General features: G+C 36.6%; 6 protein-coding genes, 1 long non-coding RNA gene and 1 pseudogene across 8 annotated transcripts in view; 6 read left to right on the top strand and 2 right to left on the bottom strand.

Annotated features, from left to right (window-relative positions):
• The first annotated feature begins 1,502 nt into the window (after positions 1–1,502).
• LOC137709386 (glutathione S-transferase F9-like) lies at positions 1,503–4,267 on the top strand. The gene is made up of 3 exons (XM_068448478.1): positions 1,503–1,714; positions 3,149–3,197; positions 3,626–4,267. The coding sequence occupies exons 1-3, from the start codon at positions 1,571–1,573 to the stop codon at positions 4,075–4,077; spliced, it is 645 nt and encodes a 214-aa protein (XP_068304579.1). The 5' UTR covers positions 1,503–1,570; the 3' UTR covers positions 4,078–4,267.
• Positions 4,268–29,661: 25,394 nt separating this feature from the next.
• LOC137707910 (transcription factor JUNGBRUNNEN 1-like) lies at positions 29,662–32,792 on the top strand. Its single transcript, XM_068446852.1, has 3 exons — positions 29,662–29,899; positions 30,646–30,959; positions 31,503–32,792. Exons 1-3 carry the CDS (start codon positions 29,698–29,700, stop codon positions 31,905–31,907), a joined length of 921 nt encoding a protein of 306 aa, XP_068302953.1. The 5' UTR covers positions 29,662–29,697; the 3' UTR covers positions 31,908–32,792.
• Positions 32,793–33,056: 264 nt separating this feature from the next.
• On the bottom strand, positions 33,057–37,408 carry LOC137707908 (uncharacterized). The gene is made up of 10 exons (XM_068446851.1): positions 37,215–37,408; positions 36,981–37,085; positions 36,535–36,596; positions 36,373–36,456; positions 36,239–36,270; positions 36,025–36,106; positions 34,657–34,885; positions 34,240–34,467; positions 33,770–34,062; positions 33,057–33,646 (listed from the first exon to the last, which is right to left on the bottom strand). Exons 1-10 carry the CDS (start codon positions 37,239–37,241, stop codon positions 33,295–33,297), a joined length of 1,494 nt encoding a protein of 497 aa, XP_068302952.1. The 5' UTR covers positions 37,242–37,408; the 3' UTR covers positions 33,057–33,294.
• A 1,216-nt stretch (positions 37,409–38,624) lies between these two features.
• On the top strand, positions 38,625–39,272 carry LOC137708533 (uncharacterized). Its single transcript, XR_011064799.1, has 3 exons — positions 38,625–38,836; positions 38,925–39,084; positions 39,173–39,272. It is a non-coding gene; the product is annotated as an uncharacterized lncRNA (long non-coding RNA).
• Positions 39,273–39,525: 253 nt separating this feature from the next.
• Positions 39,526–44,435, top strand: LOC137709090 (anaphase-promoting complex subunit 5-like; annotated as a pseudogene).
• An 814-nt stretch (positions 44,436–45,249) lies between these two features.
• Positions 45,250–47,451, top strand: LOC137749260 (4-hydroxyphenylpyruvate dioxygenase). Its single transcript, XM_068489363.1, has 2 exons — positions 45,250–46,545; positions 46,977–47,451. Exons 1-2 carry the CDS (start codon positions 45,410–45,412, stop codon positions 47,161–47,163), a joined length of 1,323 nt encoding a protein of 440 aa, XP_068345464.1. The 5' UTR covers positions 45,250–45,409; the 3' UTR covers positions 47,164–47,451.
• A 12,036-nt stretch (positions 47,452–59,487) lies between these two features.
• LOC137708575 (rRNA (cytosine-C(5))-methyltransferase NOP2C) lies at positions 59,488–64,143 on the bottom strand. The gene is made up of 12 exons (XM_068447688.1): positions 63,898–64,143; positions 63,542–63,800; positions 63,302–63,449; positions 63,053–63,190; positions 62,616–62,678; positions 62,181–62,302; positions 61,635–61,875; positions 61,117–61,328; positions 60,814–60,914; positions 60,233–60,314; positions 60,059–60,120; positions 59,488–59,975 (listed from the first exon to the last, which is right to left on the bottom strand). The coding sequence occupies exons 1-12, from the start codon at positions 64,083–64,085 to the stop codon at positions 59,840–59,842; spliced, it is 1,752 nt and encodes a 583-aa protein (XP_068303789.1). The 5' UTR covers positions 64,086–64,143; the 3' UTR covers positions 59,488–59,839.
• A 4,622-nt stretch (positions 64,144–68,765) lies between these two features.
• Positions 68,766–71,366, top strand: part of LOC137708420 (persulfide dioxygenase ETHE1 homolog, mitochondrial-like) — a 3,809-nt gene continuing 1,208 nt past the window's right edge. Inside the window, exons 1-5 of one of the 2 annotated variants that reach the window (XM_068447497.1) lie at positions 68,766–69,307; positions 69,431–69,559; positions 69,770–69,877; positions 70,995–71,129; positions 71,322–71,363. In XM_068447497.1, the coding sequence (XP_068303598.1) occupies positions 69,056–69,307; positions 69,431–69,559; positions 69,770–69,877; positions 70,995–71,129; positions 71,322–71,363 (666 nt within the window). In that variant the 5' untranslated portion in view covers positions 68,766–69,055. The remainder of the gene's footprint in view (positions 69,308–69,430; positions 69,560–69,769; positions 69,878–70,994; positions 71,130–71,321; positions 71,364–71,366) is intronic. The other variant, XM_068447498.1, reaches the window with a different exon arrangement.

The following is a 71,366-nucleotide window of genomic DNA, read 5'->3' as shown; positions in this document are numbered from 1 at the left end:
TCAAGTACATAAATACACATGTAGAATATGAATATTGTCATGTAAGTGTTTCACTGGAGTGGCTATAAAGGGGACGGTTGTTCTTGATATGAATATTGTTCATGAAGTTGAATATCAGAGTACGTAAACAAGACTACAAAATAATAAGAATATTATAAAAAAAAATAAAAATGCTAGAACGGCTACAAAACCTCACAATGCCACATTGTGACTAACTTATTCTACGAAACTAGGAATCATTATATTTATAACGAGCACATCTAACCCTAATACTAACAGACTAGACCCAATTTAAACTTATAAGAAAATCCAAACAATATAATACCTAAAATAATAATATTTTCCAACACATCATATTTAATATTATGAATAGACTAACCTCAATGCATTTCACACGCTTTCTCATCACATTTGGCACCTTTTACTCTTCTTACGTCATGGCCTCCATTTTATATGCCATTATGTGTTATGTCCTGGCGTTCCTTTTATATAACATATTTATAAGAAGTTGTTATTGACATTTTAAATTTTTTATTTTATTTTATTTTTATTTTTTAGATTTAGTTATGAAAAGTGTATAATGAGATTTTTTGAATGTCAATAAGAGTTCCTTTACATGTACATAATTGTCTTTGCCTTGCTATCTTAAAGCATCTCTAAAATAGACTGTCCAAATCAGAATTAATAGTCAAAAGATAGCAACAATTTTCCAACCGAAAAACCAAATCTGATGTGGCATGATGTGAATTGGCAACCATCACTTTTGCTGCCCAAATTAACAATAGCTTCAAATCTTTTTTGAATTGATTATTGACTGCATTTTATTAATTTTATTATTATTTTTTATTTCAAAACATTTATTATAATATTTTAATGCAATAAAATAATAGCTTAGTTGACATGACGGGTGAAGAGAAAAACTAAAAGATGTTAACCTACCACATTGACTGTCAAATTTAAATTTTATGTTTAAAATTGTGAAAATTACATTTACCTCCTTAGGTTGACATTAACAAATTTGTTGGAATTTTGGATTGACGGGCCAGGGCACCCAACTCTAACAACACAAATACTGCCTCCAACTTGATAATTATCACATGTCCAATCCATTAGGTATGGAAACTGGGTATTAATTAGAGTAAGGTAATTATATTTAAACTCATTATTTCTCTTTCCCTCACCTATGTGAGATAGTCAACAAAAATAACCTTTAAATAATGACGTGATAACAATGTGTTCCTTATTTATACTGACATGATTGCGAACTTATGCCACTTGACCATTAAATTACAACCTTTTCGACTAGAAAAATGATCTTCAAAATGCATCACTCTTTAATCTTTGAAAATGTAATTTATCCTTTAAAATTTAGCATCTTTTTTGAAGATGCTGCTAGGAAAGCTGCAAATGGATGGATGTATGCATGTGAGCAGCCCCACCTACCCTCCACTCCAATTTTAAATTCTTCCATCCAATTGTTGGAGTGCTATATAATTAGAAGTAAAGAACCAGAAGCTGGAGTTTGCAGACTGATCTAAATCCTTCGGTTTTAACACTAAAAAGTCATAACATGGTGGTGAAGGTGTATGGGCCTCTGTACGCCGCCCCAAAGCGTGTGCTGGTATGCCTTGTTGAGAAAGAGGTTGACTTTGAGACAGTCCCCGTTGATCTTCTCAAGGGAGAGAACAAACACCCTGATTTCCTCAAGTTACAGGTTAGCTAATTAGTTACCTCTTAATGCAATTGTTTCTGATTAGTGATTGTTTTACTCGTAGGATGAATTGAGATGTTATTTTGTAAATACGTAATTATTTTGAATATATTAACTATTTTTTTATTTTCTGATTTTCTGAAAGGGACAAAAGAAACATATTGTTCTTTCTTCAATAATTTTTGATCTATAGGGGACCTCTCAATAGATTCAAACCCAAATGAAGTTCTGATCATCTATCAGAGAAAAAAGAACGAATAACTCTATAAATTATTTAGGGTAAATTACACTTTACCCTTTCAGGTTTGGATGAATTGCAACTTCATACAATATCTTTAAAACATTTCAATCTTATCCATTTTCTTTTGTTTTATTTCAAATTCATACATTTGTTAGTCAAACTGTCAATTTGACCGTTAAGAGATGACGTGACAAATATAAAACTTACATATTTTAATGATGTGGAAAATAAAAATAATAAAATATTAAAAACTAAGGGGAAAAAAAGAAGAGCATCGCTTCTTCGACGGTGGGTGTGGTGGTGGCTCTGCAGTGATGACGGCTGTTGTTCGCCGACGGCTTTCAGTCGACTCCGCGGAGCCAATTTGTGGGATTAGGGTTGGGACTCAGCGGGTGACTGGGTGTTGGATAGGATTGGGGTTGGGACTCCCCACTGCTGAGCTTTGCTCGATTAACGCTAGTCCAAGTCTTTTATCACAGAGCTTCGAGCCACCATTTCCATGGTCGGCGAACCCATCTGTAAGTCGATGGCATCTTTAATTTTTTTTCTTCCAACCCCGAGTACCCACTTCCCGCCCCAGATCCGTCGATCTCCGTCCCAGAAGCCAAAACAAGAAAAAGTACCAAAATTTCCCACACTCAATACAGAAACATAGAAATCCCAACATTTTCTTACCCATTTTCCCTCTAACCAAACGCACCCAATTTTCTTCTCAGACAATATGCAGAGCTTAAACCACCCATTCCACTTCAGATCCTGAAAAACCCAACTAAGTCCATAAATCAAAAACTAAAAAACTAAAAAGTTTCCCAATGAGGAAGACGCTGAGGTTGGGATGGGGCTCTGCAATTGCAGCAGGTTGGGGAAGTGGCGTGAAGCAGATTTAGGGTTTCATTTTTTTTTTCTTTTTCTATTTTCAAGTTTTTAATAATTCAAACCATGTGGCCCATACTTAGTAGTCATGGTAGTATAAATGTGGAACCTATTGTTGTCACGTCATTACTTAACGGCTAATTTAACAGATTATTTAACGGTTGTATAATATTGTAATTAAATAATAGTAAATGTATGAAATTGAAATGTTTTAAAGATATTGTATGAGGTTACAATTATACCAAAACTTGAGAGTGTAAAATATAATTTACCCAATTATTTATGTGTACATTGATTTTGTATTGGTTTGTCTTTAAATGCAGCCATTTGGAACAGTTCCTCTCATTCAAGATGGGGATTATACTCTATATGGTATGGTCTGCTTTCTTTCTGGCACTTGATCGTTTAGTTTTTATTATTTATTCTGATACAAGTGATAGAGGGCTAGGAAAATCAAACTCGGAATCTCAGTTGCAACGGTGAATATTCGTAACTGAGTAACAACCATTTTTGCTAGCACATGATATATCTTTACTTTTGGGTCCAAAATTTATTGTCTTTTGAGAATTTCCTTAGCATCAGATTGACCTTACAATACACATGCTCACTGGTTTCTTAACATCACCTATACAAATGACCTAACAAGTTGTTTAAGAATATGAAGTTGCACGTCCCAAATAAAATACAATACATAACTAGTGATTCCACTACTAATAGCAAAGTCTTTTGAGATAGAACTCCACTGATCCGTCTTTCTGAAATCTTACCAATTGTTTAATAAAATCGTATTTGATCTGCAGAATCACGCGCAATCATGAGGTACTATGCAGAAAAATATAAGTCACAAGGGACTGATTTGCTGGGAAAGACAATTGAGGAAAGAGGGCTTGTGGAGCAATGGCTAGAAGTTGAAGCACACAACTTCCAGCCACCAATCTACAACTTGGTCGTTCACATTCTCTTTGCCCCAGTTTTGGGTTTTCCTTCAGACCCCAAGATCTTACAAGAGAGTGAAGAAAAGCTGGGAAAAGTGCTGGACATTTACGAGGAGCAGCTGTCAAAGAGCAAGTACTTGGCCGGTGATTTCTTCAGCCTTGCTGATCTTAGCCACCTTCCATTCACTCACTTCTTGGTGGCTAATATGGGGAAGGAGTATATGATCAGGGACAGAAAGCATGTCTCTGCATGGTGGGATGACATTAGCAACAGACCATCTTGGAAGAGGGTCCTACAGTTTGGTGACCCATTTTAAGGTCGATGTACCTTTGGAAGAAAATTTGTGTACTACGGGTGTGTACAATTATTTTTCTTGCAGTGATAACGTGTTGTGTATGAAAAATTATTGTGAGAAGAACGTTAAATTCTCGTGTAACGTTAAATTCTCTTGTAGTTTATAAAACTATTGTACCCTGGAGTTGGGCAAGAAAAAAAAAAAAAATCAGAACAGCTTGTTGGAATAATGTGCTATCTCCTTGATCATTTGCTTTATGTCTTGGCTTGCGAGATGTTTTTTATTTCTCTGTAAGACTCACATTCGACCTTCCATTTACTGATTGGCTGATATTTGATCGTTTTTCTGCTTCATTCCTTCTATTTTTCTGTTTCTGTCGTCCTCATCTCTGATGCCCGCACTTGTGAACCACAGGGTTGATACCTCTCCAAATTAGGAATAGTAAATAAATAGAGTGTTGCAATATGCATGACTCTAATATTATGTGATAGTATGATAATCGCATTGAAAAGATCAAGTAAAAAAATTACGTGTAAATATGTATAATTGTGACATTATATGATGGTGTGAAAACCTCATTTTTAAAAAAAAAATCTTCCAAACTTAAGAGCTTAGTTTTGCGAGAAGGGGTCATGCTTGTACCTTGTAGGTTTATGGGCTTCTTCCGGCAGAATTTGTTGTTAATTTTAATTGCTTTTGAAAACCGCATTAGTATTGTGAATGTTTGATATCAGATCGTTACGAAATAAGCTAAACAAAATTGTTTATATTAATATACTAAAGATTGTATGATACTGAGCTGATCAAAATCAAATTACAAACATGTACATCCATTGTATTTGGACCGTGAGCTTTACATATACGTTAAAGAACAATGTTCGACTCTTTATATATAAAAAGTATTTTGAAACATGTAACTTATTAAACTCACAAAAAAAGTTGGGTTTTTATCACAAATGGTCTCTGAAATTAATCCACCCTATTAAGATGGTCTCTGAAATTAAAAATCAATCAATGTGATTTCTGAAAATAGATATCGCAAATTAATGTAATCATTCCGTCACAAATTTGTCAAAATTCTGTTATGTACTAATGTGGCACATAATTGGATCCCACAAGTCTAATTAAACATTGACATTTGGATTAAAAATAATTAAATAATAAATATCTTTTTTATTTTAGTATTATTAAAAACTTCAAAAAAAAAAAAGGAAAAAAAAAAAAAAGAAGAAAACGATGTTCTTCCCCTCCCACTCGAGCACAGAATGAATGGAATTTGCTTTGCAGCCATAAAAAATTCAATTCGTTAATTGAATCTCCAACATATCATTTTGTTGAATCTTTTAAAAGGATTAACACAAAACGGATGGAATGTTTTGTCGGCTGCGCAGGCCTTAAGGTTTTAACAGACATGGCTGGAGAGAGGAAGCAACAGCCCACAAAGTCAAAGTTTGCAATCCGAGCAGAAAGAAAAAGACAAGGATAACAATGTTTTATCATGGTTTTCATTCTTTTTGGCACCCAGAAAGTTAGGCTGTGGGAAATCAAATGTCTTCTGATAAATATATACCCACCTAAGTACAACCACGCCTGCACAACGAACACCAACGCTTCCAAAACCCGAACCTAAAACCTCGTTCTCACAAACGCACAGCACAACACAAGGAAATCAGAAGAATGTCGTCACAGGGAGGTAAGCGACTGTCGCTCCGAAGCAACGGGGAAGCATTTGTTCATCTTCCCTTTTTTCCTTTTTTTTTAAAAGTTTTATATTATGCAAAAATAAGATTTATTATTTAATTATTTAATTATTTTTAATTCAAATATCAACATTTAATTATAATTGTGGAATCCAGTTATGTGACACATCTGCACATAACATAAATTTTGACAGATTTGCGATAGAATGACCACATTGATTTCCAATATCAATATCCATTTTCAGAAATCACATTGATTGATTTTCAATTTCAGAGACCATCTTGATGGAGTGGTCAATTTTAAAAATCATTTGTGATAAAAACCCTAAAAAAATTTTGCACACATGTCAAATTATAATTTGTATATAAAAAAAATTTCATTCGCCTAAAAGTAAATACCTTTCTCTGTTAAACCTTAGCCAGATGCGACTAGTCAGCCTTACGAACTCGAAAATTCTTGTAGCAGTTGTATGAGGCACTGAGATCTTTGTTGTGCATCTATCGACTTGAAACGTAACACAAAAAATGATGATGGTCAAACTGATCAAGCAGCAGCAATATTAGAAGTCTTGTTTAATTGCTTTTTGAAGAAGATTAAATGATGTTGCCCACAATACAAGAAATGCCTTTTCATGAAGTTTACCATTCGGAGCTATTGACCATTTGGTTTTTCCAATGAGATATAACGACTTTGTGTTTTGTGGGGGTGATCACCGTCTAAAAGTCTCGCCTAGGCCTTGCTTATGCATTAGGCGGTAAGCTACTACTACAATTAATCACTAGATATTTAAAAAAAAAAAAAAAATTGGCGCCTAGATTTACGTAGGCATCTACTTAGTAAAACGCCTAGGTCATGACTTTCATTTAGACAGAAACTAGATAACTTCTCCTTTACATTTTATTTTTGGAGAAATTAGGTTCCCATCATTTTTTTCCTACTCTATTGATTAAAATCTTATTTCTTTTCAACTTTTGATCAAAATCCTTGGGTTTTAATAAATGTCATTATTTCAATAATAAAATATTTACATGTCAAGATAATTAAATTTTATCACTAAATATATTCATGTAGTAATATATTCATTTAGTATTAGAAACGTTACATTCGGTATATTTATATTTATGACTAAACTTTGTATCATATATTTCTATTTTTAGTTTGTACCCATTTTTAATTTGCAACCATTTTTTTAATTTGAACCATTTTTCTTTACAGTTTTAAATTGTACCCATATATATATTTTTTTTTGTTCCCATATTTTTAAATTTTTATTTGTACTCATAATTTTTTTTTCCCATTTTATTTGTGCCTATAATTTATTTATAATGTACCCATGTATCTTTAAAAGTGTACCACTTGTAACATGTAAAATTTACCATTTTTTTTTAATATAAATCTATTTATTTTTTTAATCTAAAATGTATCCATTGTTGTTTATATAAAATGTACGCATTGTTTTCTATATAAAATGTACCTATTTTTTTAATATAAAATTTCCCCTTTTTTTGTATAAAACGAACCCACGTTTTTTAATTTATAATTACATGCACCATTGTACTCATATAATTATATGGGTACATTTTTTTCAAACATTTTTATGGGTTACATATCAAAACATTTTACTTTTGGAAAAATGTTGAAATTGTACCCCATAGATAATTATATATGATGAATGTATGGGTACATTCTTTTGACAGATGACAACTATTTTATCATTCATAACAATGTTTTCTTTTGGTCAAATTCATAACAATGTTGGAGCACTTTTTTTTAACTATTTCCAATTGATTGATACATATATATGCGAACATGTTCTTAACATCTATTAATATACACTTTCAATAGGAATTATATTGTTATATTGATTTTTTATTCAATCAAAATTTTGAAAAAATTTCCATATTTTTTGTTGGCCGTTTTTTTATAGCTCATTAGATGTGAGATTTTAAATACCATTGTAGACATATAAATTTCGTTGCATATAAATGATGCATCATAAAGCTTCATGTGACATATGACTCGTCACAAATGGACAAGTCATCAATGACATGTGGCACAAATCAAGCAAGGGGCCTAAATTGCTCCCAAAACCGGAAAGGAAGCTAAAGCATCTTCACAAAACAAGCAAGAATTGAAGATTGCTCACAAAATAGGCACCAAGTCCTACAGATTTCGGCGAAGCAAGGGAAAGTGGCTGAAAACAAGACACAAAACATGCCTAAATTCTCCCATGGACGAATCAAGACACTAATCAAAGCTAGATCCATCCAAAGGCAAGCTTTGAGAAGTCTATAAATATAAGGTCCCAAGACAAGTATAAGGTGAACAATTTCTACATTGAAGGGCCAAAATTCTCACAAAAGGAGAACCTCTGCCAAAGCTCTCTTTGAAGAACATACAACCAAAGTCGAAGCTTTCTTTCGACCAAACCCGAAGCATTCCTTTGAAGAATCAACAAGCACTTGTGTAGATTTCAAGACTTTGTTGCAAGTTTAAAACTTGTAACGATGTTCGATTCAAGATCAAGTCGCCAAGACCCTTGAATCAACAAAATCCCACATCAACATCACCTTTGCCGTAGGTCATACACAAACCTAGAGGTGAAGACTATCCACACATTGTTTCAAGCTCAAAACTTGAAGCAATTGTTCAATCGTTAGTCCGAGATCAAGTCATCGTGATCCTTGGATCAACAACCTATGCATTTACATCAAATTTAAAGACTGAATCAGAGGAAAATTGTAAACAGTGATTGTAACCCTACAAATTCATCAATACAAATCTACTTTGTACACGTGTTCTTGTTTCATTCGTTACTAAATTTTCGTGTTTACAAATTTGGCACGCCCAATGGAACGTCTCTGTCTCCCATCTCTATCTTCAAATCCATAAGAAACACACGTCCAGTGGGATGTCTCTGTCTCCCATCTTTGTCTTCAAATCCCAGCTCGTATGCCTTAGCCATGCAAGCTATGACTACTAGTGCGACTTCAATCGAATAGCAGCTAGCACAAATGAGAGAAGCAATCGCAAAATTGACAAGGACCGTGGAGTAAAATGACTTCCAGATTGCTACACTCGTTAACCATCTGGAGACGCAGCACAACGAGAATGCTGACCAAAAGATTTAACCACCAAGGGAGGAAACTGACGAAAATGAAGAGCCTTTGATGGACAAAGTTGAGGAGAAGCTAGAGGTGGACCAAGCTAAGACATTTATGGGATCTCTCTTTATTCAACAGCTGCAAGAGATGATCACAAGCACAATCAAGGCGCAGTACGAATGAAGCTCACATGATTATGTGATGTACTTAAAGCCCTACTCCAAGAATATTGATGCCTTGAGAATGCCAAGAGGTTATCAACCGTCCAAATTTATGCAATTCAATGGAAATGGCAATCCTAAGCAACATATTGCCCATTTCATTGAAATTTGCAACAATGCTGGGATAGAGGGAGACTACCTCGTCAAATAGTTTGTACGCTCGCTAAAAGGTAATGCCTTTAACTGGTACATCGACCTCGAGCTCGAGTCTATCAACAGCTGGGACCAGCTTAAAAGGGAATTCTTCAACCGTTTCTACAACACTCACCGCACCGTAAGCATGCTGGGCTGACAAGTACGAAGTAGTAGAAGGATGAACCTGTCATCGACTACATTAATAGATGGTGTTCAATAAGTATGGATTGCAAAGATTGGTTTTCTGAAACCTTTGCCATTCAGATGTGTGTTCAAGGCATGCATTGGGGGTTACATTACATCCTCAAAGGCATAGAACCAAGAGCTTTTGAAAAATTGGCAACTCGATCCCATGACATGGCGTTGAGTATTGCTAATCATAGGAAGAAAGAGTTGATCACCGATTTCAAAAAGGATAAGGTGTTTGCCCTAAAGGTAGACAAGACCGGGAAGAGACCGCCAATGAAGTTTTTGTCGAACATACTATCTCTATCAAGACCTCTTCTCCAAAAACAAATCGAAGGAGATGAAGAGAGGTGAGCCTTTTCGCACCCAAGATAGGTACAAGAAAACCTTGATGGAACTAGAGTAGAAGGCGTACCCTTTTCTTGACTCTGATGTGGCTGCAATGCTAGACGACTTGCTGGAAAAGAAGGTGACTGAATTACCTGAATGCAAGCACCCCGAAGAGATGAATCGCGTTAACGATCCTAGGTACTGCAAATACCATCGTATTGTAAGTCATCATGTCGGTAAGTGTTTCTTCCTCAAAAAGCTCATCACAAAGCTAGCACAACAAAGGCAGATCGAGCTTGACCTTGAAGACACAACCACAACACATGCTACTACGATTGCGTTTGGATCCTTCGATCCTTTGCCTCTCCAAGTAACGCTTGACCACTCCCGTCCATGCTCAAGCTATATGGCACCTTCTGCATAACCATCGCTGGGGGCAAGCGACCAAAATACACCTATCGATGATGAAGAAAAGTGAACACTGGTGACCTACAAAAAGACAAGGAAGCCAATACCACAAGCTATACGGCCAAAGGTGGAACAAGGGAAAAAGCATCGCCGCTGCAACAGTAGAAAGCCCAAAAGAAATGTAAAAGCTGCTAAGCCAACGTACGCTAGGGAACCTATAGAGCAAGAGCCACGCATTCCCATCTCCTTACACGAGTACTTCCCGAATGACTTCTTTCAATAGTGTACTACCGTTGCCTGTTATATGGTTGAAGTAGAGATAGACGAGCCCTCAAAAGGCAAAGCTATCGTCATCGAGAAAGAGAAGACCCTCACGCCCAAAGAAGGCATGCCAACATACTTTAGCATCGAGGAAGCACTATTATTACCCAATGCGATACGAAAAGCACTAGTAGCTGTCTTGGAGAGTCCCGACGACCACGAAGTGCAAGAAAGCAAGGACAAAGGCTTGAAACTTCGACCACATGAGTATGTCACATGTTGTGTCGTCCATAACGCAATCAACTTCACTGACGAAGGCTTGCTGTTAGGATCAAAGCCTCACAACCGTCTTCTTTTCGTCTCTAGGTACGTGAGGGAGAACAAAATCAACCGCATGCTTATGGATAGTGGGTCGGCCAAAAACATCATGCCAAAGTCAACAATTGTTGACCACAATCGACATCAAGGTGGGTGAACTATCCTGAAGCTGCCTCATAATCCAAGGTTTTAACCAAAGAGGACAAAGAGTTATGAGCATGATCCGAGTGAAAATGGCCATTGGCGAACTCAAATCAAGCACGCTATTTTACGTGATTGATGCAAGAACTTCGTATAGCTTGCTCTTTGGAAGGCCTTAGATCCACGAGAATGGAGCAGTGTCATCCATCCTTCATCAATGTTTAAAGTTCTATTGAGAATGAGTAATGGTGATACAAGGCGACACTAAGCCATTCACCGAAGCCGAATCACACTTCTTGGACGCCAAGTTCTACATGGATGAAGACATGGTGCCCGAGACTCTTCCAAAAGAAATCAAATCCAGAGGCAAAGTCGTACCTAAGAAACAAGAATGGCAAGCCATGCCCAAGAAACAAGAAGGGGATGCCAAGCAAAAACAACGATGAGCCTGTTAAGCACACAACAATCAAAGAGAGTGTGATGCCCTAAAAAGGACCAAACACACCCGTCTTCCGATACATTCCAATGTCAAGAAGAAAGAATAAGCAATCCGCATTCGAAAATGGAACAAGCAAAGTCGACACACAACTACACAAGGACGATGTAAAGTTGTTCAAGACAAATGCAGTTTTACCTCTGACACAGCTAGGCAACGCTAAAGTTTCAAAAACACCACAAATTTCGTAAAACCTCTACCAAAGAGGGCAGAACCAAGCTCTCTTCCAACCAAGAGGACTGAAGAAAGTTTTAAACCAAACGCCTACAAACTCATGTCAAAGGTTGGGTGCGATTTCGCCTTCTCTTCAAATCTTGGAAAGAAGATTGTAAACACTATCAATGACAAATAACGTGACATGCCTGAGACTCAAAAGAAGTTGAAGGAGCATAGTTACGGAGTTGACAACAACAAAGCTGGACTTGGCTTCACACCAAATACACACGTGAAGATTTCAAGCAAAGCGAAAAACGTTAGCGCTCAACACATCAGTGTAACTGTTGAACAAAATCAAGATGAGCCTAAAGCAGCCCATCTAACGTCAGTCTTTGATAGGCTAAATTGTTCAAAACCTAAAATTTCGGTACTTGATCGCATTGGCGGTCAAGATCGAACTTCGGTGATCAAGCAGCTTAACACGCCAACACCTTAAAGCTCTATGTTTGAAAAGTTGTCAAAACCTAAGAAACAAAGCAACACGACTAGCTCTCTCCACGACGGTCGGCCTTGGAAAGACTTAAAGAACCCAAGCAGCTTTCTAGAAAGAGGAAGACAACGCCAAAAAAAGAAAGGCTTGATGGTTTAACAGCAAATGATGACGTTCGAAGCTCGATTTTTTCAAGGCTAAAGTGCCAAGCAACTTTGGAAGTTGACATAAAAGGACAACTGACGGTAAAGAGGCGCACCATCATCCACACTAGCCAATCTTCACGCCAACAAGCCCAAGATAACGGCACTTAAGAGGAGGTCCAAGACGTCTTCCACATCACAATCCAAGAAAACAAAGAAGATGAAATCCCCGAGTAAGACGTCATTGTTATGCCACCATAGCTCGAGGATGGGGGGCAAGCCACGGTCGATGATCTCAAGGAGCTCAACTTAGGCACAAGCAAGGAGCTGAAGCCTATCTTCGTAAGTGCACTACTAAGTGCAAACGAGATCGAAAAGTACTACCAACTATTAATGGAGTACAAAGATGTCTTTGCTTGGACCTACAAAGAAATGCCCAGCCTTGACTTAACCATCGTTGTGCATCGTCTTGCATTTAAGCCTAGAACGCGACCGATAAAGCAAAGTCAAAGACGCTATCGATCTGAGCTCATCCCACAAATTAAGGCCGAGATTGACAAGTTAATCGAAGCAGACTTCATTCGAGAGGTGCAATACCTTAAGTGGATCTCCAACATCATCATTGTCCTTAAGAAATCTGGACAAATATGTGCTCACGTAGACTTCCGAGACCTTAACGATGCTTGCTCGAAAGATGACTTTCCCTTACCAATCGTCGAAATCATAGTGGACACGACCACTAGCCACAAGGCCCTATCATTCATAGATAGCTCCTTTGGGTATAATCAAATTCACATGGCTCCCGAAGACAAGGAACTAACAACCTTCTGCACTTCAAAAGGTATCTACTGCTACAAGGTAATGCCTTTTGGCTTGAAGAACGATGGGGCTACATATCAATGTGCAATGCATAAGATCTTCAACAACATGCTACAAAAAATGTAGAATGTTACGTGGATGACGTAGTTGTTAAGACCAAAAAGAGATTGGATCACTTCTGGGAAGTTCCTCAGCTTCATTGTCAAGCATCATGGCACTAAAGTAGACTAATCGAAAATCAAGGCCATCCAAAGCATGCCGGAACCAAGGAACTTACATGAGCTGAAAAGTCTACTAGGGTGACTAGCCTTCATCAGACACTTCATCTCTAACCTTGCTGGACGTCGTCAACCCTTTAGTCGACTCATGAAAAATGACTCTTCATTCATATGGGATGACGTCTGTCGCAATGCCTTTCAGAGCATAAAAAAGTACTTGGTAAGCCGATCTGTCTTATGAGCTCTCGTGCCTGGAAAGTCGTTCATCCTATACATTGTTGCATAAGAGGGTTCCATTGGAGTACTCTTGGCACAAGAAAATGAAGACCAAAAAGAAAGAGCACTTTACAACCTAAGTAGAACTCTCACAGGTGCCGAGCTCAACTACTCACCGATCGAGAAGATATGCCTTGCCTTAGTTTTCGCTGTCCAAAAGCTAAGACACTACATGCATGCTTACATCATCCACTTGGTTGCTAAAGCCAACCTAGTCAAGTACGTTATGTCCAAACCTGTTCTAACAAGGCGACTAGATAAATGGGCGTTGCTTCTTAATCAATATAAGATCATCTACGTCCCAGCTAAAGCCGTCAAGGGACAAGCCTTAGCAGATTTCTTTACCAACCATCAAATCCCAACCGATTGGAAAATCTCAAACGATTTGCCTGACGAGAAGGTGTTCTACATCGACACCTTTCCGACATGGACAATGTTCTTCGAAGGATCCGCATGAATGGACAGATCAGGGGCATGAGTAGTATTCATGTTGCCACAAAGACAAGTGCTTCCCTATTCCTTTCGACTAAGCGAGCTATGCTCCAACAATGTCGCTGAGTATCAAGCACTAATCATTGGACTCCAAATGGTGATCGATATGGAAACCACAACGCTAGAAGTGTATGGCGACTCCAAGCTCATAATCAATCAACTCTTGACTGAATATGAAGTGAGGAAAGATGATCTCATCCTATACTTTCGGCTAGTAACTCAACTGCTACAAAAGTTTAAGGTCGTGACGCTAGAACATATGCCAAGAAAAGAAAACCAAATGGTGGACGTTCTCGCTAACCTAGCCTTAAGTATGGCGCTAAGAGAAGACGAAGTTGTGGACGTGCCAGTTTGCCAAAGATGGATGATCCCGCTCGCCACTAAAATGCTACTGGATGATACAAACATCATCTGAGTACTTCTAGTCGACACTAAAGAGTGGAGACAACCACTGATTGACTACTTGGAGCATGGAAAGCTTCTAGACGATCCTAGATACCGTTCTGAAATACGTCGACGAGCACCTCGCTTCCTCTACTACAAAGGAACACTCTATCGATGCTCTTTTGAATGAGTACTTATGAGATGCCTAGGTGAGGAAAAAGCCAATCATGCCATGGAAGAAGCATATTCAGGCATATGCGCGAAGCATCAATCTAGACAAAAGCTACATTTCTAGCTCAAAAGAATGGGTTACTATTGGCCAAGCATGGTGAAGGATTACTTGGAGTACCCCAAAAAGTGCCAAGCCTGCCAATTCCACGCCAACTTCATACATCAACCGCTTAAACCATTACACCCTACAGTTGCTTTATGGCCGTTTGATGCATGGGGATTGGACGTCGTAGGACCAATCACACCAAAGTCATCTGCAGGATAAGCTTACATCCTAGCTGCAACAGATTACTTCTCCAAGTGGGCTAAAGCTGTACCCCTAAGGAAAGTCAAGAAGGAAACTGTTGTCCGTTTCATCAAGGAGTATATAATCCACCAATATGGTGTGCCTCACTACATCATCACTGACAATGGAAAATAATTCTCCAATCGACTCATCTACAAGTTCTGCGAGAAATGCAAGTTCAAGCAGCACAAGTTTTCCATGTATTATGCTTTGGCCAACGGTCTCACGGAAGCATTCAACAAAACACTATGTAACCTCCTGAAGAAGCTAATTAGTTGAACAAAGAGAGACTGCCATGAAAGAATAAGCGAAGCAATTTGGGCATATAGGATGACACATAGAACTCATACCCAAGCTACGCTTTATTCTCTGGTATATGGCGTGGAAGTTGTTCTGCCACTCGAAAGTCAAATCCCCTAACTAAGGATGGCTATACAAGAATGCTTGACTGGAGAGGAAAATGCAAAGCTATGACTTCAAGAGTTAGAAGCACTCGATGAAAGAAGGCTTGAAGCTCAACAACACTCAGAATGCTACCAAGCACGACTATCCAAGGCATTCAACACCCAAGGTCTTTCCAAACTGGAGATCTTGTATTGGCATTACGAAGGCCTATCATCACAACTCATAAGATAAAAAGCAAGTTCACATCAAAGTGGGATGGACATTGCGTAATACAAGAGATTTACACTAACGGCGTCTACTTAATCATGGCGGAAGACGGCTTAAAAATCAGCCCCATCAATGGCAAATTCTTGAAGCGTTATTATCCCTAAACCAAACAAACACTGTTCCTCGCCTGCATGAGCCTAAACTGCATGGCACAAAGCTCTTCACCTGCAAGAGCATAAACTGTGTACGGAAAAACAAAACAAAATAGAAAAAAAAAATCAAAATCATCATCAAAATCACCATCAAAAGCAATCCATCATTCCTTTGAACTACGTCATGACTTGATCCCTCCTCAATCGAGGGTACATAGGCAACTTGAAACTTCAAGTACAGTCACATCATTAATAAAAACACAAATACTTTAAAGAATAAAAAGCAAATTCAAGAATGTGAATACTTTATTTCTTTAAAGGAAGAATTCGGCTACAATACCGTATTACAAAAAGAGCCAAAAAAAAAAAAAAAAAAAAAGGCTTGTACTTCATGCCACACCAATACCAAAATCGAATCCATGAAAATATCTTCACACCTGACTTACCTTGAAGCTTCTAGGAAAGCTTGTGATACACCCAAAACAAATAGTAGCAACTCGCAGGCAATCCTTGGCTATTGCGATGAGAAAATTCCTCCATGCTCGGAACAACCTCGTCGTAAAACATACCATGGATCGGCAAGCTCCTATCTTGTGGAGATCCCAAAGTGAAATTGACATCTCCCCCTGTGACGTGTGAAATGTGTTGGTTGTTGAACACTAATGCTAAAAAAACACACGAAGAACGGAATGATGGCGATCATAACCTAAACAAAGATGCGTACATGGCGTGATAAAGGCCCACGTTGGTAAGCACATCTTTAATTAGATCGGCTCAAGACATCTTCAAGCCACTTTCAGTAAAACTCAGCAAAGACGGCTTCTCCAATAGTCGACAAGGTGTTATTCCAAGTCATGGCTCCATTACGGATGCGATCACCAAGAAGCTCAAATGAAGCCGGTGAGTTATCACGAACATGGTGTGAAGGATTCAAGACAAGAATCCTCGACGTACATGCCTTCTTCTTCATATTTGGTCAACCAAAATCTGTCACATCCCAAGATACTTCAGAAGACCACAACTTGATATGCATCGAGTTATCTTTTGCAGGAAGAACAAGCGCCTTAGGGCCAGTCAACGGCGCACAAAGTTTCAACATCGTTCCCTTATCTTGCGAATCACCTTCCTTTGCAAGAATAGTGATGGTATTACTCTTAAAGCACTTGAAAAATACCATGGTTGCAACAAGACAACATAAACATAAGAGTGGGGCGGCAATAAGAAAAAAAAATTGCTTCACTAAAGCAAAAGACATGCGAGACAAAACCTCGTGAGCGTTGAAGAATGACGATGACAAAGTCACAACGATGAAAAGAAATTAGCCACAAAACTTGAGTAACACAGCAAAGAGGACAGCTACAAGACAGTCATTCAAAGCACGCTACAGTGCAAAGAAAACAAAAATGCTACGTAATCACACTACGCAACCCTGCAGTGATTACGCAAGCAGTTTCTTGCACTGCACGGTAATGTCACCACCGAAGGAAAATTGTGACCAAAAGGCACTACATAGCGTAACCCCGCTGCAGTCTTTTGTATAGTTCTACACGATAAAAAGTGACGCACTGCAACAAGCTCCAAACACCAAAACTCGCGACAACAACAGCAGCAAAACAAAAAAAAAATCCCACTGCAGCAAGCAGAGTCAATATGCATGGCAAGGTTTGTTGTGCCAAAAACACACACCGAATTGTCCTATAAATAAGGATCAATTGCTTCCTAATGCTATAGGGAGAATACATACCAAATAGCAAAAGGAAAATCAAAAGAAGGAAGTACATTCCAACCAAAGGAAGGGAGCAAATTCCAAGAAAAAAATGGCAAGGTGATTTCGGCCACAATGGAAAAAAGCATGTTGTTTTTGCAACAAAATCAGCAAAGAAAAGAAATGGAAACAAAAAAAAATAAGGAAAGGGCTTCAAAATTTCCAAAACATCAAAGGAAAGTACCTTTCCTTGCCAAAATACAAAGGCAATCCCTCTAAAGCAAGGACAACTCTTCAAGTTTCCCAAACCAAAAGGATAAAACACCCTCTTGCCGTGGAAAAAGAAAGGGAAGAAAAAAAAATATGCAAATCCTACTTACCCAAGTACAAGCATTAAATCTTTCCAAAACCTTGTAGGAAATCACCAAAGCTTTCCAACACTTTGAAGGAAATCACCCTCATTACCAAAATTGAAGGAGATTCCTACCTAAGGAAGGAAAAAGCATTTTTTTCCGACACCCACAAGGAAAAAATCCAAGCCTCAAAATACACCAAATGTATTTTGTCAAAATTATGGAAAATCAATGAGCACAATAAGTATGTGCCGATTTATCCATTTTCAAAATTTTCATTCAAGATCAAACCTCTACGGTCCTTGAAGAAAATTTCCATTTCATTCAAGATTAAGCCTTTACGGAAGATTAAGCCTCTAAGGCCCTTGAAGAAATTTTTTATTTCATTCAAGACCAAGTCTCAACGGCCCTTGAAGAAATGTTTCTTTCAAGAAATACGCCTCAATGACCCTTGACAAAATTCATCATCTCAATTCAAGAAATACGCCTCTACGGCCCTTGAAGAAGCAAACTAATCCAAGATCAAGTCTTGACGACCCTTGAGTTAGAACATTCACATTGTAGGACTTCAAAACATGTTTTCTACATGTGACAAGCACATGCCTACAACGAGCCTTGAAGTGGGGGCATTTTAGACATGTAAATTTCGTTGCATACAAATGATACATCACAAAGCTCCACGTGGCATATGACTTGTCACAAATGGACAAGTCATCAATGACATATGGCACAAATCAAGTAAAGGAAGCTCAAAAGCATTCCTAAAATGCAGCAAAGAGGAAGAAATCTCCTTAAAATCGGCAAGGGGCCCAAATTGCTCCAAAAACCAGAAAGAAAGCTAAAGCATCTTCACAAAACAAGAAAAGAATTGAAGTTGCTCACAAAATAGGCAACAAGCCCTATAGATTTCGGCCAAGCAAGGGAAAGTGGCTGAAAACAAGACACAAAAACATGCCTAAATTCTCCCATTGACGAATCAAGACACAAATCAAAGCCAAATCCATCCAAACGCAAGCTTTGAGAAGTCCACAAAGTCCCAAGACAAGCATAAGGTGGACAATTTCTACATTGAAGGGCTGAAATTCTCACAAAAGGAGAACCTCTGCTAAATCTTTGAAGACTAATACGCTGCCAAGGCTCTCTTCGAATAATGTACAACCAAAGCCGAAGCTTTTTTTCGACCAAAGCCGAAGCATTCCCTTCAAGAATCAACAAGCACTTGTGCCGATTCCTTCAAGACTTTATTGCAAGCTTAAAACTTGTAACGACGTTCGATTCAAGATCAAGTTGCCAAGACCCTTGAATCAACAAAATCCTACATCAACATCACCTTTGCCACAGGTCATACACAAACCTAGAGGTGTAGACTATCCACGCATTGTTTCAAGCTCAAAACTTGAAGCAATCGTTCTTTCGTTCGTCCGAGATAAAGTCATCGCGACCCTTGGATCAACAACCTACGCATCTACATCAAATTTGAAGACTGAATCAGAGGAAAATTGTAAACAGAGATTGTAACCCTACAAATTCATCAACACAAATCTACTTTGTGCATGTGTTCTCATTTCATTCATTGCAGAATTTTCGTGTTTACAACCATAAAATCTCAAGCTCTATTGTTGACATGGAAATATATTAATATTAATATGTTGAGGTGTACAAAGTCAAAGGACTTTGATTAAAATTTGAAAATGACTAAGGTATTAATCAACGAGTATTAGTGGCTAGGGATCGCATCCAAAGTCTCCCTTTATTTTTTTCAATAAATTGTAAGAGAATTGTTGGATACTTAGACAAACACTCATTATATACTTGTTCCTTATGTTTCCAATATGTTCTAGTACTTTATAATTTATATATCATTTCTATTTTGCGTATATGTGTGACAACCCGTCCCTAATTTTACGGTTTTATTAATTTTAAAGGATATTTACTGCAGTTAATAGTATTACGTTGACGTAAATTATCGATTACTGGTTTATGATTCTATTTACGTTATCTACTCATCGTGTGCTACACTGGTGTTAGTACTCACCCGAGCCAGAGCCAGTCTTTCACATGTATGTTCACATCGTACAGTACGCTCACTTTGGATCCATTATAGGTGACAGTCCTGTCCTAGATTGTTATAGGCAATTAGGACTCATATGTGATGCGCATAGCGTCGGTCTTCACGTAATTGTAGTACTAGAGCGTAAATCATTATTACACCTAGTCCTGTTCATGTGAGAATAGCTCTGCATGAACTCGTGTGTCAGCATATGTCGATGAGCACTCGATGTGATATGTTTATTTCTGCGAGATATTGTGATTACTGGAAGTTATATGCCTATTTACAAAATTTGTGACGCATTGAATTCTTAAGATATTGCCGGCTACGGTAAGTATTTTCATACTATATGTAATATGTATATTTTGAAAATTATACTTGTTTTACAGCGAGGGGTTATAATGTTTTCAAAAAGGTTTTTATAAAATTTTATTTTTAGGCCCACTCACCCTTATTTTTCGCCCCTCCAGGTTTTAGTACTGAGTTTTCGTGTCGACGGGGATTCTTGGCAAACTTTGATATAGGTGATTACCTTCGACAATATAATTCTTATCCTACATTTACTGTACTTTACTTATACTCTGACATCATGTGTGAATTGGGTTCATTCCCGCTCACAAACGCACTCTTACATTTAGGCACTTTTAGGTTTAAATTTATTCATATTTGTCACATCACTACACTTTATGGCTTCGCCACCCTCCTGGTGTCGACCAGCACAACTCGATTCAGAGTCCAGGTGGACATTCCGGGTAGTGGTGTGTCAGTTTGGTATCAGAGCATGAGTTTGGGCAGTATTGCGTTCATCACTCCTTTAAAATAATAAAACTGTAAAATTAGGGACGGGTTGTCACATATGTATTCTAGTACAATTGTGTATTTTTTTTTAAATATAAATAGAAATTTTTCTATACGTTATATAATAAATTTAATTAAAATTAAAAAAAAAAATTAAGCCCCCGTTAAATCCCACCTAGGCGCTAGATTCTTGACTAGTGTGCCTTTTAGAACTTTAGTTGTGACCAATACGTGAGTGTTTAATTCCCACTTTAGGGTTCGAAGGGTAGAAAAAATGGTGGTAATAAAAAAAAAATGGTCAGACAGTTTTTTTAGCCCGGTCCACTAATAATTGTTTGGGAGAAACACTTTAAAACAAACTGTGAACGTGTAAACTTTAAATGTCAAATGCTGCCACGATAATGACACTTGGAACTAGGTTTTTTTTTGTTTTTCCTTTTAAAATGTTGCTTTAAATATAATTTTCTTTTCCATGTCTATTTAGGGAAGATGATGAAATATTTTCATTCACATATACGGAAACTCAAACATTGGGAAATTAGACCATGAAGTATTTGTCTAATTTCCATGTTTAGTTTACAGTAATGAGAATAAAAAACTTGTTCACTTACTTTTATGGTAAATTGGACAAAAACAATGCATAAAAGTTTTCCCAAGGTAAGCAAGGAAAATGTATGAAATTCCCTCTACATGTCAAGTTCATACTCATTTGGCAAGTATCACATTCCCAACAATATGTTTACAAAAACATCAGAATGGTATCTCATATTCATTAGCATAATCCGAATTTACAAATCACAAATCAAACGACAGTTTAAGTGTTTTTTTTTTTTTTTTTTTTTTTTTAATAAAATGGAGCTCTCAGAACTTATTTGTGAAAAGCCGTCCCATAGTTAATCGAATACTGATCAAATAGTACCAATTACATGTTTTTTTTTTTTCATTGAAAGAAATCGATACTCATTGTATTGCAAGCTCACTGTCTTTCACTATTTACTATAAGTCTGTAACCCAAGGGTTTTTGTTCTAGATATTACATGCATTTTCAAACGACTGCTAGATTTCAATGTTAACATCTGACAGTCTATTGGATTACCAAACACATGCATTAATATCTTTGAAATGAGAGGTTTTACAGGTTAAAGTTCCGCATCCACACAGATCAGATAATTAATAATGTTGGTTCGATCAGGTAGTATTGGATCTTAGGTTTTTTTTCTCTCGTTTAGTCCCAAAAAGTATAAAATAAAATAAAAAACCTTTTTCACACAAATACCAGAATTCTATAGTCTCTGGGAAAATCATAGCTAGAGCACTCCTCATCATATATGAATATTGCAGATGTGATACATAAGCCCCTACGTACACTCAAAGATAGGGATATATATAAATATATATTATAACCCATTATTTCCGATTACCTTGTCGCAAAATTTGACACGTTTTGTTGGCATTGCATATGTTCTCACAAATGTGATACGATCGCCAATTAAAGTCAATGTAGTGCGTATATGTTTTTGTTTTATTTGGCTGCAAAATTAAGGATTTAAAGGCTTAATCGGATAAACGATCCTTGTGGTGATAAGATAATCAGAAGATAGTCCTCGTGGTAAAAAAATAAGGATCTAAATCCTCATGGTGTAATTTGTTAGTAAATCTAGTCCAAAATTGATTTTCTGGTAAATGTTTGTTAATTGAATGGTAAAACTGATCAAGCAGCAACAATATTAGAATTCCCACCTAGGACCGTTTAGGCATCACCTCATGGTGTAATTTGTTAGCAAATCTAGTGTTCTAAGAGTTCCCACCTAGGACCGTTTAGGCACCACCTCAACGCTAGGCAGCTGGCTACGCCACAATTAATCACTAAGCATTTGAAAAAAAAAAGAAAGGGCGCCTAGACCCTCCTGAATTGCCTAGGCTGCAACTCTGACTTAGATAAAAAATATATAACTTTCATGTTGCTTTTTATCTTTACAATAAATTGTAAGTGAGACTTATTGGATACTTAGACGAACAATCATTATATGCTTGTTTCTCATGTTTTTAATATGTTCAAGTACTTTATAATTTATATATCATTCTAGTTTGCAATTTTGTATCTCAATACAATTGTGTGTGTGTGTGTATATATATATATATTAAGTATAAATAAACATTTACTTGTATGCTATTTAACAAGATTAATTAACATTAACGACTAGGCCCCCGCTTAGCCGCTAGTCCCCTATCCACCGCCTAACTAGCGCCCAGCGCCTTTTAAAATCTTGGGATATGAGTATTAAATTTTCAAGTTAAGGTTTCAAAGGGTGGAAAAAATGGTGGTAAGAAAAAGCATGGTTAGATAAATTTTTTTTAGCTGATCCGTTGATAATTGTTAGTGAGAAACACTTCTAAACAATAGTGTGAACATGTATACTTCTTTTGATGTCTAATGCTGCCGCGATAATAACAGTTGGAACTAGGCATTTTTTTCCTTAAATTAAAATGATGCTTTAAATATAATTTTCATTCTTCTTCTTCATAAAAATAAAATAAAAAATTTATATATATATATATATATATATAATTTTCATTAGGTCTATTTAGAGAAGATAATGAAAGATTTTCATTCACATATCTATATGGAAACTCAAACAGTAGGAAATGAGACCATAAAGTATTTGTCCAATCTCCATGCTTGGTTTACAGTAATGGGAATAAAAAATTTGTTCACTTACGTTTACGGTAAATTTGCACAGAAATAATGCACAAAAGTTTTCCCAAGCTAATTAAGGAAAAGGAAAAATTAATATTCGGTTCCTAGTTACTAATATTTATTGACTGAAATCTTATTACTTTTTAGATTTTGATCCAAGTCTCTAGTATTAATGTAATAATGAATTTACATGTCAATTACATAATTTTTTAAAATAAAAATTAATAATTGATTTAGGATTTTAATACTCACACCTTTATTAAACTCCTAACTAATTGTTAATCCTAAACATTCCAAAATAAATAAAAAATTACAATAAGTTTGTACCCATTAGCTTTTTATAAAATGTTTGCAATTTTTTAATCTTATATGTACCCATTCATGTAATTTTTTCAAATTTTTAATCTTAAAATGTACCCCTTATTAAATATACCAATTTGTTAATTTTTTGCTAGCAAAAAAATCTATTCAATTTTTTTCTAGTCCATTTTTAAACTTATACGGGTAGATTCTTTTTCTTTGATTTGAGAATGTATTCAAGTCAAATTTTATCGAAGAAATTTACTAATATTATTAAGCCTAATATCTATTATTATTTTTTGTGTGATTTTGAAGAATGTACCCATGTTTTGGTACAATAATTTTTTTTTTTTATTTGATGAATGTACCCATCTATATATATATATATATATATATAAACACAATAGTATAACTTATATTTTAATATTTTTAATCCCACAAATTATGGCTTTTTATTTAAAATCTCATTAACATAAACAACTATAAATTTCAATTTTTAATTTAAAAAATATTGTAACATAAATAGAAATAAATTATCACATTAATTTCAGGGACTTAGATAAAAATTTGAAAACCAACAAAATTTCAGTCAAAGAAAATTGGTAGATAGAGAGAAGGGTTTTTGTTCTGGATATTACATGCATGTTCAAACGACTGCTAGATTTCAATGCTAATATCTGACAGTCTACTGGATACCAACACATGCATTAACATTTTTGAATTGAGAGGTTTCACAGCTTAAAGGTCAGCGTCCACACAGATCAGATAATTAATGATGTTGGTTCGATCAGGGAGAAAAGGAAAACAAAAACCTTTCAAAACAATTACCAGAATTCTATAAGTCGTTGGGAAAATCGTAGCTAGAGCACTCCTCATTATATATGACTATTGCAGATATATGATACCTAAGCTCCTACGTACATTCGAAGATAGGGATATATATATATATATATATATATATATATATATAACTATTTGCTGATATGATACATAAGCTCCTACGTACATTCGAAGATATATATAAAACCTCATTATTTCCATTTTGGCACCTTGTCACCCGCCCGTTAAAGTCAATGTACAGCGTATATGTTTTTGTTTTATTTGGCCCCAAAATTATGCATACTGATATGCCTCTGTTTTTGTTTTTGTTTTGTGGAAGCTAGTTTTATAGTTAGGAAGAGGCTGAAATGTTTTTGTAAATCTTCGTGACCTCCGGAAGGAGTAGATATCGTAACTTGCCACCTCCCCCTTTTTAAGAAAAAAAAAATATATGATTATCCAATAATAATAATAATAATAATAATAATGCATTGCATATGAGCACGCAAGAAATAATTAAGCAATTAAGGTCAAGTTTGGTAATTATTTTATTTTTAGTTTTTAACATAATTTTTATTTATTGTGCTTGAAATAAGAGGAAATGAGGGTGAAGGGCAGTATGAGAGAGAAAAATAAATAAGAACTAAAATATTAAAAGTGAAAGTAACTTCAAATAGTTTTAGTTTTAGTTTTTAGGGATTGTAGGTATCTTTCTTTATGCATGTCTTCTACATCTCTCTCACCGTCTTCTCTCGACTTTTTTTTATATATATTTCTCACATGTTCTTACCCTAAGAGAGAAGGGCCTCTTGACTTGCCTTTCATTTGGCCAAACTAGGCTAGGCATTTAAAAAAAAAAAAAGAAAAAAAAAACTGAGTGAACCGCATCGGTGGCTTGGTTTGGTTTGCTTTTTATTTTTCAATTTTCAGTGGTTAAACCAAACCGTCCCGAATTTAATCGGTTTGGAAATTGATTCTCAAAATTCTTAGCGTGCAATTAATCGAATTAACCCGCATATATTTAATTTTATTTTATTAATCATAATTAATACGTGTAACAATATAAAAGGTTAGTTATTTACGAGTTACCGTTTTTCCACCACATGAAAATAATTAGTTTAAGAGTCCCTTTGGAGAACAACTGGGGGGACCATTTGAAGAAGGTAGCATTTACTGCTTTGGTGCTCTCCTTGGGCTGCTTCATTGTACTTTTTTTGAGCAATCACTCATATTGGTGCTATGTTCTGTAGCTTTTGGGGGAGAAATTTGTTATGTATTTACTGCTTCACACAAACCAAAAGAACCAACCTGCCACTGTCGGTTAACCGACTTGATTGGTTTTAAACCCAGCTTGGTCGATTTTGGTTTGCAATTTTGGCCCTACCAACCAGGTCTGTTTGGTTTCAGGTTTGGCCTAAAACTGACCCAAATCAACCCATGCCCACCCCTAGGCCAAACTTATGAATTTCCCATCACATACTTAAAGAAAAGAGGCTTCCATAGTTTGGTTATTCTACATTTGTGTATTAATATAATCAAAGTCTTACCATTCTCTTGTTTTGTAAAACCTCATTATTAAAAAATTAGATACATGTACAATGAATACCATCCTCTTATTCTAGTAAAAGCACTCATTTTCTTTGCTCAGCAATCATTTTCTAGTCAAAGCATAAATAATTAAAAGAAAACTTAGGTCACAAACACTTTTGGAAATTTGGGGATGCAATTTTCAAGATGCCATAATCCTGTTTATGGAATATCCCTTCCATTTTTCAATTGGATGGTTTTTTAATTAAGAAATCAAAAAAGAGAAGGTTACGTGGAAGCTGAGACTGTTCTAACTTCCTTACCAGAAAGACTGTTCTAATTTCTACCCGATTGAGTAGGGTTCTTGACGTGGCCTCGAAGAAGAAGCTTCTAACCAGACCTGACTTGGATTTTTCTTCAATTATTATTTCGAGGGTACCATCTTCAATTATTTCATTTAAAAAAGAATTAAATTATTGACGTTGCAATGCATGTTTGACTTGAGAATTTGAAATCAGTTTTGGCCATTAAAAAACTATCGACTTCTTCACCGTTTCTCCATTTTGTGTCGCTATTGTATTCTTTTTTTTTTGTCTATGTACTATATTTTTCTTCTTTCCATTCTGTGGTGTGCTAGTGTGTGGATCACATTTGACTTTCTATGTTACTAACTAGTCTGATATGCTCAAGCTTTCTTGAAAGTATATATGGAGAAGAAATTTCTATTTCGCTAAAATTACTAAAATGCACATGCCACATCAACAGTTCAACGCTTCTATTTGTAGGTGTGACGGAATGAGACAACTTCAGACACAGAAAAAATACAAGATGGAAATGGAGGGTATAGCAATATAATAAGAATAAAGTGAGATTCGTGAAATAGAATACATTCTAACTTAAAAAAAAATTAAGATATATATAATATGTGTGTGTGTGTGTGGGTGAGGAATTTTTGTTTGTAGGTGAACATACTTGCACAAATTTTCGTTTTTCTCCTTTTTGTTTTTTTTTTTTTTGGGAGAACGTATCGTATCATCGAGTAATTGATAGTTCATATATTTTTCTTACACAAACTCTTATGAAATTAAACTTGAGATCTCTAAGTTAACACTCTTAATTAATTAGTTGAGTTACAAGACTTTTGTTAACTAATATATATATATATATATATAAAATTTGAAACAAAATGATTCCATGCACGTATACTTGTTTCCCTAGCTAAGGTGTGCTATTGCCATGCATAGTTGCCAAGCGGAGAAGATGGCGACACAAATAACACAAGAGACAAGTTATTAAGTTAATAGAACCCAAATTAGAAGCATTACATTTGCAAAGACTTTATCTTATTTTTTGTATTTTTCATTGTGATACAGCGTAACGTGCAAAAGTGAAGGAGGAAGGCATGAGACTGGAATCGACCAGAAAAGTTGGGGAGTGAAAAATTAGGGTTTTTCTGAAAGAAATATTCTAATATTAAAAAATATTTATAGAAAAACAAACACAAGACTAACTAAATAAATATAAGAAATTTAAAAAAAAAAAAAAAAAAAAAAAAAATCCTTGTTTTACGAAAAAAAAAAAAAATTATTATAAGGACAAAGAAACCTAGAACTTATTGCCACTATAAAGACTAACTCAGAAAACAAAACATAATTTAGTAACTTAATTTATTATTTCCCAACAAGCGGGAACCTCGAAGTTTATTTAGTGATAAAAAGTATTAATAATAACAACTCAAAAGTTACTTTTACAGACTACCTCAAACCCTAGCACTGTCATCATAAAAAGAATTAACCGCGTACTAGGAGCTCGAAACGAATATTTTGACTCAGTGATTTAAAAAGTTTAAGAAAAAATAATAATAAATATTTCAAAACTTTAAATTTTAATAAAAAATATTCTAATAACTTTATTTAATGATAAGGATAAAAAGAACAACGAGATAAACAAAAACTGAAAACCTGAAAATCAGCACATACTAGGCCGAATATAGTAATATCTGTTTTTGGATGTGTTGAGGAGGAGAGGAAGGAGATTCTGGTTTGCTAACTTTAATTGACAGTTTGACTGACTGTGTTCCCCCTTTTCATTAGGTTGTTTTTTTCTTTCCCCTAATTTGCTAATTAGAGTTTGATTTGCAGATTAAAGTTATTAAATTAGGTGAACACGGTTAGTCAAAGTTATCAGGTTATTTTTTTCAGATTAGCCAGCCGAGGAGGAGAGGAAGGAGACTCGAATTTGCCAACTTTGTTACTTGTTGGGTTTTTCCTGATTACATTAATTTTTTGCCCTTTTTGTTAAAATTCAAGTTCTTTTTATTAAAATTCGCAAAAATTTATTGTATGTATTTAGAAAATTAACATTAAGATGAAAGAAACACAATCATATCGTCCAAATTGTGTCTAACTAGACTAACGATGCCACTTAGTACTACGGTCTAGTGATATTCCTCTTGATTTGTAAGTGAGAAATCTTAGGTTCAGTTCTTACCAAAGACGAATTTGAACCACATTATTGCTAGCCCACTGTGAAGCATAACCCATTGCCCCATTCTCTCCCCTCCCTTAGTACATATAATATCGTTTGATCAAAAAGAAAAAAATAAATAAATAAAAAAAGACTAACGACTTGGTCTATATAGGAGGGCATAAAATAATTATATTTGATGTAGTAAAATAGGTCAATATATATTCTAGACGAAATAGATATGGTAGCTTTCCTCTCGTCAATAATTGTAATGTCTTTTACCAATCTTCTGGTAATTGTCCCAATGAAAGAGGGAAAGGTACGTGGCCTATATTAGTCAAGGTGATGCCCACTCAAGTCGACTTCATACTATATAATATCATCCATACCACGAAATTACCAAATGTCATACATCAAGTTTTTCTTTGCCTTCCAAGATGCTTTAGCCTTTTTAAGCCTAACGATGGAGAAAATTTTTAAGTGTATGGTATTTAAGGGGGTATATTTTTACATGCCATAATATAAGTGAAGGGGCACGAAAAGATATATTGTTTTCTCTACTTGTATAATGACATGTATAATACCTTTTGAATACTACACTTGGAAAAATATCTAATGAAGAAACATTGAGATGTAGTGGGTTCCATGCATCGTGATGTTATTGACCACTAAAATAAAATTATGAAGAGAGTCTTATACATATATAATAACTTACACTAATGGCTTAAGACGTTACCAAAGTGGGTAGTAAATTTAGTGGCAGAATCATAATTCGTTCCCAGGTACAACATGTAAGCCATGCGAGAGAAATTAGACTAAATATAGCAATATAATTTATTTGAAAAAAATAAAGTTTTTTTCATTGGCATATTATTGAAAAAAATAATTTATTTGAAAAAAAGAGAGAAAATTATTGCCATCAGCAAGTTTCGGATGCGTGGCGTGATGGAATTATGAATAAAACCCATCTTCCCACTTTCTATTAGTCACACATAATCAGTACATAAAAGACTTAATTAAAGGAAAAAAGAAAAAAAATGGGCAACACCAAAATCTAACTTAGGGTCAAAGGAAGGAACATTGGATCTCGAACCTCTGCATATACGCATGTGTGGACAGAGTCGCGCAGAGGGACCAGGATATGAAATTATTGACTTCTTCCATGCCTTGACTTGACTATGGCAACCACCGCTTGAGACATCGCAACTAATATTCTTTAATTTCATTATTTAAATTTTGTGTGGGCTGAAATAAAAATAATTGTTCTATATATAACAAGCTTAAGCTTCTACTTTGAGGCTACAGAAGAGTTATAGAATCGAGAGAGAGAGAGAGAGAGAGAGAGAGAGAGAGAGAGAGAGAGAGATGGAGGTGGCAAAGGTGGTGAGAAATTCATCAGAAAAGGATAAGGATGAAGAGGAAGTGATGCTTCCAGGGTTTAGATTTCATCCAACAGATGAGGAGCTTGTTGGGTTTTATCTAAAGAGGAAGGTGGAGAAGAGAGCCATTAGTATGGAACTCATCAAACAGATTGATATCTACAAATATGATCCTTGGGATCTTCCAAGTAAGACCCCTCAAGGCTCCAGAAGTTAGTTAATTAGTTTGAGCTGATTAGTTCACAAGTGTACTGATGGTATCCTATATCTTAATTAGCATCTTACTACGGTAATATATATATATATATATAGACAAAGTTCTTGAAAAGAAATATCTATATACAGCTATATATAAACGACACATAAATTAATATATAACAACTACATACTAAAAATCTAAAGTTACAGGTTTAGGGTTTAGGTTAAATTCCGAAGAAAATTAGCGATGCGTTCTTTCAAGGTTAGTGTCTATTCTCCTTTAGGTTGAATTTACAAAAATTAAGCAAATGAACTAGCTTAATTAGCATATGGTAATTAGGAGAATAAGATTTTTGAGTTCAATGCTTTTAAAACTAGTTATCATTCTTATGCAGAGAAATTTTTATGCTGTGTGAGTTGCATTGTATGACGTCAGACACTAATACAAACACATGGAGATCATAATGATCAAATAAATGAAAATGTTGTGTCCAACTTGTAGAGATGAACTATTCATTAAGGAAAGTTATCAATATCAATCCCTCTTGAAATGTTAGGATTAGTTAGAAGGAATAAATTTCATGTCTAGTCATCTTTTAATTGTGTTGTGTCAAAGTGAAAAACTATTTACCTCAACTGTATATATGTTACTATCATAATATATACTAGTACTTAGTGTGAACGCCCATTATCTTTCATTAACTGAACGAATATTCTTTTTCCGGTAACAATGAAGAAGTTAGCAGTTTGGGGGACAAAGAGTGCTACTTCTTCTGCAGAAGAGGAAGAAAATATAGGAACAGCATAAGACCTAACAGAGTCACAGGTTCTGGATTTTGGAAAGCCACTGGGATTGACAAGGCCATATATTCAGTTAAAGATCCCCACGAGTGCATTGGCCTCAAGAAATCATTAGTCTACTACCGTGGGAGTGCTGGCAAAGGCACTAAAACTGATTGGATGATGAATGAGTTTCGCCTTCCTCCTAATGGCCATGGAAAAACTACCAAGTTCCTAAATGCCAAGGTCGACGTTACACAAGAAGAAGCTGTAAGTTTTTTATAATTCTTGCGCTTTTTGATAATTACTTGAGGACTCGATTTTGTATATATCTATGTGTTAATTTTCATGCTGTGTTGACAATAGTGGAGTTGGATTAAAGAATTTGAGGAGTCTAATAACACAGTTGTTAACCATTTTTTAGTAGAGTAATATTATACTTACCACATTTGTATCACTTCTGTAATACAGATAAGGCCCACAAATACAAGTGGAAATGTGATACAAATGTTGTACGAAAAACGTAGTAAGAGTAGTATTTTTGTTTTTTTTTTTCTTTTTTTTCTGTGGGTATAATGACATGAAAGTTTAGAATTTTGTTAGCCAATTACATGGAGCCACATGTACGTAGGTTGGGGGGGAGATGGCAACTTTCAATCTACATGTACATGACATCCGCCCCTACATGTTGATGATGTAGACATTATTATCCTATAAATATAGGGAAATTTCTTTTAAGTACTATGTCTTCTCATGCATAGAAAGTGATCAAAAACCAATTACAGTGTACAACTACGTGAATTTGATTTGCAGGAAGTTTGGACACTCTGCAGAATTTTCAAGCGAATCCCATCTTATAAAAAGTACACACCAGACTGCAAAGAATCCACAACCAAACAAAACCCTACTGATTCAAGTTCTAAAACATGCAGCCTCGAATCTGGGAGCTACTGCAGTGAGATACACTTCGGACTCAAAGATTCGGTCATTCAACGCACTGAAAGAGCCAAACCAGTTCATGTGGATGAAGCAAATCAGTGGCTTGTAGCTGTAGGGGAGTTGGACTCTATATCTTACCCGACTCCATTTTCAACAACTTATTCAACCTTGACGAACCTGAGCGACGGCGATTTCTTTACTAATGGAAACTGGGATGAGCTGAGACCAGTGGTTCAGCTGGCTGTTGATCCATCGTCCCAAGTTTATGACTGTAGGTAGGCTAGGTATACATGGAGGGTTAGTGTGCACTTAGAAGCTTCGTTAATTTCTTTCTGTTATTCTTTTTTTTTTTTTTGTCCTTTTTGTGGGCCTTTTTTCTGGTCTCATGGTAGGCACGTACCCTAGTTGTATTAGAGAGATTTGTCAATGTGTTTAGGATACGGGACGGAACATCACATGTTATGATACAATTAGGAGAAAGTTTTTTTTTTTTTTTTTTTTTTTTTTTTCAAGTGTCTCTCTAGTTATATAATGACATGTGGTGTTCCGTTCCGTGTTCTGAACATATTGAAAAATCTCTCGTTATATACGGTAATAACATTAATTGCAACGACTGTCATGTATATATAAATAAGAATGTATACTTCTCCACAATTGCATTAACCATATATAATTTTTATCGAGGCTCTCTATTTGTACCATATCCTCGTTGATGTATATATTCCATTTGTTATTAATAAATATCATACATTTTCTCAAAAAATCAAAGTCTTAATTCTTGAATAAAACTTAATGAAGTTTAACTTACAAGTAAGATTTTATTTCTACAAGCCGTTTATTCTAATTGACGGCAACTTTCACGATGAAGAGTTGAGTAGAAGTTGTAGAACTGTTTTATGATCAAACTGACCTAACTTATATATCTACACAACACATAGTTAGCTTCAAATTTTTTTTTTATTTATTTTCCTTGTTTGGGAGAACAATTTCTAGGTTCGCTTTTGTGGTTGTACCAAGCATACCAAAAGAAGAACATCAAAAAGGGCTTCTAGCTCAGTTGTTTAAAACATTCATTATATGTGCTTAAGGTCCCGAGTTTCATTTTTCTCCGTCAATATCACATATATATAGAATATTGTTATTAGCACTTCAAAAATCTCATTGTGCACTCTTCCCAAACGTATTTTTCTTTCTAAATAAAAAGTGTAGAGCGCACAATAAATTTTAGAATGCCAATAACAAATTACAGATTTCATGCATAAATTTTCAAATTAGGTTCCTGCAAAAATCTGATGGATAGATAGTTGGGGGAGAAACGGAGAAGCTCCACACATAAAATTTCCATATCAAAGAAGGAATGGAGTACCACAACAATATTGACAATCAGGAGGATTTTTGTATGCACGCAGCTAGATCACATGGAACTCGTTACACACAAAGATGGGCCTTAGATGTTTTTCTGTTTCTGTAAATACTCGACACAACTCACCGGGCGCATACAATGCTCTACGCAGAAGCAGCCTGCCAATAGCTTGATTTGTTGAACGAAGGGTAAAAAAGAATACACCGACGAAGTTCACATCTGTCCTATAACTGACCTTTCTATAGTTTGCTGCACGCGTTACAATGTTTAAGTTTTCTGCTCTACAAATGTATCAGTTCATTTTCAAGGCTGTTGAAAAGAGTCCACTCCTTGCTCATGATGATTACCAGTTGGTTGGCTGACAACTGGAATATCCAAGCTACTTGCTTCTGATTGGGGGGCGACTTCTCTTACATCGGCTATCCTTGCATCTTGAGCCTGATTATCACTCCATTCACCGTCACCTACTGGCCGTAGGTTGACTTGACCCTCAGCCATGCGAACTACACTCTCCCCTGCTACCGGAACTGCTCTAGAAACACTGAGGCATGCTTTATCAACATTTACTTGGGACAAGTCTACATGTTTAGTCAGGGGTGTATTTCCAATAGACTCAGACTTCTCCTCAAACACTTGCTTTGTATCAATGTGATGTCTGTTAATGGGAAAAAGGTTGATTAATCAACATTGATGAAAACTTGACAAGGGACAAAAAGGATTCAATGAATAATAAACCCGAGCAACTTATATACTGGGTAAAAGACAGAAGGTACCAAACCTTTGAAGTTGCACTTGCAACGTATTCACATATTCCAGAAGTTCTTGCTTGTCTTTCAGTGCAGTTGATTCTTTCTGCACAGCCTCCTTTATTCTAGCTTGAGCATCTGCCTCTGTAACCCTGACCTTCTCCTCTGCTCTCACAACAGCTGCTTCTAATATCACAACACGCTCTCTGGCTTTTGCAAGCTCAGAACGCCACATGTGTGCCTCTTGGACAGCAGAATCTCTCTGCCTAGTCAATTGGTCTCTTTCTTTGCTCAAGGTTGCAACCTTTTCTTCACAATCTTTTAGCTATAAACATAAACAAAAGCCATAAATAAAGTAGAACAATAAAAAAGTTCTCTCAAACAAAATTCTGCTTTTCATTTTCCAAATTAAGAAAATATAGTAGTGGAAGGGGAAAAGAAAACAGATCAATTATTATTCAAATATATTACACATTTAAGACGTAGCAGAGCTCATAAATACCTTTGACAACGAAGACTCCAGCTGCTTCGCTGAATCCCTTTTTAAGCGATCAATTTCTGCACAAACAATTTTCCTTTGTTCATCTATTGTATGAGCTGCAGAGGCTGCAGCCTCAGCAGCTTCAGCAGTCTCAGTTAATTTCTCTGCTATTTCTTTAATTGTTGAATCGCGTGAACGAAGGTCCCTAGCCAAATTATGTAGTTCGTCATCTTTGACCCGAAGTGTCTCCTACAGGACAGAGGCACAGTCACAAGGATGCTAGGTGAACATAATAATCCCAAAGAGAAATTACATTTAAATGACTGAAATAGAATATCATTCTTTAACAAATTATACTGTAAAGTGCATTTCAAATGAAAATAGGGCACTGTATTTTAATTCATTTTTTAGAACAGAATTAGACCACAAGTAGAGTACCTTCATAATTGCAAAATCATCCATAGGACCATCATTTGGCTTATTGGTTATCATTCCCAAGGCATTTCTCAGAGAAATGTGCATTGCTGCTTCGATTTCCTTAGAACTCTCTGCAGCAGTTGAATTGGCAGCAGCAACTACTGCTGCAACCGTTCCTAGTTTTGCAGAGCCACTGCCACTCAAGGAATTCACAGCTTCTTTGTGGGCCTTTAGAACCAATTGTGTTGCTCTGATTGTCAGAGGCAAAAAATGAAAAAGAGCAAAATAAGACAATATTAGATGAAACATTTAATACCGGAAACTTTATGGCTAATCTTGTCTTAATTGAAATGAGTCGCCAAATATCATATAAGAAATAAAAGGGAAATAAAGGAAAAGAAAGTGGATCTATAGTCAAATATGCATGGGACATAATTCGCTTAATTCACTATAGGAACAGAAATTTTCAGTCTTGAGACCATCAATCGCCATCCAAATCATATACAACGGACCACAGCTTTGTTATATATAATATGTAATTTTTCATCCTCCTTGAAAGACTGACACACGACCAATCGGTTCAATCTATTTCTTTATCTCCTCAATATAATGGAATGGTATGACTCAAGACAAAGGATCTTTCCATCTTTCACGATTCTTTCTACACAATTTTTTTTGATAAAAGTTTGGTTCAAGGGCCACGCCTAATCTCTTTATCAATGATTCGATGAAATATCTTGGATCTATGTTAAATTAGTGGATACATGTATCACTCGAATGAATTTAGTTATGATGTCAATTAGGATACATCTTGAAACAATTTATTGTATTGATACTTATCAAATCCAATATCAATAAACCGTTTTATTTTACCTATATTATATACTCCAACCCTATCCATATGATGCTTGAATAATATCTTTGAGCGAAGCAACATCACATGCTAAAAGACTTTTTAATTTTCTCCTGATGTCACATTTTAAGATAACTAACTTGCTAATATACATCTTAAAAACGAGGAAAACATGGAAAAGCAAATACATTTGAGCCTGCAAAAAAAAGCCAACTTCACAATGGCAAACCGCATGTGAAGGATGGTCTAAAAAGAGTATTAAAACTAAATTGGGACATAAAGAATAAGTCCTCAGAGTAAAATTAGACCCTAAGCATAGAAACGTTCAAATTCTAATCCCCTTGTTACTTCCCCGACCACACATCGATAGATACCTATGTCAGCAAATTTCTCATTTGGACCAGCAGCATATAATATCTTCAAAAGATACATCCTAGAGCTTATAAAGTATTTATAAGAGGCAGAGAAAAACGAAACCGTACAATAAATAACATCTACGCAATAGCTACAGCATATTGTAAAGGGAAAGAACTTACTGCAGTGTTGCTACCCAAGCTCTAGCTGCCCCAGGAGTCTCTGCACAAAGGAAGTAGTCTTTTTTCTGCGGGGTCCCAATATCTAAAGAATATAGTTAAGAAGCACGAAAGTCCAGCTTTACAAGAGTGCCTGTTTTCTATGGCAGTTATAAGATACAACCTCACTTTGTTTTCAACATCAAATAAAAGTACTAGAGAAAATAAACGAGGATACAGAAACAGCAGCCGTCATACTTTTGCAACCCACTGAAACCACAAACCAAAAAAATAAGTTAATAACCAATCAAATTAAGGCCTGCTGAATGACTAATGTACAAAACGTGATATTATGAAAAGCGTCAGTCTTACTGGAAGTTCACTGGAGATAGGGTAATTGTGCTATTCGCATCAAATAGAATGGTTCCCTTGACAGTTGGCTCATTTCTCCTAATCCTAAATCATAACAAGGTATAATGTTGGTCAATGCATTTATAAGACTTGAATTGAAGCGAATGTCAGTGCAAAACTAACTTGTATTCCATTCTCCCTGTCGTTGGGTCTAAGATCATCCACCGCTCGTTCCATTTTCTCAGCTGTTAAAGTAAAAAACACAACACATAAGCTAATTTCCAGATTGCAGAACAAAGAGCACCACACAGACCAACTAACAAAAACGATCCCAGTATTCAGTTTCCAATTCGAACTCTTTCAAGCATGATTCATCAAAATTTTGAAACTACTGAACTTCAATAAATTCAACCGGAACTTAAAAAACTTTAAACTAATCAAACATTCTGTAATCCGCATTATAATTTGTCCAATAAAAATCCAACAGAATCGAAACTCGAAATTGACCCAACAAAAAAAAAAACCTGAACTTTCGCAAAACCCAGAAATTAATCCTAAAAATAAACATAGAAATCACAGAAAAAATGTAAAAGAAAGTGAAAAAATAAGGGAGGTACGGAGAATCGTACAGTCTCGGATCGCTTGAGAAGTGGACCCTGCAACAAGTTCCGACCCGAACCCGATGCGAGCTGGCGCTTGATCTTCTCCAAGCTGTTCTCTGCGTCCGCAGCTCGCTGCTCGATCGCAAAATTCAGAATTTAGCTAACCCGCGGATATAAAAAATAAAAATTCGATACATACATACATAAATAAATGGAAGAAAAAGTAAATAGAGAGAGAGAGAGAGAGAGAGAGGCACTGACCGGAGAGGCTCCATTGATGGTGGCCATGGAAATAGGTGGATCGAGATGATCGAAAGCCTGAGAATTTCGGTGAATTTTTGAAGGGATTTTTGGTATCGGATGAGGTTTTTTCAGTCGTTCAGAAGGCTGGTAGGTTTGCTTCTCGGACTAGCAGGTGAACGACGATGATGCCTTCTAAGTTTTCGACACGCATTTAAGAAAAAATTAAAATATAAAGAATAGTGCTTTGCTTTTTGACTAATCTTTTCTCCGGCTTTGCTTCTTGTCGCTTCGGTTTTTCAGTTCACATCCCAAACTATTATTACTTTGTCTATGTTTCGGATCTCTTTCATCAAATTCATTTAATTATTTAATTCGAATTTTTAAAATTTGATCCAACTATTAAAGTTATTATAATTTTGAAATGAGCTTTCTGTTTGTAGTCGTTTGATTAAATTTCAAAGGCCGAGATTGATTGATTTGGTGGATTTGGTGGAAGAGATTCGGAGATAATTCATTTCCTATTAGAAGGTACTCTTATGGCCAAATATACGAGAAAATTTTAAATGGTACGAGTACACTTGTACAGGACGTTATATGTTAATAAAATAACGATAGATGGATAAAAGTTTATACATGATGTTAATTTATATGCACAAGAGTCATCATAATGGTATACTCGTATAATGTAAGTTATTCTGTTAACATAGCATAGGTTGTCGAGTTCTTTTTAGTAGGGATCACCAGATAGTATGCATTTGGATGCTTGCTGTTTTCGATTTTTAGTCATTGGATCATTGAATCACGTATTCAGTGGTTTATAAATCTGCTTCAGGTTATAGGCCGATCCATTCTAAATTTGTAAGCCCACTAACTTTAGAGGTGTCCAAAAAAGGGCCCAATTCCATCAATTTTATTGATTTTGTTGAGTTTCCAAAAATTATAATAGTACAACAAACAAAAGTTGAATCGTGATTAATTTAGTTTGATTAGTTTTGGCCAATGTAAAAACCGCGTAAATCAAATTAAAGTGCCTATCCTAATTTTGTTACTGTTCGGCACTTGATATCAATCTTCTTTGTTTTTACTTGGATGAACTATTGAATGCCCTTATGATGTTGTAAATTGTTATATTAATGATTTTGGCTTTCGTAGTTCGGTTTAGTTCTTTTTCTTTTCATTGCAACTCAAAACTAAATTGCATTGAACTGAACTACTTGTAAAATACATTTATCATTTTTTAACCATTTTATTGTTTGCATGAACTATATATTATGCTAATCTTGCCCTAACAGATATAATTAAAAACCAACTTTTCACAATTGAAAAAATAAACAATGTAACCAGTAAACAAAAAAAAACCACAAGAAGTTCCCGGTTCTTTTTTAAATCCCATTTTCTTCTCCAAAACCCCCCAAATAGCTAGGGAGAGTTCACTCACCTCCGGTCCGAGCTAAACCGCAACGGTGAGAATGGCGGGTATTTTGAAACCGCCGGGGGCTTTTGCGGTGACGCCGCACAAAGTCTTCGTCTGCATACTGCTTCAGACCAACGCGCCGCCGGCTCAAATATGAGTCCCCTTCCCTTTCTCTACCGTCAGCCAGCACAACCGCCTCGGCTTTTTCTTGTTGTCTTTCACGAAGGTACTCTCAAAGTTTCTCCCTTTTTCCCCCAATTAATCTTCAATTTACGGAAATCACTTGCAATTAAGTTCTTAATTACGGTTTGCAGTCTTATGATGATATTTTCGAGCCGAAATTGGATGAACTTATGCACCAATTGAGGGGAATTGGGCGATCATTGAAGTACTGGTTAACCGATCATCTGACCAGTAGGCTGTCGTCTCTGTCCTCCCCGGATGATTTGTTTAACTTCTTTAGTGATATGAGAGGTCAGTTAATTGTAATTGCGGTTGTTTTTGCTAATTTTGAATTTTACTTGCTTGCCGATGCTCATTTGGTTTCGATATGTTTCTTTAGGGTGTTTTGGAAGATGACCAAGTTATTCTGGATCAAAATAGCATCCTGGGGATGTTTCTCCGTCGTTGCATACTTGCATTTAATCTTTTATCCCTTGAGGTAATGTTACTTTTTAATTTATTTTCTTGATGCATACTCTTTGTTTTTCAATTCTTTATATATTCAACGGTGTCTGGAATAAAAAACTGTTTCATCCTCACTCCAGTATTCAAAAATCACCCCAAAATGTACTAAAAGATTGTTGTCTCTTTTATTTGGGTTAGTGAAAGCGTAAAGGGAAAGGCTTTTTAGATTAGAAACTCAACTTTCAAGTGCATGCCTTTTATACACTGTACTTTTAGCAACCCATAGATATGGGCATTGGTGGACATGAGTTTTGTGTTTGTGTTGTGCTTATCGTTGTTAGATTTTATAGGAAGGAAAGCTTTGACAGGGAACTACCATTTCATATGATTCTAATATTATTGCAGGGTGCAAGCCATCTTTTGACAAGTATAGAGATGTACTGTAAAGAAGCCATCTCAAGATATCCTCCTTATGAGTCGCCGCACTTAGATGATTTGAGTAATGATTTAGAAACGCCTCCAGAATATGAGAACATGGAACTGGAGAATCTTGTTTTTGAAAAAGTCACTGAAGAAATTGAAGCAAGACAAAGAGCTGGTGGAAGTGTTTCTTTTCATCTTCATGCAACCCAAGCACTTATTGGATTGGTTGAAGGTATAAATGCTAAGCGTCATCCTCTTGAAGCACATAGAGAGGCTACGACATCATATAGGCCTTTGTGATTGACAACAATAATCTTGAAAGCCTATTGTATAAAATTGTTTCTGAATCAAGTAGGACTCACTTACAATTTATACTTATACAAATCATTTATTTTACTCTATCTGTTTAGAACGTTGAGAGCAAAGCTGGCATGCTTGTTATGCTGAACATTGTCTGCCAACAAGTAGCCCAGCTCACTACTTTGGGTTCTTTATTAATGGATTTGCTATAAAACGTGATGTTTACTGATTTTGTTGCAATGGCAATCGTAATCGTGCATAAATATGCAGATATTGAAGTCCCTGGTGATCCAGAATTCAAACATGGTGGCAATAGAGAAGATTGTCATTATGCACATCCTACAAGCAGTATACTAAGTGATCTTGATCCCACTGGTGGGCTATTCCTACACACAAACTGGCAGATACAGGGATTTTTACAGGAGCAAGCTGATGCACTTGAAAAGTAAGTGGCATATACGTTGACAATCTTTTGGTTTTCCTATTTGTTTAATGTACTTTAGGCTGTACTGAATCTTGATTTATATCGGTTTGGTAGGCAGGGGAGCTCTTTCTCTTTAAATGCTTTTGAGCTCATGCTTAGGCAGCTTCAAAAACTGGCACCCGAGCTAAATCATGTTAGTAACTTACACAAATATTTTTCTTATTTGGTAACTTGTATTGTACTTGCAATTAAAAAGTATGTTTCTTTATCCTTTTGGATTTTGATCCAGGTTCACTTCTTGCGTTACTTGAATGGTCTGTATCATGATGATTTTTTTGCTGCTTTGGAGAATGCTCACTGCTATTTTGATTACAGGTACGTTAGAACTCAGCTCTGCATGTAGTTTGGTAATTTCTTGATAAAATTCTGTTGTATGAGTTTCTTTTTCATTTAGTAACCTAATTTTGAAATATTGAACGTAAATTGGAAATGGTGAGCCATGACTGTACATCGTGTGTTCCTATGAAAGGAGATACTTGTTATGACTGGATGCATCACTACGCTTCATGGCTTTTCATGCTCCTAGTCTTGGTTACCTATGTGAAAATAAGTTTGATAGATTTTGGTGGGCTTAGGTTAAGCCATTAAATGAAAGCTTTCAAACTGTAATTTTATGTTAGTTGTGTTACCATTGATGTCCATTATTTTTTTCTTCTATGTGTTTATAACAAACAAGCTAATCCAATAAATATTGGCACAGAAGTTCAGGATGAAAGGATTTCATCTTATTCCTCCTGCATCTGGTTGCAATAGCTTAGGAAGATATGAAATTGCCTTGCGTTGTTTAGGAATGATGCGTTTCCATTTTGGGCACCCAAAGCAAGCTTTGGAGGTGAGGCCATGTTATCTACTCCTTTAATTAAGAATCGTCATTTGTATTTCCCTGTGGTTTGAATATTTCTTTTTCTTGTTAAAATGTTCAGGTTTTGACTGAAGCATATTTCTCAACAGGTAATTTCCTTGGTTTACATCTTCACTTTTATCCTAAATCAAACATATTTCATTATGTCCGTAATTATATTGTATCTGATGGTTTGCTATAACCTTTTGGATGACATGCGTGCCTCTGAATTAAAAAGGCATCCTGATATTATCCTTCTTTTACATATATGTTGTCGACTAGAACCTCATAGTTTTCAACTTGTGCAGCAAAGTAACGATACATGCCTTGCTTACACCTTAGCAGCTATCTGCAATTTGTTGTCCGAAACTAGCTTATCTAGTACAACTGGAATACTGGGCTCATCATATTTACCTTTGACCAGAATAGGCATTTCAATGTCTGTCGAGCAACAACTTTTTGTTCTCTTGAGAGGGTCTCTGAAGAGAGCAGAAAATTTGAAGTTAAAGCGTTTAGTTGCATCAAATCACCTTGCAATGCCTAAATTTGATTTAACGGTGAGCATGAAATTGCAGTGTATTTTCACCAACTGATTCCTAATCTAGGCCATCTTTGTACTTCTTCCCTCAGTAAAGACTGAAGGGGGTATTGTGGATGTCATGCTGCCGATAATGATGATAAAGCTGTTTCTCATTGCATAAGTTCATTTGCAGCATGTGTAAAGGCCTCTTGTTTCATTTGGGCTTCAATGAAGCTGAGAACAAGCCCAGTTAATGTTTGCAAGGTAACGGTGACCCCTTGAAGATTTTAATGTTATTTGATTTCCTAAATTGTTCAATTTCCTAACATTGCTCCTCTCGTTTCCCTCTATTATATGTAATTCTTGCAGGAACTTGGATTCAGTTCTTTTGGATCCGAAACTTCTTCAACAACAACTGATGGTGCTTTTAGTACTGCATGGCTTAAGAATTTACAGAAGCCAATGAATTCACAAGTTTTGTCTCAAGAAAGTGGAACAGGAACCAATAATGCTTTCCAGTTCTGCGCACAACCAAGTTCAGTCCCTGCATCTGTGTTGCAGTTAATAGGCTCTTCCTACTTACTTCGTGCCACTACATGGGAAATATATGGAAGGTGATCTTTTGTAAATGCCTGTGTTAAACTTTTCCTTTTGTGCTGATTTAACTTCTACAGTCTACAGTTGACGGGATCGGTATTTCCTGTTGGAATAATAGACTTATTGTGCCTAGATTTCGAGTTACCTTGTCATCTTAAATTTTTGTTTTCAGTTTTCACTTTTTTGAAAACTGAAACTGAAATCTTGTTTGGTAACTACTTTCAGTTTTCAAAAAAAAAAGAAAACTAAAAACCAAAAAGTGAAAACTCAAGGCCAAATTTTGAAAACTCAAGAAAGTAGTTTTCAGTTTTCAGTTTTTTGAAAACTAAATATTGAAAGTAGTTACCGAGCAAGATTTTAGGTCTCAGTTTTCAAATAAGTGAAAACACAAACTGAAAATTGAAAATGAAATAGTTATCAAACGGTTAGTTTTAGTGCCATACTATTTTTATGGGGATATGATATCTTGCTTGTTTTGAGACATTTTTCTTTTCATATGTCATCAGTTCCTCTCTTGCCAGATTTAATGCACTTGTTCATGCAACTTGTTTTCCTGATGTTTCAAGGTAATTTTTAACTGAAAGTATCACAAGATTTACATATCATGTTTCTATTCCTATCCATTTTTATAACTTGAGCCTGACTATTTCTTGGATGTCCTCAGTTCATCTGACACAGCATTAGCATATTTGAAGCTCATCCAACATCTAGCCGTTTTTAAAGGATACAATGGTTAGATAAAATACTTGAGTACTTAAAAAGAATATATTTTTTTGTAGATGCGGCCATATCAATTTATGGTCCGAGTACTCTATCTCCCTCTCATGTGCATCACTTGCACGAATGTTGTTGATCCTTGATGACTTGTATATTTTTCTTCTCCGTGTTTAGAGGCTTTTGCTGCTCTTGAAATATCTGCAGCGAAGTTTTTATTCGTCTCAAAATCAAGAATTTTGTTACTAAAACTTCAGCTGCTCCATGAGCGTGCTTTACATGGGTAATTTTACCAGGTGCACCATTTCATGAATATTTTTGATCATGTACAGTATTTTTTTATGTCTATGTCAATCATGACCTTGCCAAATGTCATTTAGAGGACATTTGAAGCTTGCCCAACAAGTATGTGATGAGCTTGGAGTCCTGGCATCATCTGTCAATGGCATGGATATGGAACTGAACATGGAAGCAAGCCTCAGAAATGCTCGTACATTGCTTGCAGCAAATCAGTTCGGTGAGGTTCAATATTACACATTGAACTTCTTAACTTATAACTAGACTTCGTCTTCCCAATTTGTGGCATGCTTTTCTTACTATTTTGGAATTTCAGCGCAGTCAGCGGCTGTAGCACACTCCCTCTTTTGTACGTGTTACAAATTCAATATGCAAGTTGAAAATGCCAGTGTTCTTATTTTGCTAACTGAAATCCACAAGGTACAATTTTACATTTGGTACACGATGTGGTAGGAGGTTCAGGCAGACTAAACTTTTCATGACGACCTGTCTTCTTTGCCACATATCTACCTGTTTGTCTATTAACAAAGTTCGTCTTCTATATTACTGCAAAGCTAAAAGTTCTTTTATTTCTCTTTCCCAGAAATCAGGTAATGCTGTTTTAGGTCTTCCATATGCATTGGCAAGCCTCTCGTTTTGCCAGTCATTTAATCTGGATCTTCTTAAAGCATCGGTCACACCAACACTAGCTGAGTTTTGGCTCTCACTTGGATCACGTCTTGCAAAAATGGCCTTGAGCCTTGTACGTGGGGCTTTTCCTATGATTATTGGGTCAAGGACGTTTGGAGCTCCGCGCTCGCGCCTTTATTGTAGAAGCAAAATGCTATCTATGCATTTTCTCATAACACGTTTCATCATCGATTGAGTTTTTCCTTTGCTGCCATTGTCAAATTATACTTGGCTGTATTTTATTTTATGATCAAACATATTTTACACGAAGTCCTAATTGTTTTCGCATTTCACTAGCCAGTTTCTGGAAGCTTTGATGATGTGCTGGATCCTCTGAGACAAGCTTCGGATGAGCTTCATTGCTAGAGGTAAAATATACTTGTGAGTTATGAGTTTTTGGAAACTTATGCTTTTATTGGCTAAAAATGGGAGTACTATTGAGTCGGAACCCCCGTTAATGGCTGTGAAAATGCTTCTGGTGCGCAGTATCACGAATTGGCGGCCGAAGCTTTCTATTTAATGGCGATGGTATTCGACAAACTCGGAAGGATAGAGGACAGAGAAGACGCTGCAGCTTCGGTTAAGCAGCACATTTTGGCTCTGGAGAATCCGCAAGACGAGGAAGATCCTCTTATCAACATGTTTTGAAGGTAGATGTATAAGTCATCTTGTAAACCAGCCATTTTAGATGGATCGTGATGCAAAATATCCTATTTCGACCGTATCTTTGAGAAATTATGAGTTTGAACATTATAACTTCACTTTTAATTAATACGAAGGCCGATTATGATAAACCCCATACTTGTCGAATGTATAAGTTGTAATTAACAAATTGGAAACAATATTGGTGTTGCTAAAAGTGGGTCTGGACCTGCGGTAAGTAGTATCTGATCTCCGTTTAATTAAAAAGTAAAAAACAAACTCGCGGGAAAAGCAGAGCGCCATCGCCGTGTGCTCCCGCATGGGTTTACCGTTATTAAAGGTTTTCCGGAGGGCTGTTCTGACTTTTCACCCATTTAACGATCAGAGTTTTGTACGCCATAAACTCGCGGTTACGAACATCGAAATCCGGAGTTGCGTCCCCCAAGAGCTTTCCTCCCAGAACTGACCACTGCATGAAAATTCTGAACAGATGAAGTCGAGTCTCACACGTCTGTACCACCATCAGCCCGTACAACCATCCATATCCGCTCACGTGTCGCGACAATCGGATAACTCGATACCTGCCACGTTGTCATCACCTTCACCTGCAAGTCCACTGTCAGTCACTGCTATATGACCGCGTCTCATTCACCCCACAGCCACCGCAACGGTGATAAGCAGCACCATGGGCCAGGAAAACGACACCCAGTTCAACCTCGTTGGGTTCTCCAACTTCGTCCGGACGAACCCCCGGTCCGACCGGTTCAAGGTCCACCGCTTCCACCACGTCGAGTTCTGGTGCACCGACGCCACCAACGCCGCCCTCCGATTCTCCTGGGGACTCGGCATGCCCATGGTAGCTAAGTCGGACCTCTCCACCGGCAATCAAACCCATGCCTCGTATCTTCTTCGGTCCGGCGACCTCAATTTCCTCTTCACCGCCCCGTACTCCCCCACCCTGACCCGAACCGCCGACCCGGCCCGGCCCAGCAACTCCAGCGCCTCCATTCCCACCTTCGACCACACCGCCTCCCGCGCCTTCTCTGCCACCCACGGCCTCGGCGTCCGCGCCGTCGCCATCCAAGTCGAAGACGCCGTCTCCGCCTTCACCACCAGCGTCGCCCACGGCGCCAAACCCTCGGCCGCCCCCATCCTCCTCGACAACCGCGTCACCATCGCCGAAGTCCAACTCTACGGCGACGTTGTTTTGCGGTACGTCAGCTACTCGGACCACAACCACCTCACAGACCCGGACCCCAACCTCTGGTTCCTCCCCGGATTCGAACCCCTACCGTCGTCGTTTCCAATCGACTTCGGAATCCGCCGCCTCGACCACGCCGTCGGCAACGTGGAGGATCTCAAATCGGCGGTATCGTACCTCAAAGGCTTCACCGGATTCCACGAGTTCGCCGAGTTCACCGCCGACGACGTCGGAACGAGCGAGAGCGGATTAAACTCCGTCGTTTTGGCGAACAACGAGGAGATGGTGCTGCTGCCGATGAACGAGCCGGTGTACGGGACGAAGAGGAAGAGCCAGATTCAGACGTACCTGGAGCACAACGAGGGGGCTGGACTCCAGCATTTGGCGCTGGTGAGCGAGGACATATTCAGGACGCTGAGGGAGATGCGGAGCCGCAGCAGCGTCGGCGGATTTCAGTTCATGCCGAAGCCGCCGCCGACGTATTACGGGAATTTGAAGAAGAGGGCAGGGGATGTGCTGACGGATGAGCAGATTAAGGAGTGTGAGGAGCTGGGGATTTTGGTGGATAGGGACGATCAGGGGACTCTGCTTCAGATTTTCACTAAGCCTGTTGGAGATAGGTAAATTCCATCGCCTTCTCTGCTCTTTTTCTTCGTGTTTCCTGATATTTTAAACTACTCTAATTTACGAGTTTCATGTTTTTTCAATTAACAAAAAGTATGTTTCTCTGTATTTTTCATGGTTCAATCCTTGGTAGGAATCTGGTTTTTCATGATTCTGTCAAACTCGATGCCCATCAAGTTGGATTTTTAGTGTTAAGCTTCGAATTGAGTCCTTTTGATTCGCATCGTAGAAATCTGTCCTTTGAGAAAAAGATAGAAAATTGATCATTCGGGTCCATATGCTTTCCGAGTAGAAATCAGTAGTTGTGTTGAAGTTTATGCCTTGTTTGTGAAAAGGAAAAATTGATCACAAATACATTAATAATGCGAATCACATTTCCGCTGCTGTAACGATCGTTGGATTAATGGTTCTTGTATAAAATTGGCAGGCCAACCATGTTCATAGAGATCATTCAGAGAGTTGGGTGCATGCTTAAGGACGAAGAAGGCAAGGTTCACCAGAAGGGTGGATGCGGTGGGTTTGGGAAGGGTAACTTCTCCGAGCTCTTCAAGTCCATCGAGGAGTATGAGAAGACGCTCGAAGCCAAACAGACTGCAGAGCCAGCAGCTGCGTGAATCGCCATCGTCTGCAATATTATAAAATGACTAAATAAGGCGGTTGCTGAAGCCAGGTTCGTTGCACTCATTTTAAGGCTGTTGAATGAGTAGTGTCATTTTGTGTATACCAAGCTGTATGTGTGTTACTGTTGGTGCCTATTGATTTATGCACAATGACACAAATGTTATTGCTAAATTATACTTGTGACTGTAATCAATCACCGGACTTGTTGCACCGTCAACGTGCTTGTAATGTGCAACGTTAAAGAGGAATACAAATCAGAGTATTAAGTCTTTCTACTGTAATCTTTTGTTCTTGTTTTCTTAATTATGTTGGACATACGACTTTGGCAATTCTGTTCTTTTATCCTCAGCCAGATGATATATTTGGAGGCAGAAATAAGTACATTTTCTACTCTAGGCTTCCAGATGGACGTGGGTGGTGAGAACCGTCGTTCCCAGCCATTCAGAAAATTGTTTGATAGATTAGCATAGATCATGATGTTGAAACAAACTGAGTCGTGATAATTGTAGCGGAAATTTCGATAGCTTCATCCCGATACATGTACTGTTTGGTAACTAATTTAGGTCAGAGAATTGAGATTGTAGTTTGTTTCAAGCCATGGTGACTAGCAGGAAGTAGCGTGCTGTTTGAAGTTTTGAACTATATGCCATTGTTGTGGATTTTCAGGCAGAGCTTTGTGCCCGTAGCGAAGCTGCCAAGTGCCAATAGGGCAACCTTAACTGATCATTCAAAACACCGGCCGAATGATCGCGGATCAAACCCAAAACTCGGGACGGGTTACTTGTGTGGCACGAGTCCACTGTGGAAGGATCGAAACTTTAGAAAGAGGTCCAGTGTGTTTGCCTTAACATCTTCAGCTAAGATGTCAAAAGGAACTCGGAACCAATACAATCCCATCTAATTGAAATGTTTACATCTTCAGCTAAGATGTTAAAGGGAACTCGGAACCAATACAATAAGTTGACGAGGATCAGACTCTATAATAATGTTTGATAAACCATGTTTGCTGCACCCCTCCAATGGTAGAGGCCTCTGCCATCAAAGCAACCCGTTGATTAAACCCCGATGTAAATTAGTGGTTCTTATATGTCCTTGATAGTATTAAGATAAAGAGAAAAATACTTTGATTGTCCAACAAACATGCCACGTGTGGTTTATCACCACCAATTACCAAAGAATGATTAGGTGATGGCTTTTGATTTTGCATGTGGTGGTGATGAATGGAAAATTATCCTAATGCAATTGCACGCATAGGATAATTAGCAAGGAATAACTGATGACTATTCTGCCCGCGGTCTCCGATTGGCATGGGATGGATCATATTATACGGTTACAATTTGAAATGAGGCAGTTCACTCCTATAAAATACAAGACGACGCACAACTAGAAAGATCTCTTCAACTCAACAACAAATCAAAACCTTCTAAGATAATTGTATCAAATTTTCAGTTTTTTTTACTAAACCGTTTGACCGTGGCAATGAAACAAAGGCCCAGCGCGCAACTTTTTCAGATTGACGTTTATGGACGTTTTGGGTATTTTGGAGGTCAATATGGCATATTTTAAGGAGATTTATTTTGAGGATTTGTTGGGGACGACATAAGCTTTCAAAAGAGAGTTTTTGAACCAAATCGAAGTTGATTTGGTTGGTCAAAAGTCTGATTTTCTAAGAAGTCCGAATTTCAGTTTAAATAGGAAACTTTTTTATTTTCTGTTTTATTATTTTATTATGTTTCCTAATTTTATTCTAAGACATTTTCTAGGTAGGATTTTATTTTGTAATAGTATAAGTAAGGCTATTTAGCCATTAGAGAGAAAAAAAGAGAGGAGGAGACACACTACTTAGCTTTAGACGATTCAAGTTATTTTCAAGGTGTTTTCTATCCTTATTTTTAACATATGATTCTTCGTAACTAGTTTCTTTTGCTAGGGTGATGCCACGAGACTTAGAAAGAATATGTAGTTTCTTTTTAATTTACTTATGATATTATGCATGCATGTTTTGAATTATTAATCAGTGTTTTAAACTATCTAAGTGTCTTAATGATTCGCGACCATTATGATATTTTGAAAAGGAAATTGATGCAATTTTGGTCGGAAGGTTTCCTGAAATTGGCGATGGCTTCTTGTGGTTAATAATTGTAATTTCACTTAGGATGAACACCACGTCTTAAAACTTGCATGGTTTTTTAAAGGGGTTTCACAAAACTTAATGAGTCTTTCATGTTCTTATTTGATCCAAACATCCGGACAGATTAAATGTTAGATATACATTCAATGTTGGAGGTTCCAAATAGGACATACTTTAGGAAAACCTAATCTTCAAAATATGGGTAATTCATAAGTGATTAGGAGAACTATGTAGGATTGTTAAAGTGATGGTGGAATCCTAGTACTTTTACAAATTGGTTTTCTTTAAATTATTTTCTAGTTGACTTCTTAATTTTTTTTTTTATTAAATTCGTTTTAATTATTTTAAATCCAAAATCAACATTTTTCAAAACTTCGTTTTAAATAATTAATTAAGAGTTGGTTTTTTAAATACAAATTATTCATTCAATCCCTATGGAAACGACCTTGCGTGAGCCGTTTAAACTAGAACTAACTTGTTCTCTTGCAAGTATTTTTAAGTGTTTTTATCCCTACTTTTGCAAGTGGTAAAAATCCTCTCAAGAAATTAGCGCCACTGGGTATTGTTTCAAATAATTTGTGTTTATCATATTCTTAGTTAATTATTGTTGTATACATCTTTTTATTTACCTATTGATTTTTATTTTTTTTATTTTTTTATTTTTTTATTTTCTTGTAGGTTGTGTTTGTTAATTTTGAAAGCCATTCAATGATAAAGCCTCCGGCATGAGAGTTGCCTTTATGGGTTTCTTTAGCAGAAAACGGTTTTTATGGATTTAGACCTACAATTTGTGTCCTTGTTTATTTGAAGACCCATGATATTTTGCAGTGTCCCGAAAGGGAATATTTTCCTGAGTTTTTGCGGAAGCATATCAATATGAGAAACAACTCAAAAAGGCATTGGAACAATCCCTATTCAGAGTTCTACCCTCCAAGTTTGAAAAAGCACCTTTATTTTATGTGGGCATGTAATCAACGGTATTTTGAGCAGCTTGATGTGCCACAAGAGCTTTCAGTGGAGAGAAAAATCTCAATATTGTTGGGATCATCTAATTTGTACATTGAAAATACATAACAAAGTATCAAAATACACCAAAATAAACCAATAAATTATAATTAAGAATAAAGTAAAATGTACGGGCTTTTGGTTTCTTTTGGTATTCCTTGTAGTAGTACACTTCTTTCCACAGCGAAATAACTTGCTGCATTAAACACAAAAATGAAGAGACATTTTGCCGAACATGTCAATTCATCAACATAAATTGGTCGATGCAAGGGGCTTGTAGCTTAGTTGTTAACAACATTCACCACTTTGAGGTCCTGTGTTCGACTTTCTCTCCCCTAGTATTGCTTGTATATATAAACGAAAAATAAAATACGAGTTGGGTTGCTTACTAACTGCAACATCAGCACCTGCATTATCATAGCCAGTTCCTGCAGAAGCAAAACAAACACTAGTAGCAAAATCTGAAATGTGTGCGTTGGATCCAAGTAAGCAGGTATAGCTGGCTTGTAGCCTAGACCTTCGGGGATGAAGTTAGAAGGATTCCGACCATTTCAGAACCGCCCGGTGGGCTGGCCTCCTGGAAAATCTTGACCTTAAGGCTGGAAGTTGCGCCTGGCAATATTGTAGGAATGAAGTTGTTGTTACCTGAATCAACAGAAGAATCTCCAAATACTATGACTGTTGGAACTTTAGCTCTACATTTGGCAACCAAGGGTTTGAACTTAGAAAAGGCCAGGTAATGTACAAGTTTTTCATGTTGCTTTGTAACTATCTGGCTTCTTTTTTGCAATCTCGCAGTTGGATGGAAATATGTGATATGAGAATAACTAGATTGGTGGGAGATATTAGTTTTGGATCTGTTTAAGATATTGAATCAAATCCAACAGTCAAATATATGTCGATACTGAATCTCTAGACTGTAGGTACTCAAGAAAAATCAATAATTGAGAAAATGAAGTCATAAATCATAAAAATTTGATGCAAAAGTAAGGAGTAAAAAAATGAAAAAACCCCATTAAAAACCAACATATGGAAAGTTCATTGGCACCAAAAAGATGAGTTGAGTTGCTCTTGTGATTGTTAGAGCACTTTCACCCCTTTCAAATTCCCTAGGGGATAGTGGATTGAATTTCCTCCTCCCCCTTCCAAAAACTTCTCCAGCCCATTTCAATCCATTGGGCTTCGGGAGAGCCCAGTTGCTCACCCAGTCAAAAATCGAATGGCCCAGCCTCTAGGCCATATGACGCAAGGCTTACACCAACCACATGAAAAATTCTTTTTTGCGCTAGGCATGCGAAAAGCACACGCATGTCTCTGACAGCGTTGCAACGCTTGGGGCCCGCATACAGGCGCACTAATGGGGCTAGATAAAGGGGAGACATGGCACATGCTAGGCCGTTGGATTTCCAACGGTAAAAAAATTTTGAAATCTAACCCCAACGACTAGATGACGTGGCACAATCTAGACTGTTAGATTTCTGACCAACACCCAAGTTTTTCATCTTAAAAGAAAATATCTATAAAAAAAAAATCTGAAATTTTACCATTGGCCACGTGTCAAAATCTAGGTTGTTGGATTTCAATTTTTGTAATCCAACAATCCAAATTAAGAAAGTTAATATAAAAAAAATGCATAAAATAAAAAAAAAACATTATAGTTTTTTTTTTTCCTATAAATACTTAACCATTATTTTCCACCTTACACCACATTTCAATATTTTCAAATACTTTCAACCAATCTTTCTCTAGTGGACGAAGCTTGTCAGGTTATTGTGAGTGTCTTACCAGCACAGGCCCAAGAGTTTTTCTTCTCAAACTCTAGTATACTCCATTCAGATGACCATTTAAAATTTGATAACATTTCTATAGCATTACCCTAAATTCGATTTTAGTGGTCTGCAAAATGAGAAAAACTTGTTTGGAAATTTTTTGCCACGTGGTAAGGTGAGTGCCAAGTTTTTATACATCGATATATTTACATTAATGGACGAGAGGAATAAATTGGTATCAACAACATTCACGAGATTTAAACCTAAGATTTCTCATTTACAAATGAAGAATACCACTAAGCGTAGTGCTAAGTGACATTTGTATTTGTGCTTAAAAAGACTTTGGCATTAATTATGTTTGTATCATACTTGACCAATCCCAAAACTATCAAGCACTGGTTAACTTCATACATTCAAGAACACACTGAAGAATTCATGTCAAGGCACCCCTGCCAAAGCACAAGAGTTTCCCTCTATCCAGGAGGTCAATCACAATACACACGTGTCAACGTTAGAATAAAGCTCCTACAGTCCCACATCGACCGCGGACGAAAGCCGGAGACTCTCCTCCATTCTCCTACAATTAAGGAGGAATGTCATTATTGTACTTAAACTAGTCATTAGAATCCAATAATGATGATTATGCTTAAACTTATGTATTTGTGTAAACTGTTCACCATCAATAAGAACTCCTCTACTCCGTAGACGTAGCCAGACTTAGGGTGAACCACGTACATCTTATGTTTGCTCTTCTATCTCTATCTCTTTACATATTATCATCACTAAGTGACCGAAGCAACCATGCGAAAGTCACAAACTTAACACTTTACGTTATTCCAAAGTCTCATCGATTTTGTGTATCAACAAATTCATTTTCAAAGTTTGTAACTTTGTCATTTGTTTACATTTTGATATTCTCTTAAATTCGCATAACCCATGATTTTCAAAAACAAATTGCTGATTATCAAAGTACTTAAATGCTAGGCGTCCAAACTGATAAAAGGTCGAGTTGGGTCGACTTTTCATTTTTAGGCACGTTTTATTTCGCTTTATGGATCTATCCAACAGATCGAGCTGTAAAACGAGGAATATCTATACTGTTTTTGACAAGGAGGATGGTCCATGGACACTGACCCTCACCTAAAGTAAATTTCCATTCCTATGTCGTATCCTCTCTGGCTTAAGTGTTTTATAAAATGAGATCTCTCTCTGTGAAAGGAACCATATTCTGCATGGTGTTTTATAAAACGTGATCTTTCTATGAAAGGAAACATATTCTGGCATGGTATTTTACAAAATGGTATCTTTCTATGCATGAGAGGAAATAAATTCATATATAAAAAGCAAGAGAGATTTACAGTAGGGTTCCAGATCTCATTAGTTTGGCAATCAATCAAATGCCACGCCTATCTTTTGGTGGAAATACTGAATGAGGTTGATGTATAATTGTTTGCCATGAGAAAATCAAATGCTATGAAATATATGCAACCTTCACATCAAAGTATGAATCCCAACCTTTCCCGTACAAATGAAATATTTATTAATTACCATACTTTTATAGTATAGTATGGTATATATAAAAATAAGGATGTGTATGTATTAAGAAAATTAGAATCAGATGCCTCATTTTAAACTTTTCTAGATTAAACATTTGTTACTCGTCAACTTTAGATTAAAGTTCTTTCACTTATGATTAAACTCTATATTCCGGGTTTATTCTTAATTTAAGTGTTTTTCAATGCATTTTAATTCATTTTTACGTAAAGAAATGTACTCAATAATATCAAATAATTTATTGTTATTTTTATGGAATCTAATTCCTTCCCCAATTTAAGGATTCAATTATATCTAGTGACCCGAGATTAGCTTAATGGAATACAATAATCAATATATATCTAAGTTCTCTAAGAAATTTCAATATAACTAAATTATTTGTAACTTTGTTTTGTACAAAAATTGTTTGTAACTTTTTTCATCATTACTGTAACTATTGTCGTTAACAGCTATATCTCATTCTTTATTTTCGTCTCTAGAAATTCAAGTATGATTGAATTGACATGTAGTTTTTAAAAAATAAACATTGACATGTACCAACACAATTTATTCTCAAATTGAAACGTACTTATGCTAAATTAAAACCTATTCATGCCTAATTAAAAAGTATGATTACTAAATTGAAATGTACCCATATTGGCTTGAAACGTACCAATAGGTTTTAGGGTTACACATTGGTATGTTTAAAATATCACCGTATGGGGGTTTTTTTTTTTCTTTTTTTTTTCTTTTTTTTTAAGGATTAAGTACCTAAAAACCCCCAATTTTTTCATGTCATTTCAAATTGGTCTCAACCTTTTTAAACATTCCAAACAAACATCCAACCTATTAAAAATGTCACATCCCTTGAACTCTAGTTAATTTTTTCAAACATAGATCATGTTCAAAATCCACCAATTAGGTATATCATGGACAACATTAATATCAGTTGCCTCAAAATTTGAATTTTAAACATAGATTATGTACTATGGACCCCAATGAATAAATGAGTATTGAATTGAATAGAAAATGGAGCCAAATTGAAATTATATTAGGAGGGTAATCTCCTAACAAAGAAAAGGGTTAAGAATTTAGACAAAGTTTCAAGGAGCTTGGTTATGCTCATGTGAAGTCCACATATGCTAACTCTCGGCTTGTAAAACTTCTAATTCTTCTTTATAGACGGTGAAGATGGTGGTGGGCGCCGCACCATGACAGTCCATACCTTTTCAGTGACCTCCATGACCTTCTTCTCGATGTTGGCGGCTAGAGTTGTGGGGTGGAGTTGTGGTTTTGTGTTGGGTTGAATGTGATGGCATGATGGAGCTGGTGGTGACCATTCGTTGGTGGATGCTATGCTTCCATGACCTTCTATTGATTTTGGAGACAAAGTAAACCCTAGTTAATTCAACAGATTTTTAACTAGGGCTTAACAATTGTGACATTTTCAATATGTTGAATACTTGTTTGGAATGTTTAAAAAGGTTGAGACGAATTTAAAATGACACTAAAAAGGTATGGAGTTTTTATGTGCTTAATCCTTAAAAAAACCATTGTCCTTTTTGCACCCACAATTCAACTTTTTTTTGTTATTATGTTATTATAGATTGTTTTTTCTTTTCTTTTGAGATATATTGAATTAATGGCACATACATTAACAATATCTTCTTTTGCAAGATTTTAAGAATTTGTTATATATTGGACTTAATTATTAAACTAATTATAATAATAATTTGTGTAATTTGAAATCAATTAGTAAATTAATTAAAGTTGTAAAAATGTAGTTTGATTAGATCTCTAAAGTCTTAGATGTTTGGTCTAAAAAATTAAAGAACCAAATACCTAGATCAAAATGCCTCTTAAATTTTTACCTTGAAAAACAAGTATATATTGGTGACATTTCTTATGTTAGTCATTCCTCTTAGCATTGTTCTTATGCTCATAGTTGAACTTTACATCCAAATTAATATAATAATTCTTCTGTCAGAAGAGTACGTATTTCTCAATTAATATTGAGTTTCTTTTTGTATGCTATTCACACATTCATTTTTATTTTTCATACATTCTTTGTTATTTATGTCATTTAATATTTTTCAATTCATTCGATATGATTACTGAAAATTAAGAAGGGTAGATAAGAACTAGTGTGGGAATATCACACCCATTTTTATTTTAATTTTTTTTGAAAAATCATGCCGTACAAGGGGGATTTTTATTAAATAAACAAAGAAAGCTACACATAACTAAACCTATTGATACAAAAGTTTATTTCATATAAAATGAAAAGAATGTATATAATATTCCTCGTCAATAGCCAATTGGTTTTATGGTGAAATCTCAACTTTTTTCGTGATATCAGAGCAGATTGTCTTATGTGTAAAGCCTAATGGCCTCACGTGTTTCACGTCACCCGACTTATTTTGCTTATGTTTTTTATTTGAAAATTCCCCACACGTGAGGGGACGTGTTGAGAGTATTAATCCCACATCGGAGAAAGAAGGGACCTTGCATGTGTTTATAAGTAATTGAGTTACTTCTCATATTATCAATTAGTTTGATAGTGGAATCTCAACTGTCTTCAAATTTGAATCATTGTTTCAACTTTCTTCAAATTTGAATCATTGTTTGCTATTAGAGTAATGTTACGAATACTAAATTTGTAGACAAAATTTGTAAACTAGTTTTGTAAACTAAATGACTTGGAAGTTGTAAACTAAATGACATGGAAGTTAATGATTGGATTATTACTTAAGCATTGATAAATGTGCTCATTTTCTATTGATGACACATTATTTAGTTTACAAATTTTGTCTACAAATTTAGTCTCTGTACCCCCTAGTATTATTTTTTCTATTATGCCCTGTAATTCACTCACAATTATTGTGCTATCTATAGTTAATCAAAAAGTAAAAATACACATGAAATGGAAGTTTATAAAAATAAAGGACCAACAGCAACAGGTACATGAACTCTCGTGATAATTAAAAGCCTAAAACGGCACCAAAAAGAGACCTAAAAACACTACGTAAACATGTGCAAAAATCACATGCACTAAACACAGAAAATGACCGATATACGTACATTGCATGCTGCTCATCCCCTCCTCTCCAAATGCGCTTTTCCATCTGTAAATGAACAAGATTTCAGTGAGACCAAAAAAGCAAAGTCTTTGCTTCATCTGAATTTGGTAAAAGTGCATGAGTGACACACCAATTTTAGTTTTATTTTCCTTTTAGGCTTACAAGATTGGTTTCCATCAAAAGATACAATTTCTTGTGCAATCTATGGCCTCGTTTGGCTTGCCATATTACACACCAAACGGTACTTTTAATAAGAATTCGGTGTTTGACGCCTTATGTATAATTTTAATATCCGGATTAATTAGGAGACATATGTGTCGTCATATCATAGTGTCTTTTAGTAGAATTTTTCCAAAGCCCTAGTTATTATTTAGCCTTTTTCAGTCTTTATACGTCCCCAATATTAGTTACTTGTTATTGTCAAGATCATGGCCCATGATATGCCAGTAATCTATGCCCGTGACATGGCAAAAAATATGTGCCGACTTAGAGCCTACACTTATCATTATATAAATCAACAATATTGTATTCTAAGTTGCACCAAGTTTTTAAAGCTCCTCTTCTCATGCTTTTTTCTATTGTTCTTCAATTTGTCCATTTTTCTTCAGCTCCCTTTTTATATTATATATATATGGCCTCTGCTATTTCAGAAAGCAAGCAGTTTGTTCTTGGGACAGATGAGTTCGAAGATTTTGAGGTCACAGAAGTTGATGGAGCCCTTCTCTGGGATTTGCTTGAAGAGTTGGAGAAGGAGGAGAAGAATGACAAACTAGGGTTTGTAGTGCAATCACCAGTGGGTGCTGATGAGGCCAATAATGTGACGACAGATGGGCAGATTTCATTGGAGCAGCATGGGATTGAAATCTGCATCCCTGATTCAAAGTGGGAAGATATAGACATGGTAGAGACTGACCCATCGTATGAAATGGGAGCTTGGTTCAGAGATGATGACATGGTGGGGATGGTTGATTTTGGTTCTAGTGTTGGAGATTATCCACAATTGCAGCACAATGAAATAACTTACCATTGCTTGTGGGAAGGATAGTTGAATATATATACATGGATGTAGGGGGAAATAATCAGAAATGAAAAAGCATTGATATTATATATATGGACCACCAAATTAACCAGTCCATGTATGCCAAGCCTGGTTAATATATGCATGTCACCAGTTATTAGATTAGTTTACTGCCATCTTTAAATAAGTATAGCGACCCAATGGTATTGTTGTCCAATTAATCCACTTAATTCTAAGGATACCTAATATTAATTTCTTGATATGGGAGGTTTTTTTTTTTTTTTTTTTTTTAAACGTCTATAAATAAAACTGGTTACAAAAGTTGAATGAAAAAATAAAATCTCGAGTGTACCTTCATTTTTGTCAATTTTATCCATGATTAAGATTTGTATCTGGTCTATAAAGTGTGTATTTCCTCTTTCTTCTCCCTTTTTATGTCAAGAAATCATAACTTATGTCCCTTTACAGCTGTGAGCTGGACGAAAACATAATAGGGGTCAAGTATGTTTCTTCCCCTAATATGCACAGTTGAGGCAATCCTTTGCTTGTGAGCTTTGAGGAGGATTTTGGTCTGGGGATCAGTAGAAGGAGAGAGAAAGAAAGTCATAGAGGCTTGGGGTTTAAGTTTAATAAACAGGATGATGAGGACAACATCATATCATACCTAAACGACGGTGATCGGTTGCTCACCACAGAACAAAGTAATTTTTGTAATATGCACAATATTGATAAATATTAATGTGTATTGGTGAATATCCACGACAATGGTGTCTGCTATCGAGAATTTGAAAGGGTGGGAACTGGGAAGAACAAACCCATCAGTATTCTAGATAGTGGATTTTATGTTGGGGCGGGTAAGTGCATGCATATACGAGGGATAAAGAGAAAAATGAGGTTTGGTCTAAAATAGAAAAGAGTTTGGATTGACAATGCTGTTATGGTCCCTTAGTGGCTCCGCTCATGATTCTAGATAGAGGTGGAGCCATGAAGAGACCAAGATGGTCTTAGCCCCATCCCGACATTTTTCACGCATAAAAGTTTAGTGTCATACTTATGATTTTCAAGATTTTTCTGTAAGCTCAAGACCCCAATCCGACGTTTTTACTTTAATTTTGTTCGTCCGTTTGAGGTTGATGGCTCCTACGGAGTTGAGGCAATCCGTTGCTTGTGAGCTTTGAGGAGGACTTTGGCCTGGGGATTAGTGGAAGGAGAGAGAAAGAAAGTCAGAGAGGCTTGAGATTTAAGTTTAACAAAGAGGATGATGAGGACAATATCATACCATACCCAAACAACGGTAATCGGTTGCTCCCCACACGACAGAGTAATTTTTGTAAAATCAGAAAAGTGTTTTAGATTGATACTTTTGGACCCCTTCTAAGCTAAAATTCTGGCTCTGCCGCTAATGCTGGAGCCCTGATTTGACTCACCAAGAAAAAATAACTCTATTAGCACTACGGTATACTAGTCTGTTACCTACGGTTAGTAAGTCACAGGTTTAAAGGTTTTTAGACACCCATAAATTCGGGGAATCCATCCAATGAGGATATCTATTAGTTTCGACTGCATGAGTTTAGTAACCGAACACAATTATTATTACGATTATGCACCTATGAGTACGCACTACGGTGCTCTTTATCTAAATCAAGGTTATGCACCGTTTAGTTGGGTAAATCCTAACTACCGCATCTATAAGGAAACAACAGTGAATTCAATAGATACGTATGAATATTGTGTGCAAAAATACATTTAAATTGGTCAAGTAGCATGTCTTTCACGCCAAATTTCCAAGATTTTGAGCACTTTTTCATCATTTATATGAACTATCAAAGATATTGGTATGTAAGTATTCATCAATATTTCCGTGGATACCTCATACAAATATTTTCTTCCCGCCTGTGGGGTGAAGAAAGAACATTTAAAGCATAGTTGTGATTCGTCGGTCTTCTTCTCTAGTGTATGAAAATATATAACTAGTTAATCACGACCCCTGCCTGAGTATTCGGGCTGGAAACAAATCTATCAGGTGAATTCTGAGTTTGAGTTAGACTACTGGTGGTATTTGTGTGCGGGTGAACTTTGAATTTGAGATGAGATTATTTGTTGTGGTATGCTTACGCTCAAGTTCTGATCTTGTCAAGATGCGGAGTGTTGTAAGTCGGCCTTGTTTGATCCAACAGAAAACTTGGCTATGAAAAACCCTATTGTATCAAGCGAGGACGATGGATCAAACCTCTGAACGAGTTCTTCCTCCCCGGGTCTCAGCCACTCCCTGTGAGGTCAATCAGATCAACTGGTTAGTTAGGGTTTGGGAAGGAGTTTAAACAATTACATAGGACTGAAAAATGAACTCACTCAGTATATCCATCGGGAAATTCAAAACGGCCAACAAGACCAGGTCCTCCAATCCTTGGGTGCTGAAAATCAAAGTAAATAGGAAATGAAAAATTAGCTGGCTGAGATATAGTTAATTCCTCATTGTTAAGGAACTAAATTGCATAGATCTCCAATAAACTATTTGAACCAAACCTGCGGTGCCAAGGAGAGGAATTTATATGTATCCAAAGCATACCGAACAACAGCTTCATTCTCTCCAGGATTTATGGTACATCTGCAGGTGAGAACAATGTAGAAAGTTCAGTTCAATGGTAGGACGATGCCTGTACAAGAATTTAGTTTCTTCTATGGACACTAAATATACTGAAATGTAAACTATATGCCATTGACATGTTGCTGTTTAAATTTTTTGCTAAAGGTTAAAAGCAAAAGGTTAGACTTTCATTTGTATATGACCAACTTGACTGAAGCTGCATAAGCAATCAAAGCCACAAATTGTTAAGCAAACTGAGTGACTACTCTGGAGAGATTTTGTTTCATATCATGTAAAATCCATAAACGAGAAACAGATGAGACCAGAGAAATAAAGGGAAGTGAAGGCGATGAACATGGTGATACAGTTTAAAAAGATGGCACTGGTGATGTAACCATCTTTTTCTCGAAAATGAACCAATGATGTAACTTATGATCGAAGTCAAGAAACCTTGCATACTTGAATACTTATCATGTAATGCTCAATAATACTATGAACAAGAGGAGGCATATCTACTAACGTTGAATACACAAGAACTCCACCCGGGCGAACCAACTGAACAGCCTGATCAAGCATTCTTCTTTGATATGTCGCATGCTTTCTCATGGATTCAATTGTTTCCTGGAATAAGCAACCAACTTAATCAAAACTTAAAAATGTTAATGAACCTACTTTTAAACAAAACATGTTGTAGATACATCCGCGCATAAGACATCAACAAGACAACAAGGCATTGAAAGTACTAAGAACAATGTACAAACAAAAAAACTACTCCTGTAAACATGTATTAAAAGTAGAACAATATTTGATAGGATTATGGTACCTCTCCAGCAAATAGTCGAGGTCTTAAACCAAGGGCAGAGCAGGGTGCATCAAGAAGAACTCGATCAAAGCTCTTGGGAGCAAATCCTTTTGACTTCTCAACCCTACCACCAACGCTCTGATTTCTTCCTGGACCATTCCGTTTTCTTCGCATTTCCTTCCTGAGGGCAGCTTTGCTAGCATATGTTGTCTCATTCGCTTTTTCATTGCTAACTAAAACATTGATTTGATTAGATTCAACTCTAGTTTCAAAAGAAGCCTTTGCCATGCACATAATAAAATCAAAATGACAACTGTAGCATCAGTATGAAAAAGAACAATTACACGTCGAAGATATCTTAGAATCCACAAGGTCACAAATTATTGCAAGCATATTTAATGACCTTGTTCAAAAATTAAAAACATTATGAACATACATACTGATTCCAACAAGTTCCTGTTCCCAACTATCAGAACCAGAAGTCAGAGCAGAACCATGAAAATTGTTCTCGTGTACACATATGAGGAAAGTTTACCTACCACTTTTCTTGAAATCCGTCTCAGCATTCAACCTTTCAAAAGTAATCAATTTAGAATTCTCCAATTCTGACTTTATCAAGTCAGAACCTTGAACGTTTCCACCATGATTATCCTCAATGCAAGAGTGATTAGAAAAATCATTGGACTCGTTTGTTGTACAAACAGATTTTAGAGCGTCTAGTTTATATGGGGTTATACAACTCAGGCCCATTTCAGCAGCCAATTTGTGAATACCCTGCACCTGCAAAAGTATTGCGAGTGTAAGTAGCACAAGAAACCGGAAGCCTTAAAGCTAAAAAACCAAGAAGGGGGAATATTCATTATGGGACATTAAAATTCCAAGATCAGTGGAATTATGTTTCCACAATTTGATTTAAATAAGGAACCCAGAATCTAACCACCTATGAGAACCACAGCAATTCTGTTGGACAGACCTTATATAAAGAACTAAAATCCACAACATGACTTAAATAGGATACCGAAATCATAAACCAAGGCAAAGGGAGACACTGTTTCTTCTACCACATCTCAGGTTAGGAAATTTACCTTATTGTGAGATCTATCAGCGGCAACAATTTCTCCTTCATCCTTCATAAGAAGTGCAATTGCAGTTGTCTTCCCTCCCGGTGCAGCACACATGTCTAATATGCGCTCACCTTTTTGAGGATCTAAGAAACACAAGAGAAATAACAAAATCACCGATTAAAAACTTTCATTAAATACTCCAAAAATGATAGCAGTAAAGCAACAGCCAGCTAATTCCTATGGAAGTAAGCATCCATCACAAATTTAACACATCATATAAATAATATAAATAAAGGAAAACCATAACACAGATCACTACTTTGTGCAGAAACCTAAAAGATTATGTAGTTATTCTGGTTTTGGCACACTGTGACAAAATCCTAAAGAACCAATGATAATTAGGAAACAGTAACATATGTAGATTGCTTTAGGTAATCATAACAATGTGATAGGTACCTAGTGCATGAGCAGCAACAATGCTTGGCAGATTTTGAAGAAATATTTCCCCCTCAAGCACGTCTGGAAGCCATGAAAAAAGACATTGGAATTATAGCCGATTGAAAAACCAAGAATACACACCATATCAGAAAGAACAAGCAACTACTCATCAATTAGGTAAAAAACAAAAAGACAGACCATAGATAAAAGAAAAATCAAAGTTCCCTCATTAATGACCCATGTCAACTACTAAGGAGAATATCCTTCAATCTATAAAGTAAAAATCTATAACTAAATTATCAATGCAATACTATATGAAACAAAAATGGAGCAAAAAGCATGAATTAAAGCTCATTGAAACACTTGATATACTAGAGGAAGAGCCATGCAACAGCTTCAGACAGCATGAAATACATTAGCAGAGAGCTAGGCTTCTACTCTCGTATGAACCATACCATGTAACGAAGGGAGATTAAATACTCTGTCACTCATATCCACAGCAAGCCCTTCCATAACACGGAAAATCCCAGCCCTTGACAGCATTGCTTTTCCTTGGCCGATATACAGTCCACTTCGTTCAATATGATAAGGATCTAAAACATCATTTAAAAGTAACATCTATTAACCCACAGTCACTTAAACAAACTCACAACCCTTGTAACCTATTCTTCAATCCCCCATACATGAACAAATACACTATTTACCTGTCTCTGAACCTTGCAGCACAGTCCCTCGGGTGATCCCAACGACCCATCCACCATCGGCACCAGGCTGCTCAACTGCCACTGAAACCGCCACAACATCCCCTTTCTCGACATGAGCAGTGCAACCCAATACACCAGGAACATACACCTACATATCAAAAACCCCAAAATCATCCTCTTTCAGCTACAACTGAATAAGCAAACCAAATTCAAAGCAAAAGGAACCGAAAAAATGCTAACCTGGGCACCTCGAAGAACTGCCTCGGCACATTTCCGGCTCACAAGAACCTCTTTCGGAAGCTTCCCATCTGCAGCACAGCCATAATCAATGGCGTGAGGACCCGAACCCCTCACAAACAGCACATAGTCCATCCCTTCCACTTCACACTTGGAAATGTCAGCTCCCTTTTCTTTCAGAACCGCCCTCAGCTTCTCAATGGCGGCATCCGGCGTCGACTTCAGCGTGTTCACGCGTATACAGGAGTAGCAAGACGGCCGCCTGAGCAAACCCAATGAACAAAAAAGAAAGAAAATATAAGAAAAATGAAATACACCACTGCAATTGTAGAGAGAGAGAGAGAGAGAGAGAGGGGTACGTTAGGGCTTGGGAGATGCGGGAGAAATGGTGGGGTCCGTATGCGTTGGAGAAGTAGCTTTCGAGGTCGGCGTTCCAGCGGAGAGTTGGGTTGTAAGAGTAGCGCTCTGGTAAATCTTCCATGGCTTTATGGTGCTTGGTGAAGAGGGAGGCGATGGTATTGAGCAAGTTCCGAGCTTTCTTCTTCATTCAAGGAGGCGGAAGCAGCAGCACCACCACCATTTTTGAATGAGTTGCAGAAGCTCGGGGTTTCCGGCAATCGGGCTTTGGGGTTTTTGGTGGGAAACTGGGCCGGGATAAACCTCTTCTGCAAGCGAGAGTTTTGGGCTTTGGGTTGTTTGGGCCTGTTTGGCGCCGAAAGCGAAGGTTGTGAGGGCTGGACAATATGGCACCAATCATAGTGGTGAAGATGAGTGTTGTTATTGTATTACAATGTGAGTTCAAACTCCATCAATTCTCTAATCTAACATCTAATCTAACAAATCTATTGTTTGAACAAAAAAAAAATCTTTACAAAAAGAAAAGATGGGCACGCTACACAAAGTTGCAATACTTTGACACATTTCTGTAGGGGTGGAAACAATTCCCAAAATCCCAAACCAAACCAAAAGAATACCGATCCCAAACCAAAAATGTCCCAAACCAATTTTTCCAAAATTTCGGTATTCCCATACCGAAAAAATACCAAAATTTCGGTATGGGAATCGGGATTGTCTTTCCAATATTTCAGTATTCCCATACCAAACCAAAAATATATATTTTTAATTATTTTATATATATATATATATATATATATTTACACAGATAATAATATATATTATTATTTTTAATTATTTTATATATATATTTACACAGAAAATAATATATATTATTTTTTTTAATTATAGTTAGAGTTAATTTGAACCGTTGGATTGTTTCAAATTAATCTATGTCGTCCATCCATTCCTTGTTAGGCTTTCAGCTTTCTCCCCATCGAGGACTCCACTCCAGTTTCAAACTTTCATTTCATTTCTCAGTTCTCACTCACTCAAACTCAGTCTCTCAGCTCAGTCTCACTCAAATCCAACTCCGGCCAGTCATTCACCGGCCCACCACCACACGGATCATCCACCGTTGTCTCTCTCCGACGGTGGACCATTCCTTCACGACACAGAGCTATAGCCACCACTGGTCTCTCTCTCATGATTCTCTCTATCACGACTCTCTCTCGCTATTCTCTCTCTCAAGAGCCTCTGACTCTCTCACGCAATTCTCTCTTTCAGATTCAGACATAGGTAAATAAATATGGGAATTAATTTAGGGTTTGTGAAATTTAATTTACGAATTCTAGATTAGGGTTTGTAATTGTAGGGTTTTTGAAATTAAAATTTTGAATTCTAGATTAGGGTTTGTTTGGTTTCACATATCAGATTCTATTTAATTGATCTAATGGTTTAGGTTCTTGGGTTTTTTCAGATTGGTGAAGGCCCGAAGGAATTGGGCTCTTTTGCTTTGCTACTGCAGCTTCTGTGCTGGAGTTTTATTTACCAATAGGTAAATATCTCAGAAGAGTTCTATTTAATTGTATGCTCTCTTGAATTGTATGCTCCTTTGATTTAATTTTTGTTGCTTTTAAAAGTGTAATGTGGGACATATTTGTATTCAAGTCTTGGAAGTATTTAGTCTTTAAGGAATCTAAGTTGTTGGAGCTTTGGTATATTTACATTAGTCATTGTTGACCTTTGTAATAGGTTGTGGTTTATTATCTGGTTTAATACTCTCTCGATGCAAACTGTTTCTTTCTTTTGAAGCCTTCGTTCTTCAACTTATTTAGTTGAATTGCTTTCTTAAGTGAAGTTCATTATTATATCTCACTAAATGCAATTACTGTATGTCTGACCAGTTCAAGGATTGAGTGAATGAGTCCATTTTTCCTTACCTGTTTTGGATATATGCAACGCAAGGATTTTGGTTTGATTTTATTTCTACACATAATGATTTGATGATCACTTTATAGCCCAGCCAAGTTATTAAATTTATAGCCAGCCCAATTTTGATCACTGCACATTGTGCACAGCCAAGATATGCAGTGCAGATTGGCTATTTTGCACACTGCACAGCCAAATATTATAGCCTAAAAGCCTAAAAATATTTCGGGATTCCAAAAATTTGGTTTGGATCGGTCTTGAAATTGAGAATACCAAAAATTTTGGTTTGGGAATCGGGACTAAGGTTTTGGTTCGGTATCCCATACCGAACCATCCCTAGTTTACACTACTAAATTAGTTTAGGTCCATTCGGGACATCCGATAAATTTGGAATGATACTAAATTAATTTTGTCTCCTAAACAATTGAGTGGAAAATCAAAACTAAGACTTTGAAAATATAAGGATATGATTTTAATTACTTGAGCTACAAGTTCAGTACGAGTGAGAAACCTCACACTTAAACATCATGTGCAATATTAACTAAGTGCAAGGTTATAAAAAAACGTTAGGCGCTAGTTGGGCGGCGGGCAGGGGCCTAGCGCCTACGCGGCCTAGATGGATTTATGTAAATTTATTATATATCTTGTAAATAAGTGTTTATTTACACCTAAAAAACTATATTTCTATGAATAATAAAATAATAATAAAATGTAAAAATAAAAGTAGAAGACTACACAAAGTATATACATCCAAAAAGACATAACCCAAAAAGACCTTGTATGTTTAGCTATTTACAAAGAAAACCCTAACCTAAAGATGATAAAGGATTCGACAACAACTTCTAGATATATTGTTTAATTTATTATATATTCTCAATCCATTATTTTACTAAACAAGTCTTTTTCTTTGTTCATTGAATCATTTTTGACACCTAACTCTCATCTTCTTTTTTCTTTATGCTGTCAATTCCAAAGTCTCCATACCTTATCTTCACTTCTCCATCAAACTGCATATCCCTTGGTTTAAACAACCCAGTTACCCTCTTCATGCGGTGTCATCTTGTCATCGAGCAAACAAGCCCTCATCTTTATCAAACCGCAAATCCCGACCAACCCAACCCAAAAATCAACTAAATTGTGTGGGTTAGTGTAGTGGTGATCCCCAACGGTGATGGTTTCAAGAAGTTCCAGACGGCTCTCCCTATCTTCTTTCCACAACAAAATTGCATATCTCTTTGTCCTTCCTCAACATATCACTCTTTTGTCGTCAGTACAAAGAGTTTTATTTTTATTTTTGTTACAAAACCAAGAGGCCGCCTAGCCCACGTTGCCTGCCCAGCGGCCGCCTAGACATCGGTTAATAGCCCTTCTGATTTGTTGAACGATTTCATAATAATCGCGGCGGAGACTAGCCGTGCAACGCCTAGGCGGTCGCCTAACCTGCATTTTAGAATACTGACCAAGTGTAATAGTAGTTTGGGCATACAACAATTGAATTCTAGGTTTCTTTTTGTTTCAAAATAGTGTTGTAAGTGCATTTCGATATGGTCTTCTTATCCTAAATAGAATCACTAAGCAAATTGTTCATTATAAGCCTTGTAGGGTGGTTAATATTGATTGATAGATTTTTTTTTTTTTGTTTTCTTTTTTAACAAGAAGCGAAAGAGGTGCACTCCATCAATCATCAAAAATAACTATAAGATTGTTATTGGAGTACATTACTCCAGTGACCAATAAACGAAACATGCAACAGAGTTGATCTACCACAATAAACAATAGATGCAACAAAGTTATTGGGGTACATTGCTCTAGTGACCAACAAACACACAATCGCCAAGTGCACAATCACCACCAGTACTGATATGCCACAATAAACAATATACGCAACAGTGTCAACCACACTAGTCATCGTTGAATAGCAAGGCCACCTAATGTCATTGTAGTAGAGTGAGGCCACATCAATTCATTGTTGGCATATTTTATTTGTTTAGAGAATTAATTATTTAGTTTGATGTGTTAGTGGAGTCCTCGCGACGGCTGACAAACGAGGAAATGTAGAATTCAAGGGAATATATTTAGTCACTGTCTTCACGTGATGGTGATTGTAACATCCCATATCGTCCAGGGAAGTGGATCCTATAAGCCTTATATGTATATTCTCATATCTACCTAGCACGAGGCCTTTTGGGAACTCACTAGCTTCGGGTTCTATCGGAACTCCGAAGATAAGCGAGTTCGCGCAAGAGCAATCCCAGGATGGCTGACCCACCGGGAAGTTCTCGTGTGAGTTCCCAGAAACAACCCGTGAGGGTGTAGTCGGGGCCCAAAGCGGACAATATCATGCTACAGTGGAGTTGAGCCCGGGATGTGGTGGGGGCTCGGGCCGGGATGTGATAGTGATGCTTACTCTATTTATCATTATTGTATGAGCTTAAGTTTCGAAATCTGTATAGTGGATTGATACAAATCTCAAAATTTAAACTAATGCAATGGTAAGAAATGAATGCATTTTTGCTCACCACTCTCAAGTGGTAGTAATGTCACCATCTTATCATTGTATGCATTTAAATTTTGAGATTGTGTATATTCATTACATAGATCTCGAAATTTAAACTTATCTAACTGTGATAAATAAGGCGGTAAACATCACCATCACTTGAGAACAATGAACAAAATTATTTTCAATAATAAATAAGCTAGTGAATATTACCACCACTTAAAAATGTCGAAAAACCATGCATCAAAGCAAATCTCAAATGTCCCGACGATTCCAATAAGTTCAATATGAATTAACTGAATCACAAGATGACTCAATCAGCACACCCTTCAACCAGATAAAGGTTCATTAGATTTTTTTTTTTTTTTTTTTTTTTTGAAGATATTATTTATAGGATAAAAAAGGAAGTTAAATCTTAATGGATAGTTTAAATTTATCTTTGAAGATAATCAGATGTAAGAGCCCTCAGTTACAGCGGCAGAAGATACAATGATCTCAATGATCCAATGATTAGAAATCTCGAATGTCGTGTCCACTAGCCGAGTAGGACACAGCACAGCTCGGTCATCGCTCGTAAGCTGTCTCTTTCATCTCCCTTAGGCCTCATCTGATTTGGCGGGCACAAACAATCGTAATGCTTGCTGATCTCACCGCCCCGCCCCGCCCTCCGCCCCCACACACAATAAGCAAATTGCTCAATCGATTTCATCGCTGCGTCCACCAGCTAACAACACAAATAAAGCAAAACAAGGCAAATGCTTCGAATCGGCGTCCTCAGATTTGTCGCTCTCCCTCGTTCTTCTTCCTTTTTCTTCAGTACCTCTTCTCCCAAATTCCTCAATCCTCCTACGATTCGCGCCAAGTTCGCTTCCCATTCCCGAACGATGGCTTATACGACGTCGTCGGGTTCTTCCTCCAAGCTCCTCTTCCGGCAGCTCTTCGAGAAGGAGTCCTCCACCTACACTTACTTGCTCGCCGACGTCTCTCACCCCGACAAACCCGCTCTGGTCAGCTTTTTTCTTTTAAGTGTTTAATTATTTAAGTAGTGATTTTGGTTTTAATTATGATTAGGATGATGATGAATCGATGATGCAAATTTTGGGTCTTTAATTTGTTGGTTGAATTTGCAGTTGATTGACCCGGTGGACAAGACGGTGGATAGGGATATCTTACTTGTCAAAGAGTTGGGGTTGAAGTTGATCTACGCCATGAACACTCATGTTCATGCTGATCACGTGACCGGTACCGGTCTTATCAAGGTTCCAACTTTCGATTTTTTTCTCGAATTTTTTTTTACTCTTTTCGTTAAAGTTGCTGAATTTGTATTATTCATGAATGACGAAATGAAGAATTGCTTTCGAATGGTGCTATTTGGGAAAAAAGTTGCGTTCTTTAATGGAATTCTGTAATCAATGATTTACCAATGTCTGCTTGCCTTTTTATTGATATGCAAATATTTGTTGTGGCAGACTAAGCTTCCTGGTGTGAAATCTGTCATTTCGAAGGCGAGCAAATCAAAAGCAGACCTTCTGATAGAATCCGGCGATAAAATATATTTTGGTGATCTGTTTTTGGAGGTATGCCAACACTTGGGTTTATTTTCCTTTATGTTTGAAGTTTCTTGCACAATGTAACATGCAAATCGGAATGTTCTGATGGTTTCTGGAGGAGTAATATGACAAAAATTAGTGAAAAAGTCTGAGTATCATTTGAGGTGTAAATCATGAACCGTGTACTCCAAAATCCGAGTGGTTGGGTTCACTGCGCGGCAGACAATGTGATTCCCAACAATCACATTGTTCAGTGATTTCAACACATAATCCAACAGACCTGTAGTAGAGTGGGGATAGTTCAAAATGTGTCTCTTTGCTTCCCAGTGGTTATTATATATGAATACCTGACAACTATACTACAGTGTAGTTTTTCTTCTCTAGAGTTGATGATTCTGTCTTCAGTTATTGTGTGAGATCAACGTTTCTATGAAATGGAATGTTGAACAATTACTAAGAAGATTGGATGACAATGTGCTAACTGCTACGTGGAGGTAAAAATCTTGATTGATTAATTTGGAGTGTTCGGCCTAAACCTGGTAGCAGTTCGGAATCTCATAATGAGGTTTGAATACTGAAAACCAGCTTTTCTCAAACTAATTGCTTTTGGGCTGACAAGGTAGAAGAAATCCTGTAGTATGTTAGAATGGCACTTCATAAATGTTAAAATTTCAGAATAGTGCTCGGCTTATGTGTACTGGTATAGGTTGTGATCTACTGCATCCCTTATTCGCTCTTATAGTGAAAAAACTGACCAAAAGAACTAACCTACTGTAACATATTTTGTCGTCTATGCACCAATTTTGAACCTAGTTTTGTGCAGATTCTCTACGTTGGGATGTCTGTGGCTGGGTATGAATGTGTTGTGCATGTGTTTGCATGTATGATTGTATATGTATGCATATGTATCTTATGTTCGTATGTTGTGGTCTGCTGCATCCAATTTCTGGTCTAATGGCAAGACAGGTCGGCACAAAGAAACAACCTGCTGGAACAAAATCTGTCTTATACTTACCGATTATTGAGTTGTTACTTTTTTGTGGTTTTGTCTGGTATTCACTAATGGTGTGTGTGTGTGTGCGCGTGCACACGTTGTATCCGACTATTTGACATGTTCTTTTGTACGTGTATATTTGTGTTTCAGGTTAGAGCTACTCCTGGGCATACATTAGGTTGTGTTACCTATGTTACAGGAGATGGGCCTGATCAGCCCCAACCAAGGATGGCTTTTACTGGAGATGCAGTACTCATTCGTGGATGTGGGAGAACTGATTTTCAGGTATAGACAATAGTATCATAAACTTCTAAAAAAATTTAGGATGTCTGTGACAGTTCCGCTGCTCTTTATCAAACGAAAGGAAAACAAAAAAGTAGCAGCAGTGTGCCAGTGGAAGTTAACTTGTTTTTTAAAACGGGATTGTGAAGGGCATTTGTCAAGTTTGTTGTTTTGATTTCTCTAATCTGCTTGCAGGGTGGCAGTTCACAACAACTCTACAAGTCAGTTCATTCACAGGCA

The sequence above is a fragment of the Pyrus communis genome, chromosome 11 (genome assembly GCF_963583255.1).
Source record: "Pyrus communis chromosome 11, drPyrComm1.1, whole genome shotgun sequence".
NCBI lineage: Eukaryota > Viridiplantae > Streptophyta > Magnoliopsida > Rosales > Rosaceae > Pyrus > Pyrus communis.
This window is presented reverse-complemented; position numbering and strand designations above follow the sequence as displayed.

Coding starts and splice junctions, on each gene's coding strand:
- LOC137708575 (XM_068447688.1), bottom strand. CDS start 64,085: ATGAAGAAGAAAGCTCGGAACTTGCTCAATACCATCGCCTCCCTCTTC. Junction 60,915..61,116: donor CTCGACTATTTGCTGGAGAG/GTACCATAATCC, acceptor TGCTTATTCCAG/GAAACAATTGAATCCATGAG. Junction 60,121..60,232: donor TCCTCTCCTTGGCACCGCAG/GTTTGGTTCAAA, acceptor TTTGATTTTCAG/CACCCAAGGATTGGAGGACC.
- LOC137707908 (XM_068446851.1), bottom strand. CDS start 37,241: ATGGCCACCATCAATGGAGCCTCTCCG. Junction 36,457..36,534: donor ACAGGGAGAATGGAATACAA/GTTAGTTTTGCA, acceptor GTTATGATTTAG/GATTAGGAGAAATGAGCCAA. Junction 33,647..33,769: donor TTGCAAGTGCAACTTCAAAG/GTTTGGTACCTT, acceptor TCCCATTAACAG/ACATCACATTGATACAAAGC.
- LOC137709386 (XM_068448478.1), top strand. CDS start 1,571: ATGGTGGTGAAGGTGTATGGGCCTCTGTACGCCGCCCCAAAGCGTGTG. Junction 1,715..3,148: donor CTGATTTCCTCAAGTTACAG/GTTAGCTAATTA, acceptor CTTTAAATGCAG/CCATTTGGAACAGTTCCTCT. Junction 3,198..3,625: donor TGGGGATTATACTCTATATG/GTATGGTCTGCT, acceptor TTTGATCTGCAG/AATCACGCGCAATCATGAGG.
- LOC137707910 (XM_068446852.1), top strand. CDS start 29,698: ATGGAGGTGGCAAAGGTGGTGAGAAATTCATCAGAAAAGGATAAGGAT. Junction 29,900..30,645: donor TGATCCTTGGGATCTTCCAA/GTAAGACCCCTC, acceptor GTAACAATGAAG/AAGTTAGCAGTTTGGGGGAC. Junction 30,960..31,502: donor ACGTTACACAAGAAGAAGCT/GTAAGTTTTTTA, acceptor TTTGATTTGCAG/GAAGTTTGGACACTCTGCAG.
- LOC137749260 (XM_068489363.1), top strand. CDS start 45,410: ATGGGCCAGGAAAACGACACCCAGTTCAACCTCGTTGGGTTCTCCAAC. Junction 46,546..46,976: donor ACTAAGCCTGTTGGAGATAG/GTAAATTCCATC, acceptor TAAAATTGGCAG/GCCAACCATGTTCATAGAGA.